This window comes from Trifolium pratense, linkage group LG3 (genome assembly GCF_020283565.1).
Source record: "Trifolium pratense cultivar HEN17-A07 linkage group LG3, ARS_RC_1.1, whole genome shotgun sequence".
NCBI lineage: Eukaryota > Viridiplantae > Streptophyta > Magnoliopsida > Fabales > Fabaceae > Trifolium > Trifolium pratense.
The window spans coordinates 6718263-6790351 of record NC_060061.1 but is presented as its reverse complement, the minus strand read 5'-3'; the positions used below and the strand labels follow the sequence as shown (position 1 = coordinate 6790351).

The following is a 72089-nucleotide window of genomic DNA, read 5'->3' as shown; positions in this document are numbered from 1 at the left end:
AATACTCCCTCTAATCTCATATATCAACAAATTTTCACTTTTTTTAAGTTCATTTAATTATTCATATATATATATATATTTGGTCCATATTTTTTTTTTTTGATAAGCAAAAATTGAATTATAAGAAGTACAAGGGGTACTCAACCCTTACAATTCAAAGGTAATCACCTCATATTCAAACGAATACAATCCAAGGGATTATTACTCCCTAAACGGTCTATAAACCAAAACCAAGCAATATAAATAATTTGGTTCACTAAAGAAGAAACATTGGCGAAAGCTCCTCTAAATAAAATATTATTACGCGTGCGCCAAATACTCCATGTCGTCGCCAACCAAATAATGTGCCGGACACTCTTGCTATTATTACCAAATATTGAGTCTCCAAATAAATTAAAATGACATGAAGTACTAGTATCAATGAACGGAATCATCTTGGTTCCCATCCAATTGAAGACAATATTCCATACTTGTGCTGTGACGTCACATTTGAAGAAAATATGATGGGTATCTTCCACTTCCTTGAAACAAAACACACAACCTCTCTCATGGTTGTTTGTGATGATGCCTTTGTTATATAGGGCCTCCCTAGTTGGTAATTTATCCAACAACAATCTCCACCCAAAAATGCTTACCTTCGATGGAACATTATTCAACCACAGATTCTTCAACGCTTTCGTCGTGTTGAGCTCTAAATCATTTGCACCAAACCTGTTTTGCAAGACCATATACACTGTTTTAACAGTAAAAAGACCGGCAGTATGTGAAATCCATTTTCTCCTATCGCTCACCTCCCTTTGTGGCCGCACCGCTTCCAAAATTAAAAGAATATCTTGCGTCGCTATTTGGTCCATATGAAATTGGAGGGAATATCTCTTAGTTCTTCTCTCCCATCATTTTCTTCGTTATAAAGATAACTTTCTCAATTTTTATTTCATGCTTAATTATAATTTTAGTCCTTCTATTTTTACTCACTCTTAAAATTTGTCTCTCTGTTTTAAAATCACCTAGATTTGGCCCATTCATTAGATTTGTGTACTTAAAATAATGATTTAATATATTTTAAATGATGTGACATTCAATTTGATGATATTGAAATGATAAAAAATAGTGAATTATCATAAAACTCTTTAAAAACTTTGATTTCAATTTTAAGAAATTATTCATTTTTGAAAATTTGTTAATGAAATGTAAATAATTAAAATATATTAAATTACCATTTTTGAAGTATTTTTTTGTGTTTTCTTTGAAATAAGTTTTACGAAAAGATGCAAAAATAATTTTCATTGGTTATTGTTTATTGGAAAAGAGTTTAATTTCTATGGATTGTCAGTCGAAAATTATTTTACATATGTACTCAATTGCATGTGTTGCCACATTATTTAATAAACGTAACACGTCATGTGTTTTAAAATACATTACATGATGTGTTTAGGGGTGTTCATGGGTACAATTGACCCTTCAATTCGGTAACCCAACTCGCATTTTACTCGAATCCGTTTAAGTGCGGATCCAATCCGAACCAACCCGTTCAAAACCGAAGTGGTTTGGTTCAGGTAACAATTGTTTATCAATTTAAACCCATGAACCCAATCTGTTTTAAAAAATTGTTATATTTTATTTTTATAATATAGTTTAATATTCTTATGTTTTCAAATCTTAAATTTTGATTTTATATTTAAAGTATTTTATGTAATTTTAAGTGTTTATGTTTTAAATAGTAAAATTTTGCTTTGTAGTTTGCTTCCTCCACCTTTATTTTTTTCCTTTTGTTCTATTTTTATATGTTGTTTTTTAGGAGTATTTCTTATACTCTTTCTTTTTTAATGTACCGGTCTGATTTTTCGTTTTTCCTCTTTTATATATATATATATATATATATATATATATATATATATAATTTGCCATTATAAAAAATCTAAAATGGAAGTTTACATCATTCTTCGCATTTTGAAACTTTTTGGTGGCTGGCTGCCCAATTATTGAAAAGAAGAAAGAAAGAAAAGGAAACACATTCATATATAAGAAATATGGACATAAAGAGTTGTGGAGATTCATTTGCCTGTCGCTAGCCATAGTTCACAAGGTAGACCCGGAATCATTGTGTAAATAAAATTAATGTTATATATACAAGAGATATATAGAAATGAAAAGAAAAAAAGAGAAAATGAAAATTTGATGGAAATTAATTAGTATATTACGGTAAAAGTAAATAAATATATAAATAGAGTTTACTTTCATGTCAGACAAAAAATATAGTTTTTTTTTTTTATTAAGTAGGTTACTGGCTAGAAATTTACCTTAAAATTGAATAAGTGGAGTGTCTACGATTTGAACTCCGATTCCTCTATATATAATGTGATGTTCCTATCAACTAAGCTCACATGGACAAAAAAAATTAAACCTTTTTTTTCATATATAGTTCCCACAAATTGAATGTAATCATATTCGAGTAGTGTTAGATTTTTTTTGTGTGTCCGCTAAATTAGATATTCTATGCGTGCAATTGCAAAAATTAATTCTTTAAATTTTGTTAGATTTAAATAGACAACAAACTCTTCCTAAAATTTTTAATGTTATTGTATGCCTAAGTCAGGGATCGAACTCAAAATATTTGTTAAGCTAGAAGAGATCTGTATCATTCCACTTTAAACGTTAACTGGTAGTTCCCGTGAACTTAGCACAGTTGGTAGGGATATCGCACTATATGTGCAGGAGCTCGGGTTTGAGTCCGGGACATTCCACTTATATTCACCTTTAAGGTGGATTTTTTAGCCACTAAACTACTTGAAGAAAAAAAAAACGTTAACCGGTAAATAGTGTTAGACTTTGTATGTGAACACCTCGTGTTTATCGTGTGTTGTAGAAGTTTATTAGCCATTTCTTTGAAGTTAACCGTAGTTAACTTTGAACTTTCCTAATAAATCACAAGATATTTTATGTATGAATTTAACATAAATCATACATTTAATTATGATGTGGATTTTTTATGAATAATTAATTACAGTCTCCTTGTACCAAAAATAAAATACAGTCTCAAATAATTTGGAGCCCCCGGCCTCTAAAAAAAAAATCAAAATAGTCCTTCTTTATTAAAATAGTCCTTCAAAATAATATGAAAAACTTGTAAATATTATCAATGACATTAAAGAAAATAGCCATCTTTTGTAAATAACATAAAAGAAACCATATTTTAACAAATAGTAGTAATATGTTTTATAGTTACAACCATAAAATCACTTTTGTAACACAAGTTTTAGGAACAAGATTTCCTGCACTAAATATCCATACAATTTTTACGTTATTTTTAATCAGAACAGTTCGATCTAATATTAATGGTTGAGATTGATTTATACTGATTTTATTAAGACGCAATATGAATCGACCGATTTAAAATGGACAATTGAAATCTACTATTACATATAACTGTGGTTTAATTCCTGCACTGCATTGTGATCCCAAGTTTTACCCGAAATGTTTGTTATAGCTAATAGTCTAAATATGTACTAATGATAATGACAACTATTAGATCATTGAGTGTCAATATGGTGCACTGTACTCCATGGGAGAGTACTAGTATCGGTACGTACTTATACCAGGATCGGATATATATATATTTGTACATTTATTTATGCCTATACATGTATATTAATTTTTCTAAAAATATCGTATCTCGTACCGATACACAAAATGGGAACTGGTACTGTACCCACATCTAGACAACATAGACTGACATGCACAATACATGTCATAAGACACCCTATTAAAATTGAAGTTAATCTTTATCGTTACTCAAAAGAATAATATTTACCTACAAAGGATTGACTTGTAGTGACAAATTTTATCTATCATTATTAAATGTTAATTTTCTTGTAGTTCACGAAAACATGAGGTCCCCTATATAATTTGTAGGATTGTGGTATGCGTCCATACAATCTTTGATTAATTGTATAGTAAATTTTAATTTATTTTTGGTCAATTATCCTAAGGGACACAATTATATCTCTAAATTCTGAATTCAATATATTGTGTTGTGGCTACCAACATACATATATATGTTTATTGGACAATTGTATTGAAAATGTGTACGTCATGCCAAAATAGATATTGAGGTAACAACATTCAACATTTTTAAGGTAAACCACCCCCACCCCCACATAGGAGAGTTAGAGGAGTCATATATAAGAGCACACCCCCCTGACCCTTTGGAATAGGAATGGGGTACTATTGAATGGGTAATACAAGTGTATTAGCACCTTTGTATGAGTTGTAAGCCTTTAAACCACTTGGTGGGTGACACATCAGAAAGAAACTTGGTGGGCCCAACTGAATTTTTTGTATGTAACTAGTAATAGTACAAGTTACCTCGTGAGAGGGGGTGTATATTGAAATGGTTTAAACCAAATAAGGTTAAAGAGTGCAATAGGGTAAAAAAGGTATTTGGATAGTGTTAAAGTAAATGGTGTTTGAGATGAACACAACTGGAAAGTAGTTTAGTTAGTGTTCTCCAAAATTAAAGGTATATTCATTTTCATTAAAAATATTAAAATAAAATTTAAATTTAAATTTTCGCATGCTTGCAACTTGACCATTAATTCTCAACTATACTTTATGTGCACTATAAATACAACTCTCATTCTATGCATATCGACTCGTGGAACTTAGAGAAAGAAAGAAAGAAAGAGAGTTTGAGATAGCTTGAATTGAGGGTTTTCACTTTGAGAAAAATATATAGAGTGTTTGTGTGACAAATATTTTTAACTATATTCCAAAAATTTCCAATAGTTTTATTATATTCAAGAGATGGCCATGTCCCGTGAATCTTTGGCTTTTGTCTTTGGCATAATAGGTAGATACTTGTTTCTTACAAGCCATAAGCCATAAGCCATGCATATATCATTGCTAGCTTTTCAATTTTTTCAATAGTGTTTGCACTTTTCAATTTTAATTTAATTCACTTCTTTCTCTATCACCCCCACACCCTCATTCATCATCATTTTTCTTCTTCTAGCTTATTCATCAACATCATCTTCTAGTTTTTTCATCAACTTTTTTATATGTATTTTTTTTCATCTAGTTTGTTATGCTCTTGTTGGATCATACATCGCAAATTGATACCTCAAATTTAATGTTAGCTTTAATTTGTTGTCCAATTTTTTTTAGGGTAACATTTTAATTAGATATGGAGCATGATAATTGGAACCAAATGTAACATGCAGATTGCATGGCTATATATTGCATATTTCTAATTTCAAATCTAATATACATATAATAAATGTTTTTGTCAATAAATAATTTTAATCAAACCATATATTATTTTTTATTTCAACATTTGAGGTTTTCATTTCCAATTAATCACGCAATATTAATTGAAGAAATCTCATAAATATATAAACAAAAGTTATAATTTGTAAGCAAGTGCTGATGGATATTTCTTTTTTGTCTTTTTATTATTGTTTTTACAGGCAACATCATTTCCTTTGCCGTGTTCCTCTCACCATTGTAAGTTTTGTTTTCTTGTAAATTAATTAATCAAAGCTAACAATATAGTTAAACACAATTGAAATAATAATTTCCTAAACTTTTTTTTTTTTTTTTTGCAGGCCAACATTTTACACAATCTTTAAGAAGAAATCTGCTGAAGGGTATCAGTCACTTCCATATGTTGTTGCACTTTTCAGTGCAATGCTTTGGATTTACTATGCATTTGTCAAGAGAGAAGCTGCTCTTCTTCTAATCACCATTAACACTTTTGGAATTATTGTTGAATCTGCTTACCTCATAGTCTTCCTAATTTATGCCACAAAGAAGTCTAGGGTACATATATTTCTTTTAATCTCATACATATGTTTATAATATTTTGTCCCCTGCGAGCGTACATAGCTCAGTTGATAGGGACATCGTATATATTATGCAGGAGTCGGAGTTTGAACTTCGAATACTCCACATATTCACTAGGCTACTAGAACAAAAAATAATTACTTAGAAAATTTTAAATTCTTTTATATATATTTTTTTTTTTAAAAAAAAAAACTTAACTATAAATTTTTAAATTGTACTAATATTTTTTTCTTCTTTTTTCACAGCTTTCAACCATAAAACTACTTCTCTTGCTGAATGTGTTTGGATTTGGAGCCATGCTTCTATCAACTCTCTACCTCTCAAAGGGAGCAAAACGTCTTGCAATCATAGGATGGATTTGTCTTGTTTTCAACATAAGTGTATTTGCTGCACCACTTTTTGTCCTTGTAAGAATTTTTAATTTATCCACTAATTAATTTTGAATTAGAGATTATAAATTTTATTTTCATAATTACATGAACAAGTGATAATTAACTAATTAAATTATTGTGATTATTTTCATGCAGAGTAAAGTCATAAGAACAAGGAGTGTTGAATACATGCCATTTTTCTTGTCCTTGTCCTTAACCATCAATGCTGTTATGTGGTTCTTCTATGGCCTTCTCCTCAGGGATTACTATGTTGCTGTAAGTTCAATATTCATATTAAAAAAAAAAAAAATCACATCCAACTTTTCCCATTTGTTTGTTTGGAAGATATAACTTTAACTTTATATTTGATATTTGATAATGTTGATATAATTTTGGAAAAAATAAATAATTTATTTTGTGCTCCATTAATGTGGAGTTTCCATGAAAAGAAAAAAAAATCTAAGTGCTATATGGACCCCCCCACCCTCCCAATTAGAAAACTTTTTTTTTTATTACACCAATTAGAAAAGTTTACATATAGGACAAGTTATTAATAAATGGATTCTTTTTTTCTTTTGAATAAACAAAAGTACTTGATTAAGAAAAATATGAGTACTTAATTAATGTTTACATTTTTTTTATGATGCAGCTACCAAATACACTTGGATTTGTGTTCGGCATAATTCAGATGGTAGTGTATTTGATATATAGAAATGCAACACCAGTGATACAGGCACCAATTAAGGGTCAAGAATTGAGTGGTAGCCATATAGTTGATGTTGTGAAGATTGGAAATGACCCTAATCGTGGAGGAGGTGCAGTTAGCAAAGTTTGATTTGACCAATTGAAGGGTTCATCTCCGTGACCAAAAAAATAAAAATTGAAAAGAAAAAAAATTAACCTAAACTTTCAATTTCATATAATATTGTAAAATGCAAGAACGGTGCTTATAAGTGTTTAGTTTTTATTATTAATGTAATTAAGGTGTGGTTTAAATTTGGTGTAATTGTTGGCAAGTGGCCATGATGATGTATGACTCTCATAATTGTACTACTACGTGTTTACGTAGTATATTCTCTTCTCTTAGTGTATCCCTCAGTCAAACTCATTTCAACTTCACTTTCCTTGTATACGTAATCAATGTTCCAGTATTAATGAAAATGAATTGTTTTAGTAACTTCAATGTCTTTTTTTTTTTTTTTTTGCTTTTTTATTACTTACAAAGAGGACTTTCACCCAAAGTAACTTCAATGTCTAGTAGTAGTACTATACAATGATATAATTGATAGCTACACATTTATTTTGAATTTATAATTTAATCATTGTTAAGTGTTAACAAATATAAATGCGACAATTAGTCCCATATACGTAGCTGTAACTCGGTCGGTGAGTTAAATGACACTTAGAATCATAAAAGTAACAACAACAATTTGATTCAAACTTCAATAAACATTTGCACTGATACAGATTCATTTCTGTTAAATAATGACGCAGTTTGATGCAGTAATCAATCACATACGTTATATTTTAAAATCGGACGGTTCAAATTTAAAATATAGTTCTATAACTTATAATGATCTCAGTTGCCAATCAAAAATCGGACGGTTCAAATTAGTTACAGCACCCTAGTATAACTGTGGAAAATCTAATTCCCATTTGCACCTAACAAACATATATGAGTAAACGTTATACAAAGTATCAACTTATTATAGTGTCAAATAACTTTAGTTTATTTTTTGGTTAGAGTCTTAAAGACCTTCATAAAATTGTATTTTTTCGGAGGTCTAAAGTAAAATACTTAGATTGCCTTATACTTGAGCTAATTCTGAGGACATTAAAAGAGGTTAAGAAGAGACTCCGTCAAATCAAACTATATATGAAGATCGACATAACTACTACAAAATGTACTATAATATTTGTGTGTCGATCCACGTAAAAAAAAAACTTATGCCAGTTGCTATAGAGATCAAATCATGTCCATAATTAAATGTTTTTTGAAAAGTAAATCCATGATATGAAGGTGAAGGGATGTGTATGTTCTCTATTTGCTTTTTTTCATGTGTCATATACAAGGGGACAGATAAGCCCTCCCTAAAAGTGCTTCAATTTAAAAACAATTCATGTTCATCTTGATAACGGCATCATTTCTAATTAATGACAAAAAATAACGGACACTATATGATTAAAGGATACTAATCTAATCCGGTCAAATCCAATGATCCATCACTAAAGAAAAAGTGTTTAGATAATGCAAATATGCAATGCCAATAATTAGAAATTAATTAAATATATAGAACATTTGGATTAGAATGCAATACTATGAAGATTGACTCTTTTAATTAAAATTTATTTATGAACATTTGCTCTCAAAATATCAACCATTTGAGACATAGTAGTATAATTGCCAAAGTCAAAACAGAATAAAAAGTGCTTAAACGTCAAAGTGAAATTGCTTAAGGCCAAGGGAGGAACCCACATGTTTATTTGTCTTTTCTCTCCTCACTTGCATTTTTTTAAATAAAAAAAAATTATAAATAAACACTTTTTCTTCTTTTTCACTATTGTCTCATCTACAAGGTACAATATATTGTTTGTTCTAACTGAAATAATAACTGTTCTAGTTCTAGATAGTGATTTGAGTACTTGAGTAATTAATTGTACATGTCTTATACATTAATGATTAGGTGCATATGTGCACAAACGGATACAAACATTTTTTTGGGTAGGAAAGTACAAATATTATTATCGCACCTTTTTTTTAACAATATGATAAAAATTGAATAATTAACCAAGGTAGGCTTGATACTTTGTACTATGAAATAAAATGAAACCCCACCACTTCATGTTTTGTGGTAGCCTATAATGCAAGGTAGACACAACGTACATCTCTCAAAATAAAAGGTACTCTATATACAACTATATAGAAAAAGAGCAAAAAGACACAAAAGTTAGCTAGGATTTGTTTATTTTATTATATTTTATTATTTAATTTAATTTCTTTTTAACAATTCTTCCATAGAGAGAAAAAGCTTGATCAACCTTTATATATGTGTTGTTAATTTGTTATGTGCTTTTTAATCAAATGTCGCGTTCTAATCTAGAGACGAAAATGATGAATGATTTGTTTCAAATGGTTCAAAATATTTTGATTTATTAAATGTATTAATTTTGGTAAGATAATAACCTCAATTAATAAAGGGAAGAGATGGTAGGCGGAGGAAAATGCACTAACTAAATTTTTTTTATATAAAAAAAACGTGATATTAAAAAAGAATGGGCCAACGCACCATTGGGCATTATAAGATGATGAGTATTATGATGCGTCTCAAGATAAGCATTTGAAGGCTTTACGTAAATAAGTGAGCCAAATTGGTTGTTCTAAAAAGTTGCCTATGATTGTATTGAAAGATAACATTGCCATGCATGCACAATACATGGTTGGCTTGTTCCCATGTTATTTCAATCCTACAATGGATGTGCCACCATGCATAGCATAGCATAGATAGATAAGGGGTGATGTAATAAACCACTTGTTAGGGTGTACCTTTAAAGATCTCTGTAGTAGATTAATTAATTAATTAATTGAATGATTTAAAAATATTTATTTGGGTTGTATTATATGATTGACTTATGATTAGGTTGGAATTTTTTTTATTAGTTTGTATTTACATTTAAAAATAATTAAGTTAAATCAACTGAATTTATCGTATAGTTAACTGAACGTTGGTTAAATCAATAACATCCGAATGTAAGATAGATGAGTTTTTTCCCAAGTCAACAAAAGGTTCACAAAGGTTGACACACATGTCACATCAATATGTCTTGCAACATAAGTTGACATGACATGCGAGTCACTATATAACAAGACATGTTGACGTGACATGTGTCATTATCCACATGTGCAATAACTTGGTCAAAACTCAAAATCATCACGCACTACACGCAAAACATAGACGAATACGAAGGCCAAGATATTTTGTCTATAGTACAGCTAGTTTGCAATAAATATCGCACTTGTACATTTTATTTGAAACACTCAGATCAATCAAACAAACTTGATTTTGCAAATTTATATCCTTTATTATCTTTTTATTTTTCATTTTACTTGCGCATATTTTAATTTAGTAGTTAACAAAAAACTCGACTACGTATTAAACATTTTTTGGAGGAGTTAAAGAACCTATAACTAATGTAATCGTTAATTTGAATTGCATAAAAATCACAATTGAGACTTATTAGTCAATTCTACGGCTAACTTTTAAATTCGACAAGTTTACTAAAAGATTCATATTTTTATCTGGTTAATATAAGACATATTTTCATTCGGTCTCCAACCTTCACCAATTAGAGGAAAAATTATCTCACACAATTTTCTCTTCTCCAAAGACAATTTTGAATTCAAATTATTTAGATAGTCAACTTAAAAGGTGTGTCTAAGAAATAACATAAAACCTAGTTTTACAAAACTCTCGCAACCGTTGTGAAAGAAAACCTTAATTTTGTACTAAACCCTTGTTCCTCTCATCTCGTTGACGCCTAATTTTCTCTATATTACCTCTACATTTGCCCCTCTTCCTGTCACTCTCTTTCTTTGCCTATCATCGTTGTTGTCATTACTTAGCAGACTACAATTGAACTTAAAAATTAGTCGTAAAATTTGCTAATAATTCTCAATTGTGATTTTCTTGACTTCAAATTTCATAACAAATACAATTCCATACATGTTGATTAGAATTAAAAGTATAGGATCTATATAATGTGAAACATTATTGTTTAATTATACTAGTTTTGGTCGCTTAAATAATTCATATATCTATTAACAATATTGATCATGATGTAAGTGTGGTGTATAATGGTGCAAATGGGAATCGAACAATGGAGAAATTGTTGAGAACAATAATAATGCAGCTCAGACCAGTTAAGCAAATGTTTCTATTAATAAATGTTCAACCACTACCATCAAATATGAACATGAACAAATATGATAATCAACCACTACCATCAATGAAATTTGTTTGGAACTTTCTGAAATAAAGAAGAATATACATTTTTTTGTGGACATTTGTTGGTGGAAATATAATAACAAGAATTTTCATATTTTTGTGTATATTTAATAATTTTTCTAACTAACTATAGTAAATAAATAAAAATTTGGAGTAATAAGTAAAATTTTAACTTAAAAAAATTAATAAAGTTTTTAAGCCGGTTGTATACAAAAGACGGACTTCAAACCTAGTGTTCGGAGTCATGCCGATCTGATCGGCATAAAAGTACTCATATAATAAGTCAAGTCGTTCTCTATGCTTGTAAAATTAGCCTAAGAAGACAATAACAAAAAGGGTTTAAATTAGAATGTTCACGCTAATAATTTTTTCTGTCAAATAATTTAGTGATTAAAAATTTTATTTTTAAAAATGAATAAAGAGGTATTTGAAATTCAAATCTCGATTCTTATATAGAAAATATGACATCCCTATTAATTCAATAAACAAACACATTATACAATAATTTTTTTATTTAAAAAACACGCTATTATAATTCGTTTGATTGCTCACAACCTTTCGATTAAACTGAGACATCAAACACTGAAATGTGGATTCACTTTACTAATAAACAATTTGTATCTATGAATAATATTCAAATCGTTCACTCTCTCCTAAAATCCCATTACAGTAGTTGTCAACTCTCAAACTCTGTTTTCTTATAATGCTTTATATCATTGTCAATGAAATGATTTTGTGTAAAGTGCACAAATAAAATAATTTTGCACTATACAGAGTATATTTTTCATTTTTATCAATAAGTTATATTGTATCCCATTTAAACTAATAGTAAAATTTATTGATTCAATAATTAAAAATTAATTTGTATATGATGTAAAATTTATCTCCTTCATATGTACTATATAAAACTTACGGAAATGAATTTAGTGCAGTCGACTAAAATACTTAAAATTTAAATAAAATCTAAAAATTTTAAAATATAAAACTTCTGACCTTGAATATAAACTAACCAATTTTAATTGAACGTAGTACTCAATTCAATTCCATGAAACTTACCGTTAAGAAATCTCACATTGAATGTGAGATGGTTTGAATATGAGTTTATATAAGTAGAGACAATCTTCATCTTACAAGTAGATATTTTGTAGGATTGAGTTAGATCTAACTCACAATTCTAAAATGGTATCAGAGCCTCTTCAAGATTCATTGAGCCATATGCTATTGCGTTTCAGCTAACAGACCTCCCAACCCCCCACTATTTATATCCACAGACCAATAGTGTTGTGCGTGAGAGTGTATATTTAGAAGTCTCACATCGAATGTGAGATGGTCTGAATATGAATTTATAAAATAGAGACAATATTTTCACTTTACAAACCAATTTTATAGGATTCACTTCCAATTTTAAAAATTACCTAATGAAATTATCAACAATCACTAGATGGACATGAGTTGAGTTGCCAATGTCGATCTCCTATATATGATTCCCCAATTTCTTGCTTTATTACACATACGTACATTTTAGTGGCTAACATGAATTGTATTAGCCAATGATTGTCCCATAATGGTGTCATGATATATGTATGATTTCGTTATATTATATGGTTGATTTGATTTATGGGTGACTATTGCTGTACCTTGTGTCATGCATCAACTTTGTGGTGGACCTTCCTTAGCTCATTCTTTAATTCAATCATCTTACTCTTACTACCTTTTTATTGTCTTTTCTACTGTTAATAACGATTAATCAGTTTCAGTTGTACATTACCAGAAATTTATCTTAATACGTGTTCTATTCACCTCTATCATTTTGTGCCACATGTACTTATTAGAGATTTTTTTGCTTCCCTGTCTTAATTTATTACCAGAATGATAGTACAATTTAGTCCGCAAATTATAAGTTTGATAAAGACATGTACGTATCCATCAAATTATGTACCTCCAAAAATATTAAGCTGGTGATGATAATTTAGTTTGAGAGAAAATAAAATTGGCTTTCTATTTTTCTGGACGGTGTGGTCTTTGCCTACTATTTTTTTGTGTCTATACTTTTCATCTAAATTGAACACGGACAAGTTTTTTACATAGGCCCAATCCCAAATTAAAAGTGAGTACATGTACACACATATGAACATTTCTCTTTTATTTGTTTTCAAAGACTTTTAATATAGAGTTGTGTTCAAGCATGGGAGGAGCTAAAGCCCAGCAAGTCTAGCTAGTTGTTCGGACTCTGGTCAAAATTGTGTAAGTCACATTGACGGGTTTGTTAGGGCAAAATTGAAGTTTTTAGGAGTTAGTTTAAGTTCAAAACTAATATTTTTAGGAGTTAGTTTAAGATAAAATTGAAATTTTTTGTTGGACTATTTATATTTTAGGTCCATGTAGAATTTTATCCGAATTCTAAATTGAGTTTATAGTGTAACTCATATAGGTGAATTGTGCAAGTCACATTGAGCACCAAACCCTTGTATTCCATCCAAGGATACGGACACCATGCAATAAATGGTCCAAATCAGCTGGCATGCATGAAAGCCACAAGCCCACAACCCCAATCCATCAATCAATAAAGTGTGTACTACTAGTATACTAAACAAAGAAAAAGCCACATCTAACACTACATATAGAGTTTTAATTACCAAAGATTAATTGATACAGGTGATAAGATATTGTTAGAGAGTGATGATTTATGATCAATTTTGATCCGTAATCATTCCTCTCGATTGTTTTTTTTATTTCTTTTTAAATTTAATAAGTGATTTACACATAATTTTAGGTGTCAATTTGAGTTTTTCCTTTGTGATTTCTTCGTTTGTTCCGCCTTAGTGCGGAGTTGTTTGTTATCTCATCTTCGTACGATGTTTGTCCCGTCTTTGTACGGTGTTTGTTTTGTTTAAATTTGCAGATTTGTTTCAATCCAAATTCAGAGCAGATTCAATGATTTTAGAGTCGTCAACGTTGCAGATCCGGAGATATGACTATTCCGGACACTTGGATTTTATTATATCAATTGTAGCTGTCATATTTGTAGACATTGAGCTGTTTTATGCTATTAACTCGGATGTTGTGAGCTTGTTCGCATATTCATCCTTTTTGGTTTTTAGCAAATTTGAATATGTAATGATTTCGATTGATGTACTCTGCCGATTTGAATGAATGAATATCGTTTATTTCTTCAAAAAAAGAAAAACAGGTTGTTCTTTTCAATTATTATTTTGACAATGGTGGTATAGTGGCTGATCTTTGATAAATGCGTACGAATTAAAAAAGGTTGATTTGAGAGGAGATAACTCACCTTATACGTCTCCCACATATTTTTTGATAAAGATAAGTCAATGTTAAATGGCGGTGAAAATTTTATACCTATAATATAGTATTAATCCAAAAAAGAAAAGAAAAAAAGTTTCTAATTAACCCTGAACATTAGTATTAAGAATCAATGTTAGTGACTTTATTAATTAACCCCACATCTTTAGCGCTAAGTTACACAATTCAATCACTTTATAGGATTCTTTTTGAGTCTTTGTTGATGTCCAAATCTGTTGAGATTTGCAAGTTTCTTGTATATCTGATAGACCTCTATCGCGTCGGTGTTGACTGTTTGGAGGTATCAGACCTCTATCGCGTCGGTGTTGACTATTTGGAGGTGGTCTGCGAGCTAAGACTTATTTGCCTAGGTTTTCATTCTATCGTTATCGTTGTCTCATCAACTTTTGGCTCACAGAGCTGCTTTTTGGATTTTTATGTGCCGATCACTTTTGATTCGAGATCAGGAGTTAGTGTTTAGTGACATCTTTTTGGGTCGGGTTGATGTTTTCTATGGTGGTCTGGAAGCTGATGAGTGTCTTTCTAAGAATGAGATTAGAATAGACCTCTATTAGGTGGTGTATGTTTTGGCATTTTCATTAGTGTTCCGCTTAGATATACAGAGTCTTTATTTTGTAACCCTCTTTTAACAGTTTTTGTTCGTCTTGTACGAAAACCTGATTTTTATTAATAATATATTTGCCTTTAAAAAAAAAAAACAATTCAATCGCTTTTTATTTTCACTTCTTTTTAATCGCATACTACTAACTTAAATCTTAAAGTGCCAACGTTACTTGCAGATATTTTCCATGTGAAGCATCGTACCTGAAGCTTATCACTATAGCTTATCACCATTAGTACCGTTTTTTATTTCACCACTCTTATTAACCTATATTAATCATGAGCTTCGTAGTTCAAACCGTGGAATTAACATAATACACGTTTGTTTATCAATAAAAATAAAAACTATAGCATACTTTCATCATTTTCCTCGCAGTTATTAAGTCAAAGAGATGATAAAATAGTTTAAGAAAAAACTCACTTGGTGAGTTGAAACGAGGCAAACCAGCCCTTTGACATTATTTTATTTTAAAAACTATTTTTCTACATTGGGTTTGAGCCCAATTCGGTGTCGTCGTATCGAGCTCGATCTATTTAGACGTCGAGCTCAGCCCAATAGTGTGTTGGTCTGAGACCATGCATTCCTGCTCAACGACCACAAAAACTGACACTTATATAACGGTCGACATTAAAATGATTGATATTTTGCCGCCAATCATAGCTATTTAGCCATTAGTGTCGTGATGTCAAATTCACCCCACATTAATGACTTTGACTTCACGCTGGAAACTATATATACCCTTCTCTCAGAGTCAGGTAATCGATCTTATGCTTTCAAAACCCTTTATTTCATGCAATTACTTTTACAATCGTACTAAAGAGACGTTCCACCGGTCACGATTATTCATATCATGTAAAAAAAAAATTAAAAATTGTTGGACCAACTCATCAACCTATCACTTTTTATGTCAAAATCATTATTTTATGTTTTGATGTTATTTTGGGATAACTAACCCATCATCATGCCCTTAAATTTAAAGCAATGTAGGTTGGAAGTTCCAACCCACTTCCTTGCCATGCCGACCAAGTTTTCCTCAGCTAATAAACAATCAAATCCAAAAGTCGGAAAATTAAACAATTTTACTACATTAAAAAACTCTAGTGATTTTTTTAATCAACATATATTACGGAGTATATAAGAAGAGTATATATTACTTTAAAGATTGAGTTCTAATGTAGTCTATCTACTTTCTCATATTAGGGGTCATGTAAGCATGCATCTATATTTTTTCTTTCTGGTGGCTAGAATTTTTACTTTAAAGTTAATTACTATTTATATTTTTTGTTTTAGAAAATAATCAAATCTAGATAAGGAAAAATTGTATTTTTCTTCGTCCCTCTTATGCACTCACTTTTGATTTTTTGTCTTTTACTAAAATTTGATTTTAACTTACATGTATAGCTTATATTGAGTAAGTGCTCAATCAATAATTGTTTGCCGAATATATAAGCTGGATACGCTGCAAGCAAATGGATCCTTACGTACACCATTTCGTCATGATTAAGGTTGTATAACATCGTCACGTAATTAACATGATGCAATATTTGTAACTTGAACAGAAACCCAATGTTAGCTTCCTCCTTCTAAAATGGTCCATACTCTATAGTGGAGACATCTGCTACACCATGCCTTAATCAACTTGGCTTGCATAATTTTTTCTTTATTAATTCTTTCGTCGTCAGAGAAAATGGATTTTAGTAATTTAGAGTTCAGCTGCGTGATAAATTTGACCAATAATGATTCTCATTAGGAATTAAATTTGCTTTCTTCCGAACGATTCGTCCTAGAAAAAACTTATTAATCAAACTTACATAATTTTGCTTGTTGATCTACATTAACATATCCACTCACACCAATTATGTCGGCAAATTCAAAGCATTCACGTTTTAATCAACAATAAAAATAAATGTTTTTTTTTTTGACAAAAAATAAATGTTGTTTGACTAGAAAAAGTTAACATGCATACACTAAGAAAACATGCATGTAGTCTCTTTAAATGGGAATTTAACATATGGTCACTCTCTTCTATACAATTCCCCTACCCAAATAAAAAAGCAACCACAAATCTAAAGGATATTGAGAGAAAAGAAGAATAAGGTCCATTTTGTTCTGTATCCCATGAATATTTGAATAGATAAATGAGTGGAACAAAATGAGAGGGTTCAGCTAGCAATGGTCAATTCAATTCAAAGCATTACATTTGTAAGGCCGGATTTTATTGCCGCTAGCTTCTTACTATTTTTGAGCGAATTTATAGAAAGCTTTTAAAAGATAGTAAATTCTAATATGATCACTTTATCAAGTGGTTTATATTGAACTAATCATGAATAACATTATAACAAATACGAATTTTACAAAATCTATCGTTGGATTGAAAGTTTATATCATATAGATCATCTATAGAAAAATTTAGAAAAATTAAAAATCATTTGATATGTTATTGAGACACATCAAGATTAACGGTTTATTAAATAATGTAAATCTTGATGGGTCTCAATAACATATCAAATGAGTTTCAAAAAATTTTAAAAAAATTATGGATGATCTATACAATACAAACTTTCAATCCAATAGTGAATTTCGTAAAATTCATATTCAGTAGATCACTTGTCCACGGTGGACCACTTGTGAAGGTGGTCCACCGTAGCATTAGCCGAGTAAATATGTGTACCCCGCAAAATATTTTGATTTACTATTTCTTTTCCACCACCAGTATCGCTTAATTTGGTTCTGGAGTCAGTTCTAATATCAAGTAGTTCTAGTCCCCTTTTAATTGTAGTTATGGACGATCGAACCGTGGTCTTCCTTGTCAAATTCGGAGCCAATCACTAGGACCAACTAACATTGGTTAAAATATATTTATGTTGATGTATAATCATTTGATGTGACTTAATCAAGATATTATGTAGACCACTTCTATTGTATCATTATGTATATTATTATATCTTTATATATTATTATTTTTTTGACAAATATCTTTATATATTCTAGATAAACTATATAATGGTGTTACATGAAAAAAAAAATTGCTGTATAAATTAATATGATCGTCTGTATCATTCATGCATTCCTAATTGTGAACAACCCAATTTTTTTTAAAAAAAAATAAAAAATTGTGAACAAAACAAGTAACAAATGAGAAAATTAATGATAACATTTTCAGCGCTAAAATTATCAATCTATCAGTGGACAAATTCAAACATTCCTCAAAATATGCCAAATCTAGCAACAAAAAATAAAATCTCCAAATCAATTATTTTAGAATATCAACCATTCAAATCCAAAGATAAGATCAAGCTATTGCTTTGTATCTATTAAAAAAAAAAAAAACTTAATTGAACCAGTTAGGATCTTGACTAGGCCAATGGAACTGCTCCATGCTGCTGCTTTGTGGTGGTAAAAAGTTCAAATTTAATTCAGCATCAACTGTGGACAAGTCATTGAAATTTGATTCAGCTTCAAATTGTGGATTTTGGGGTTTATGACAAGCAATTTGAGTTTGGATTTTGGCCAGCTCAATTTCTGTATCATGGATTTGTTCATACAATTTAGAGATAATCCCAACACATCCATAAACAGGATCTTGAATCCTACATTTTGCTTCTAAATACAAAGTATTTGCAGCTTGTTGTCGTACATTGTTAGGCAATTGCTGCAACATTAAAATTCCACAAAGTCATTATTTTATAACGTGCAAAAATAAAATGTCTGTTGGATATGCCTTGAAATCTCGGTAACAAGAAGTCAGAAAATCATGTTTTTAGGGAGATTCTGCCAGCTCACGCCCAGGCGTGGGAGCTGGCGCCCAAGCGTGCAGAATTGGGATCAAATCTGCCTTCTCACGCCCAGGCGTAGGAGCTCACGCCCAGGCGCAGCGCGTTTTGACAGCATGTGTTGTTTTGCTGTTTTTTTGGGAAAAAATCTTTTCTTGGAGGGTACTCTGACTTGGATTTGTTTTATTTTTAAAACAGATTTGTTACTAGTTTTTTGGCATATATTTTTCTATAAATAGGGATCACTTTATTCATAGAAAAATAAGAGAGTGAAAGGAACAATAAGGATTTGCCACCATCAAAGGCTAGGGTTTTAGAGAGAGAACAAAAGGGTTTTCTTTTGGTATAATTCTAGGGCAAAGGTTTATTGTTTGCTTTGTTCACCTTGGGTAGACTAGGTCAAATTGAGTTTCTTCATCACGGGAAGGAATTCGGGATTTGGGTAGAGTTAGGGTTTGCTAATTCTTGTAATCCAAATTTGGGAATTGCTTGTAAGTGACTTATTTGATTCTAGTGGAACGGAGGGCTGCTCTCTCCCCCAGACTAGGTTATTTTAACCGAACTGGGTAAACAAAGATTTGTGTCTCTTCTCTCTTTTATTTGTTTACTTGCCTTTTGGATTATTATTATCATCATCTCTATCAACTCTTTGATATTGGTTGCTTGACTCAATTGCTCCACACATCAAGTTTCGTATTGGTGTGATTTTTATTAACGAATTCACAACAATTGGCGCCCACCGTGGGGCAAGGATCATTCGATAATCAAGTACCATGGGTTCGAAGTTTGATATTGAGAAGTTCACCGGTAGTAACGACTTCGGGTTGTGGAAGGTGAAGATGAGGGCTGTTTTAGTCCATAACAAGTGTGTTGAGGCCTTGAAGGGGGAAGCACGGATGCCGGCGAGTCTCTCCGCCGCGGAGAAGGCTGAATTGAATGATAAGGCGGTTAGTGCTATCATCTTGTGTCTCGGAGACAATGTGTTGAGAGAAGTTGCAAAGGAGACCAACGCTGCGGCTATGTGGGCTAAGCTTGATTCATTGTATATGACTAAGTCGGCGGCACATAAGCAGTTTCTGAAACAAAAGCTATTCTTTTACCGAATGGTGGAGACGAAATCCATGACGGAACAATTGGCGGAATTTAATAAGATTATTGATGACATAGCCAACCTTGAGGTGAACCTAGAAGATGAAGATAAAGCACTACATCTACTATGTACGTTACCTAAATCCTATGAAAGTTTCAAGGATACCATGCTCTACGGCAGGGAAAACCCTGTTACCTTGGAGGAAGTTCAATCGGCCTTGAGGTCGAAAGAGCTAACTAAGTCAAATAACTTGAAGGTGGAGAGCGGTGTGGATGCCTTAAACGTTTCAAGTGGGAGAGGTGGAGGTGGAGGTAGGAAGGCTAAGGGAAAGGGCGGTGACAAGTGGAATTGTTTCCATTGTCAGAAGAAAGGTCACTTCAAGAGGGATTGTCCGGAGTTGAAGGACAATAATTCTGCTCATGTTGTTGAAGGCTCATCGGAGTATGAGGGTTATGAGTATGGAGAGGCACTAGTGGTGTCTGGTGATGATGCTCGTGACGGTGGAGAGTTAGGGGATTTCGGGGTGGCTGTTTCAGAGGAGTTGGAGAGGTCTTGCTTGTTACAAGGTGGAGATCATGGTAAATATACTTTGGTGGAAACTCAGTTTGAGGTGGAGTCTTCCAATAGTGGTAGACAGTCAACATTAACCCTTGGCTATCTAATCGGAGATAGGGAGGAGGGTGGTAGTGTTGAACCAAAGGGGGATGACCATGGAGACCTTGTGGGTTATGTTTCAATTGTATCTGAAGAAGTGCAAGACCTTGAGAGAATCTTCAGGGAGGCAATTGAAAGCAACGGTGATCAAACTAGGGAACTTGTAGGACTGCTGGAGGTAGTTGGATGCAAGGGGAGTTTGATGTTGCAGCTTGTGGAACCGCCTAAAATTCCAGGGTGGGTTCGGAGCCAAGCAATACTTCGAGAGGACGGAAGGCATTCCGGGGGTCGAAGGATGGTGAAGCTTGTTGGGCTATCTAAAATACCGGTGATAGTGGGGAACAAGCGTTTCTTCAGGAGGACGGACTTAGCTACTCCGGGGGCTGAAGAGGGTGCGGTGAATCTTGTGGGTGCTACCAAACATCCTATGGTAGTGGGAGGCAAGATCTTCATGAGGGCGGAAGGCATTCCGAGGAATGAAGGTGAGGTACAACTTGTGGGAAGCAAGTGGAGGATGGTGCCTAGGTCAAGGTTCAAGTGGGACTTGGACTTGGCCGGTGATCTTGAATAGAGGTTCAAGATGGAGAGAGCAGCATGGTGGTTGATGGGATCACCATCGATTTAAAGGCAAGGTGGAGAATTGTTGGATATGCCTTGAAATCTCGGTAACAAGAAGTCAGAAAATCATGTTTTTAGGGAGATTCTGCCAGCTCACGCCCAGGCGTGGGAGCTGGCGCCCAAGCGTGCAGAATTGGGATCAAATCTGCCTTCTCACGCCCAGGCGTAGGAGCTCACGCCCAGGCGCAGCGCGTTTTGACAGCATGTGTTGTTTTGCTGTTTTTTTGGGAAAAATCTTTTCTTGGAGGGTACTCTGACTTGGATTTGTTTTATTTTTAAAACAGATTTGTTACTAGTTTTTTGGCATATATTTTTCTATAAATAGGGATCACTTTATTCATAGAAAAATAAGAGAGTGAAAGGAACAATAAGGATTTGCCACCATCAAAGGCTAGGGTTTTAGAGAGAGAACAAAAGGGTTTTCTTTTGGTATAATTCTAGGGCAAAGGTTTATTGTTTGCTTTGTTCACCTTGGGTAGACTACGTCAAATTGAGTTTCTTCATCACGGGAAGGAATTCGGGATTTGGGTAGAGTTAGGGTTTGCTAATTCTTGTAATCCAAATTTGGGAATTGCTTGTAAGTGACTTATTTGATTCTAGTGGAACGGAGGGCTGCTCTCTCCCCCAGACTAGGTTATTTTAACCGAACTGGGTAAACAAAGATTTGTGTCTCTTCTCTCTTTTATTTGTTTACTTGCCTTTTGGATTATTATTATCATCATCTCTATCAACTCTTTGATATTGGTTGCTTGACTCAATTGCTCCACACATCAAGTTTCGTATTGGTGTGATTTTTATTAACGAATTCACAACAATGTCTATGGTTCTCAGGAAAGGTCCGATAATCCAAAGTTCGGCTGCAAGACAAATAAAATCTGACCAAGAATAACAAGAAAATTTTTACATAACACATAATAACATTTTTTTTCAACTTTAATGTGACCATAAAAAAAAACATTATTTTTTCCATGCTATAATTATATACTAATAATAATACATACTAGATACTAAATTATTATTAAAAAATACCTGAAGCATTTTTCCCACATTGCTACCACCATAGATTCGATGAACAGAAGCAAATCTTTGAGGGTCATTGGGAGGGAAATATGGAGAGAAAATGCAATCAGAAGGACACCTTCTTCTTTGATTCTTGCAAGCTGCACACCTACCATTAATCATGATGTCAAAATCAAATCCTTTGTATAAAGAGAAATCTAAGAAAAATTATAGTAAAGAAGAAGGAAATCTTGCATAAAATTTGATAAATTATATTTGTCAAGGGAAGAGTATTTGTATTATAATGGCTACAAAGTTAAATTAGGAAATACTAACGGCTATATTGTAATGCCGAAGAAGGAAAGTTTTGGTGCTAAGAGTATGAAATTCTAGCGGGACATGAATCAAGGCAATAAGCAATAAATTTTTTATTAGAAATTAGTAATATAGTAAGGCAAGTAAATAAATACTTATTTTCGGTCAACAAATCCTAATTCAACTGATAAAAATGTTAAAATTTCTTGTTCGGACGTCAGGACCGGGTTTCGAACCCCGGTCACTCCACTTTGTGTGTGTGAGTTTTCAATTTATTTGTCATTTCGTCTATCAACAAAAAAAATTACTTTTTTCAACCAACCATTAGTTGGTCGGTCCAATGGTGATTGACGTTGGACTTGATAGAGAGAATCACAGTTCAATCTCCCGAAACTGCGATCGGGAGAAGCTGAAACCACTTGATGTCAGAATTGATCCCTGAATCAGATTAGACGGTCCAATGGACCGGATACTGTGGTGGAAAAAAATTGTTTTGACACCATATTTTGTATAAAAAAAATCCAATATATTTTAAATTTAAATGGACCATTTATGTATATGATCATATCTATAGACTCCATTTACATTTGTCTCATAAGCATAACTCAATCGTAGGAACATTGCACTTTATATGCAGGGTTGAGGTTCAAATTTGAGATTTCCCACTTATTCACCTCAAGACATGAATTTATAATCATCAGACTACTTGACAAAATAAAAAAGAAAAACTCCATTTACATTTTTCATTACATTATTATTATTATTATTATTATTATGCATCCACGCATGCTAACATGTTTGATATTATGCTGATTTGGAGCTTGATTCTGTAAATCCATCTCAAAACAGAGAGCTCTCAAGTTTGATGTTTTCCCTCCCCACCCCTCGTGATTCTTTTATATCCCCTGAATTTCCAATTTTACCCTTGCAAAAAATTTCGGTTTATAGAAACCGAAGTTTTTTTTGCCTTAAAAACCGAAATTTTCTCAAAATTTGTACTAGAAAAAATTCAGTTTCTGCGAACCGAAACTTTTTGCAAGGGCAAAATCGAAATATTGGGGGTATAAAAGAATCACGGGGGATGGGGAGAGAAAACATCCTCAAGTTTCAACCGCAAATAAAACAATATAGCACTGGCAACAAGAGCATAGAAAAATAAATGAGACTGGAAAAGAAATATTTCAAAAATATCCTCGTGAAAGAAAAAAAAATTGAAAATTCTTTCAAAAAGACAAAAAGTCAGTTTTTTTTTTTTTGTTCAATTTTTACAAAATGCAATTTTAACCTTTATCTCTTTTATTTTCTTGCACCTCAAGTTATTGAACTTAACCGGCCTAAGGCAACAGTCGCAAATGAAATACTTACGCATATTTAGAATTCTACATTTTTTAGGCTCCATCTCATGGAAATCAAACAAATAAACTACGATGATTTATCTCCCGACCCTGTCTTTCTTTTATACCCACCAAAAATCTCATTTTATCCCTTGTGATTTGAAAAAAATTTGCCGACAAACTTCAATTTTTACGAACCGAAATTTTTAAACATGGAAAAAAATCAGTTTATATAAACCGAAATTTATGTGAAAAGAAATTTACCCACCAAAAAGAAGAAAAAATTTGTGTAGAGCTACTTGTGGTAAATTTAGCATATCTCTCTGAATATAAGTCATATGTTAATGATTTTTAATCTAGTGTAAAGAAGACAAAATTTACTACAAGATTGACACCGGAATTGTTAAATTTTATTAAGTATAGTATGAGAAACTTTACCTACAAGTTTGAGAAAAGTTTCTGCAAAATGTTGTAGAGTGGTAAATTTAGCATAACTCTCTGAATATAAGTCATATGCTAATGATTTTTAATCTAGTGTAAAGAAGACAAAATTTACTACATGATTGACACCGGAATTGTTAAATTTCATTAAAGATAGTATAAGAAAATCTACCTACAAGTTTGAAAAAAGTTTCTGCTTTGTTTTTGTACCAGCACCCATTATTTGGTCAAACTGAACCAATTGGATAGTTAACCCTCAAAACAAAAATTATATTTGTATTCTTGACACCCTAAGCTTTCCGAAGAGTGGTCGTTTACTCAAATCGGACATCGTTTAGTATTTCAAATAAATTGTGGAAAATGAGGGTCTCATGCAGAATTTATGCAGGAAATCTGGAAAAAAAATTGGAACACAATATTTCGGTTTATATTAACCGAATTTTTTTAGCATGACAAAAATTCGGTTCGTATAAACCGCAGTACCCCAAAGGCAAAAACGGAAATTCAGGAAGTAAAAAAAAATGCGAGGGGTCGGGAGAGAAATCATCATAAACTACTAACTCCAAATCTTCAATTGATGCAGAGGCCATAGTCTCCACTATTTATTAGATCCAATAATAGCTCACTTATCTTCTCAATGGCCTTAAAGTCATTGTTATATTGTGGCAATCAATATCCACAAGACATATATCGATCATTAGTTGGTTTAGTGGTAATTGACGCTGAACTTGGTAGGAAGGGCCGTGGTTCGATCCCCGCAACTGCGATCGGAAGATGGCTGGAACCACTTGATGTCAGAACTGACCCCCGAACCAGATAAAACTGATGGTGAAAGTCAATATATATATATATATATATAGGGAGTACTTCAAGTGAGAGGAGAGTCTTATTATGAGAGATGAGAGGATGAAATATTGACCATTGGATACAAAGCAACGGTTAAAATTAAATAAAATACAATGTGCGTGCTGCACCCTGCAGAAACAGAAAAAACAAACCGCTTCGTCTTCTCTCTGCTTCATTATTCCACAAAATTCCTCATATCCTTGTACCCATTCATTCACCTCTCAAAGGATCTAGTTTTTTTAATCATATAGATAAATGGTGCGTCCATATCGATTCAAACTTTGGATTTTAAAGGATTGTGGTGATAAGAGCAGATTTTTAAATGTGTTAGGTTTTTGTTAAAATAATAAAATCGATAGAAAAAACTTAACGAATTGTTTGTGAAATTTCAATGGATAATGAGACAATGGAATTGTCAGTGTATCCATTTCTAATAAAACAAAAGCTTGTGCATTTATGGTGTGCTCATGCAATCCTGCCCCTTGTTTTAGAGAGATAGAAAGAAGAGGTGAAGGACCTTGTTCAGGAATGACAATGGGAGATGGAATGACAAATTGGATATCACGGATTTCGAATTTGTCAATAGATTTTTCTACATTCAAAGAATTAACCCAAATATGAATCGCAAACGTTCACAGAGGAGGCGACGGAGATTTGAAGCGCATAGTTTGATAAGAGTGATCAGGTGCGGTCACATTTTTAATGAATAATTTAATGCCAACCGTTGATTTTAATCTAGTGGTTATTAATCAATCCTCTCATCTCTCACAATAGCAACTCCTCTCACTTGAAGTGCTCCCTATATATATATATATATATATATATATATATATATATATATATATATATATATATATATATATATATATATATATATATATATATATATATATATATAAATATATATATATATATATATATATATATATATATAAAGATAACTACCAAAGTTAACTACCAATTACCTAGTTTTCGGTTCGACATTTTCCTAAAAAATTTACACTTAAAAATTCATTTTCACATTTAAATTTAAATATACATAAAAAATTACTACCTATTTTAATCGAACCTTTTTCGGGGGTTTGTTATAGAATCAAGTAGTTTCAGCTTCCTCCCGATCACAATTGCTTTAGATCGAACTGTGACCCTCCCTACCATGTTCAGCGTCAATCACTACTGAACCAACAAACGATTGGTTTTTCTGTTATAAATTAGCCCTTAACAAAAATATAAAAAAAATACATAAATTAAAATTTTTAAAATAAATAAAGTAAATATTGAAAATAAACTAAAATTTGAATAAATTTAGACAACATACCTTATCAAAAAAAAGAAAAAGAAAGGATAACATAGATATTCTAAAATAGAAATAAGGGAATTAAATATATTTGTCAATCAGTGTCATTTATTTGCGTCAAAAAATCAGTGTCATTTATTAATTCTTATCCAGCTATGATTATTTGGATAACTCTGAGCCCATTTCAGGTAAACAGTGACTCATTTTTCTTGGGCCAGAATAAACCCAAATCCACTTTCTTATTTTATTTATTTATTTATTTATTACATCATCAATTCATAACTAACGGCACCGTTTGTCCTAACATGAACAGATAAACGGCGGTGTCTGTCGACCGTATTTTTTTGTTGACTAGGTGTTCACTGAGTCATAATTAAAAACTATTTTAATTTAATCAACATTATTTTTTTCATTTCTGTAATTAATTTAATCTTTTATTTTGTTGTTGAGTTCAACATTCACCAACAGAAGAAGAAAAAGAACAAAAAAAAAAAAACGAAGTCAAAAGAAGCTTTGAAATGGTTTTACTGTGATCAAAATCAAACCTTATAAGGTAAAATAATTTGAAATGGTTTTACTGTGACCAACATATTTATTAATTATTATTATTACTATTGATTCTCATACCATATATATAGATCTTTGATTGGAAATCAAATCAAATAATAATAAAATAATTTTTGATTGGAAATTTTTAGGAAAAGGTAAAGGAGAAGAAGAATTAGGGTTTGAGTTAGAGAAGAAAAAGTTGAATTGAAATGCCTGAAGAGGATTTGGTTGATATCAAGTTTAGGTTATACGATGGTTCTGATATTGGACCATTCAGGTATTCTTCTGCTGCTACTGTTGATATGCTTAAGCAAAGGATTGTCTCTGATTGGCCTAAAGGTTTTTTTTCTTTACCCTTTTTCTCTTTAATTCTATTTGTATTTTTGTTTAGCTTTCATTTTTGGATTAGTTTATAACTTTAGGAAATGATTTTTTAAAATTTTTGAAATTTGTACATGGTTTTAATGAGTTGGATTTTATATATTTGTTCATGATGTGTTTGTGATTGAGTTCAAATTTTCTCGAAAACGGTTGTAAGATAATTGCTAAGTGTCACTTTAATTAATAAAAAAAATTCGGTTGGATGTAAAAATTTGTAAACAGGGTGGCGAAAGTAGGAGTTTCGTTTTGAGTTTGGCTGTACCGTAGAGTTGTGGCGTTATGCGTTTTTGTTAAAAGTTTGCGCTAAGGATTTGGGACTCTTTGGTCTTTGATGGTTGTGTCTATATGTGGTGTTGTTCGACTTGTTCAATTTAGAATCTATATCTATTACGGAAATTGTGATATTGATGATATTAAGAAAATTGTAGTTGTCTTGTATTAACTAAACTACGAACTATGTCGTCCATGACAAGCCCATTTTAGGTTTACTTTTACAAAAAGTAAGCATTTTCGTGATTATTATCATTATCAACAATAATACAAAAATGCTTACTTTTTCTGTTATGTGTTAGTTTAATGGTTATGATTATGAATGTGGGTTTATTTGGGCGTGAAAACTGACTGATGGGGAGAGAACACGAGTTTTCCATCATATTTTTCATTCACGCAAGCAAGCAAACAAGCTTCTAGCACTTGGTTTTGATCTGAATAGAGTAAAATATAATTTTCATTCACACACACAAACAAGCATCTAGCTCTTGGTTTAGTTTAAAGCTTGTCTTAATAGAATAAAATATTCTGGGATTTTCATTTGCCACTGTCAATATGCTGTCCTCATCAATATTCATTAAGGACATCAATGTAGGTTCATTTGCCAATACTGATGTTAAAAAAAAAAATCATAAGATTTCTTGCATTGCTGGAGCCAATCAAAGCTCTATTTAAGTTATGTTGAAATTGAAATAAGATATTCCATGCAAATAAAACAAGCTGGAACCAAATTAAAAATAGCAGAGCCGAACTAAGCCAAGAATATAGTATTATAGTATTCTGAGCAGGAATAAGAACTGAACAGAGAGCACTGAATCCCATGGTGAATAGACTGAAAAAGACTTGAACAAAGCAAAACTGGAGAGTCTCAGATGGTTGGAATGCACTACCACACATTGATACGTGAGAGTCATGCCAGTGCCAGTGTAGGTAAATAGAGCATAGGCATGCAGCAGGGAGGTTTTGGACAAGTTCTGACTGATTGGCACCACTTGATTCAAATGGAGGCATTGGTTTGTTTGAGTGGGATCAATGAAGGTGAAGAACTGGATCTAGCATCGGCGGGAAAGAGGAAAAGCCTGCCAGAAAAGTGAACACACCTATAAGTGTTAGCTGGAATGGTGCATGGAAGCCATAAGTAGGAGGGAAAACTAAAAGTGTGGTTGTTGTAGTTGGTGCTCAGCCAACAAGGACATAGTTACTAGACAGTGGTCACAAAAGAGTTGTTGGGTCATGAGGGAGTTGTTTGCTCAGCCAATGAGGACATGGTTACTAGACAGTGATCACAATAGAGAGGAAGGACAAACAAAAGGAGTTTCTGAAATTTTGGAATTCAGCAAGTGATGGAATTAAGCAACAGGAGATAATACTGCTCTGATGCTATGTCGAAATTACGTAGAAAAAGGTGGAATCGAGAGGCATAGTATATTCCACAGGTGATGAAAATATGGCTTCGATACAAAAACTAAGATGTTGATATGGTGTGTATGGTACAAAATACTGTCTAAAATTACTTACTGTATTATTGATCCAGTTCAAGTATGTATGCCACTAGTAAAAGCCCAAACTATTATGATTCCTAGCATAAAAAGGTTCATATAACAAAAGAACACTAATACTTTTAACAAGTTACTTCTGTTTTTGACCCTTTCCAAGAATATATGGAATATATTAATTTCTGGTCCACCTTGTTGTCTTACTGTAAAATGGTCGGAGACAACCATCAACTAGATCTCCGGGGCTTTCAAAATCTTGTTTAATATGCCTGTGATCTTGATATAATTGAAAGGTCATTGAGCATAAGAAATATATTAAACATAATCATTATAACATTAGGACTGTGTAAGAAGAATTGTGTTAGAAAGTTGTAGTCAAACTCTCTGCTAGGAAAATTTAGGCTCTTCGCTTATTCAATTCAAACTACAATTTTATTGCGTTTTTAGCTGAACAGTAGAATAAACATGGTTTTCATTTTAATTTAGTTGATATTGACCGATATTTTATGACCTTGTGATTATTGTTAATTCTAACAGGTTTTCAGCATTTACTTATTCTGTCAACTTGTTATGATGATTACGCATGTAGCTTCATTGGCTTCTTTTTTACAACTTATTGAGGATTATGTATAAATGGGTTCTCTCATGTGTTCTTTCATTGTATTGTTGTATTTTTTCCCCAAAATGTAGGCAAAACAGTCCTGCCAAAGTCAGCAAATGAAGTGAAATTGATTAGTTCTGGTAAAATCTTGGAAAACAACAAGACTGTTGGTCAATGTAAAGCACCATTTGGTGATATTGCGGGAGGAGTTATAATCATGCATGTTGTTGTACAGCCATCTCTAGCAAAATCTAAAACTGGTAAGTTTCGTAGTTTCTATTGGGAATGCATCTTTCTATTGGGAATGCATTTTGTCAGCTTTTGTTTTAAATTTATTGCTATGTTTACGTATTTGGTATGAAAATTAAATAGTGTTCATATCAGAACCAACTTCCACATGTTAGAACTTAGAAGCTGGATCTGCCTAATTGCATATTGCTTTGCTAATATTCGGTAGTAGAGTGATTTAAGAAACCCTTTGGAGTAATTCAGTCACTCGTTTTTTAATTAGACAAGTACAAATGGGTGAAAAACAAAACATTTGAGGGTGCTTGTAGATTAGATGAGTTAGCAGCCAGCTTTTCTTTGTATAAAACTCGTTTTTCAATTTTTTTCATTGCATTATAGGATTTTGTTACTTTGACCAGTTCGATGAATATTTTACAGTAGTTATTGAAAGCCAAAAGTAATATAGGATTTGTAACTATAGACTTTTGATATCTTATCTCATACACATCTCATCTGACTGGTATTTTGTCGAAAGTACTGGTTTTAGGAATGGCTGAATTAGGAGACAAATTAATTGGGTCTGACAGTAACCAAACATCTATATTTTTACTAAAAACACGTTTTTCCGATATAAATGTTTTGAAAATCGAACTGGACTGACCTGTTCAACAGGTTAGATTGGGAACAGGACCTTGCGCCGGTCCTGACAACTTAGAAAAACCGTGAGATATCTGGGTTAGATTCATCATCAAATATGAAGCATGTAATGAATTATGTTTTATTTTGCAAGAGTCCTACAATACCTTTGTTTTGAAGAATGAATAAATTAAAGTTTGATATTTGCATTTTTCATTCCTGAACAGAAAAGAAGATTGATGATTCACCGAAGAAGGTTGTATGTTCTTGTTCTATACTATGAAGACAGGTTGTGAGTTGGAGATGCTTTCATCAATCATCATCACTTGTGAACCACTGCAGAAACCATTCTGCTTGAACAAAATCCTTCTATTTTCAGCATTCCTGTGTAAAATACGTATACAAGCAATTATATATTTATAGAAAAGTTTGTGTTATTGGTGCTTGTGAAGAAGATGATGTCATTCTTTTATTACAACGTCTAAAAAGATTGAAAACAATGTAACCAATTGATTGCTACCATTATGCATGACGTTTTCACTTTGCATTTAATTATTGTGTGGAAAGATTTTTTAAAAAGAATGGAGAAGGGAAATTATTAGGAACAATAACACCATTTTACAACGGTCTGTCTCATGAGGATTGAATTTTGTCCCTTGAGGTTAAGTACACATAGTTGTCATTTAATTATGTGGAGGACGGAGGGATAGTAAGGTGATGGTTTTTTTTATTTGATTTTTATAAAGCGAATACAGAGTGACAAAATAAATGGATTTTTTTTTAATCTATTTTTCTTATTGTAAGAAAAAGTTCATAGATGAATTAATGAATTGTTTTTTAGACAATAGATGAATTAATGAATTAAAATGTTCATTTCCACGCTTTGTGTTGTATTCATCTATGATTTATGTGTGGGCATACATGTAAATAATATTTAAAAAAATGAATGAAATCTATTTAAACAACCAAAATGAGTGACTGTGGATGTTCTTTTGGGATACTTTACCGCAAATATTTACACATATATTAGTGACTAATATAAGAAAGTGACATGTTTTTTTTAAGCAAAAAGGATGGTAGCAATGAACTAACCAACCTCAAATATATTCAAATAGAAAACGAAAGACAATATGGAGGAGACATAAAACCTTAACTTCATCAAGTACAATATCTAAAGCTTTGGAAACCTAGTTTGTTTTTAACTAAATTATCAGAAATAAACATAGGAGCTTGATGCCAAAAAGTGAAAGAAGATAAAACACAACCATGATTTGTAAGAGAGTTTGTAATTTGATTTTCTTCTCTGTATATATGAGTCACTATGGCATTCAATTGACCAAAGCAAAACAAGCTATTGTTCCATCGGTTTCTTAAATTCCAAGAAATGACAGTGTTAGAGTTTTTGAATGCTAGGATCACAAGAGTTGAATCAGTTTCAATGCAGATGTTATGCCATTTCATTCTGTGAGAAACTTCTATTGCTGACATTGCTGCAGAGTTGAGCTTGATATGAGGAAGCAATGCCCAATGGCTCAGCAAAGCAATACAACAAATATGCATCATGATTCCTAAAAATACCTCCACACCCAGCTAAGCCAGGATTGCCTTTTGAAGCATCATCAATATTGCATTTAACTCAATTGAACAAAGGAGGTTCCCAAATAATTTCTTTGATGACAGGAGTTTTAGGATGATAAATGTTTACATTAAAATGTTTCAAAATGATGAATATTTACATTAAAATGTTTCAAAATTAAGTTTGCAAACCATCACCAAATATTGACTGCAAACTCACATTCAAAAAAAATGTGAAAGAAAGACTCCTCCGATTTGCACCAAAGATTGCACATAGAAGGCAAATAACAACCTCTAAATTTAAGATTTTCATAAGTCGGGACTTTATTACGCATCACCCTCTAATTAAACTAAAAAACTATTGCAAACAATAGGTATTTTTGTTAGTATTAACCATCTAAAGAATGATCTTTTAATCTAGAGTTCGGCCGTGAGATAAGTAAAATTTAATCAATAATTACGTCCATAAAAAATTAAGAGTTCATTAACTATTAGAACCTAATTACATGATTTATTTGAGCAAATATATAATAGGTTTTCAAAACGTGGTTTAACTATTCTTTTGATGGTTTAAATATGATATGATATGATTATAATATCAAGTACTAGTAATTAACTTGTTCAAAAAAAGTACTAGTAATTAATATGTTTAAATAATGATTACAGTAGTATGTTAACATGAAATCCGCAGTAGCTGCGAAAATATTTTGCTGAATAAACTAATATTTAAATTTTTATCTTTTGATAATCCAACATATTATGGCGGGTACTAATATGCACTATAAATTAATAGACGTTAATGCATTTAAATTAATAAGTTACACTGCTTTAATATGAATTCCGCAGTAGCTCACATGGCAAATTCAATTTCATGAATTCTGGGTTCAATTCCTGGCTGCGGAATAATTAATTTTTTATTTTACAAATTTATGTTATTTTTGGTAAAAAAGTTTAAACAAATTTTCGATGAATCCTCTGACAATTTTTCAATAAACCTCTCAAAATAAAAATAGATTTATTTTGTTAAATAAGAAACTAACAACAATATACCTGTAAACAAGCTACCTTGTCTTAAATATGTAATCATCTGTCAAATGACCAAATATCCAAATATTTTCTCATTGTATTTGATATTTATCAAATGTGTTATCGTGCATTATCAAACTTTGATGTTTCATCTATGTCACCTCTTACATATGTAGGGAACAATTTGATAGTTGTATTCATGTCTTTTTAGATGAATTCTTTGGGGTGCCACCTAGTTGAGATGTCTTAGTTGTCACCTTCATACTCTTTTGGCATTTAAAAGGAATTCATTATTTTTCTATATCGTCGCCACCGGATGAATGAAGGTATCAAGAAAATACTAAGATAGAATGAATTGTAAAACAGGTTTTATTAGTACACCTCGCATTCAGCCCGGGGATGGCATTTGCTACTCCAAGAGTCAAATTTTTATAGACTATATGATCCATTTGAGGATACCATATGATCTGATAAAGGAATAAACCCTTTCGCAAACTTCCTTCTCAATTTGGCAGAAGGTTTTTCAAGTGAATAAGTCATATTTTACCATATAGTTAAGTTTAAACGCTTTTGGAGAAGGAACTATTCCAAGAAATTTCGTGTATGTACGTAGAATTGCCTAAAATACCATGTTAATAATATTGTTTAATTAGCCAACAATCCAATCTTATCTACTGGGCCAGAAAATTTAGTCAGTAATTAAAAATCCAGGCAGAAATTATATACAATATTAATCTAAATGGTCTCATCCTAATCTCTCTAGTGAGGAACTCTGCGTGGGAAATTAAACCAGCCCACCAAAAATAATTAGTCTCCCAATGCCATCATAGATGCACCACTAAGTAGCCAAATTAATGCAGTTAATGAAGCTTTCATCGTTCTACTTTGTAGCTTGACTTGAAGACTTCTTTTCGAGTGATCGAACCTTGTCAAGCAGCTCTTGGATGGTATCTGACGCTTCCTAAAAGGAAAGACAAATCTTGTGAAGCTCATGATTATATTTTGGATTCTATTCAACAATACTAGTAAAAAAGTTTTACAACGACAATCGAATGAAAATTTATTATTTTGCCACAACACCTCACTTTTATAAGGGTAATTTGAAAATAATAATAATAGGACATGGAAATATGGTGATTTCTCATTGAATGTCGGTGTAAAATTAATTTCTATGCACCCGTAGATTGCTCCATTTTAATATGCACCCAATTAGATCACACCATAATATGTTATTTTCTTAAGTTGATTCCTAAAATATACCTACAAATATATATATTGGATGTGATTTGATTGGATGCATGTGTGAAAGAAATTAATCGCTTTTAATATATTATTATTATAGGGGGGAAAGAGGGGAATTAGATAAGAATGTCAAACCTGAAGCTTATTTCTCAAATTTCTTTCTTCAACATTACGTCTATCCCTCTCTCCAGAGAACACATCAATAATAGCTTCTTGTTCCCTATTCAAGTCTTCAATCGTTTTTTCGGCATCACGGAGCTGATAAAGAAAAAAAAAATTATGATATATGTTAAAATTAACCAAGGAAAAAGCAAATTTACAGGTTAGATGAATTCAATGTCCTCAAATTATGTTTCAATTTAGACATTATTATTTCTATTCACTCCATCCATAATTTGGACATAAAACTTGCAATGGACAACCCTGAGATGTAAATGAGAAACAGATTTATGTAAAAAAGCTTTGGGATCACATGGTGTCTAGTTACAGGTAAATGTGGAGTGTATAAAAGCAAGTTCAACAATATGAACACTAGCATTGGCTTCAGGGTAAAAATTGAGATCAGACCATATTAAAATTCAAACAACTTAATAGGAAGTTGTAGTAGCCCCCTAATATAAAGATGGCAAGACGACAAGTGAAGGAAAAGACACTTATAGAGGTGCAAGTAAGAAGAGTTGATAAGCAATTAAAAAGAGCAGCACCATCCTCATTAATTTATAAACAGGAAAAATAATCAACAATAATTCAGATGTTAACACAACTAAAAATGTTTATTGTGTTTAGTGGCTGGTAAAAGAACATAACTTAGGTGTCCCAGCTCACTAATCATCCACTGAACATGATTAACGATTATTTTTAGGTGCTTGAAAATTAAACATATGTATTAACTATCCAAATATACATAATTTTTAGGTGTTATAATATAAGTAATATTCTTTAACCACGATTTGTGTTCAAATATAAATCTGAAAAGTATGGTTAACGACGTTCAAAATCGTGGTTAAATGTGTTCAGTTGTTAAGTTGCAATACCTTGTTATATTTAATATTTAATTCAAGGATATTTAAGTACAATTTTTAAATAAATCTTTTCTCCCTTCCAAAATAAAAGGTCATGGCTCATACCCGAGCTTCAAGAGATTTGCATTTATCTTTCTCCTCTTGTAAAGCTTGTGATAATATTTCTTCCTCTCTCTTCTCTAATCTAGAATCCAGAAACAATAAAATGGAGAAGGATAAGAGTGAATGAATTATAATTATATTCAATAAACGAATGAATAACCATCGATTTAATCTCTAAACTATTACTCTCTCCAATTTAGTCTCTAAACTATAAAAGTATAAGAAATAATCTTAAACTATATGAAATACATCAATTTTGTCTCTAATATCTTAATAGCATGTACTAAATTGACATATTTTATATACTTCACGGATTACATACTATATTTAAATAGTTTATGGACTAAATTGGAAGCATGATAGTTTAGGGACTAAATTGATGGTTTATTTATAAATAACCCAAGATGTGGAGTTAAATTTCTAAAATTACAATTTACCTCTCCTTCAACTCACGATTCTCTTTTCTCAACTGTTCTAGAGATGATAAATCATACTGTGGTTGCTCGTGATCATTAACATCTTTTCCCTGAAATCAACAACTGGTTAGGAGACATTTCCAAATGACACAAAACAGGAAGAAAAATCTCAAAATACACTGCCGTTTTAGGCTTCTAGTCATCTTGGCCAGAGTCATAACTCATAATGCAGTTTTATTAATCAGTTCCACCGAAAGTCGTTTTGCGATATCCATGTTATCAATCACATTAATTAAAATCATCAATGCCTTAGAATTTCACATTATGACTGATGGTTCCCTCGTAAGATATTATCAGGAAAAAATGCTTACATAACATCCAATGAAATTACAATAACATGCTCTATAGATTAAACTTATGTGTTTTGAATATCCTACCGGCTTTAGTTATAACACGGACATTAAATAGTTTAAAATGCAAATCGCATACCACGGTCAGCAGATTTGTGTTTTAGCATTCTTGTGTATCGTAAAGGGTTGCAGACTTGCAGTATTAAGACATAATTATAGATTCTCATAGCATTCTTGTGATTTAAGGCCATTGCTTTAACCTGAAACCCATATTCTCATCACCACCTCAAAAGTAAGACCTAAGCTCTGCCAGGTTCGGTGTTTAGAAATACGTCGGTTTTACTTCCTATGTTGTTTTAATGTCCTTGGTCACTCTTTGTGCATTCATGTGTTTGGGTAAATGCAGCACATTTACTCAGAAGTTAATAGATTACCAAACCCGCCCTTAATCAAGTTGCAAAACATGCATGTATACTAGCAGAAAAAGAGAGATGACAGAAAGAGAGGAATACGGCAATATGCACAACCTTTTGGGTAAATGCAGCACATTTACTCAGAAGTTAATAGATTACCAAACCCGCCCTTAATCAAGTTGCAAAACATGCATGTATACTAGCAGAAAAAGAGAGATGACAGAAAGAGAGGGATACGGCAATATGCACAACCTTTTGGTTAGATCTTTGTGTAGGCCGCATGGTGTTTCCCCTTGGTGTTTGATCCTTGTGTAGACCCTTTGCTTGGTTCTTTGATGAGGCATTATCATTTTGATCACTGTCGCCAGCAGCATATGATGATTCTTCCGATGAACTTTGATTCCTACTCTCAGGGGAAACTGACGAGCGACCATTTCTGTGTTCACTATCTCTTTTGGATTCTGTTCGTATATGTTTCCGTTTCGAGTGTGAATACAGTTCTGTTTCAACTGGTGTTGTCTTTCCATTTGTGGCCGAAATTTTCCTTTTAGGTCGAGATGATTCTTGAACAGTGTCGGGTGATGTCTCTACAAAACAAGTTACATTGATTGAAAATCACACGGTTGTCCATAATAAGATATCACTCACCCTGACCTAAGCAAGCACAATATGTATCAAACTACACCAAAGCAGTCCTCGTACCTTTATCAGCAGAACTACCGTTTTGTTTTCGATTTGAAGTATAGCCAATTTTATGGCAATTAGCTCCCCTAAATAAAGTACAAATAAACAAATTAGTGAAACAACAATTCATAGTTTATGCACGTAATATTATAAATAACCCAATGGCAAATCAAGAATACCAATAAGTTTTCTGCATTTGTATCAGCCGTTGCTCCAGTCTTGATAAAACTAATGTACGTTCAAAGCCTTGCTTGTCATGAGCAGGTTCAACAAAGTTGGCTTCCAATACGCCTGCAAATAAATACAAATGGTCATTATATTAAAAATGCATAACCAATTTCATAAGAGGCCCTCAAAAGAACTGAGAAAATGTGCAACCTATGACCCCACGCCCACCACTTCCTGCTGGATTCCAGATCCTCCAGAATGGCTGACAATCATGAAAAGCACGAGTAAGAATAAATTCTAATTACAAGGCACCTTCACAAAACAAAAAACACCAACTACCCCCAAGTCAATTGTTTTATCATAGAAAGACTTTTGCATTTAATCCCTCCAAACAAAAAGTTAATTCTTCGAGTTAATTTAAAGCTTTGATTGTTTGAACAAAAAGTTAATTCCAACCAGTTAATTTAATTCAAAAGAGATTTCCTCGTAAGTCATCACAGGATTGGTTTAAAACAGAAACAGAAAAACCATTTTCAGAACAGATCCCAACAAACACACAAGATTAATAAACCCTAACAACCAACATAGGAGACAAACTACAAAATCATGATGCTAAGAAAACAATACAAATTATTATATTTATTATGTGATATTGTGTACGTATATAGAACTTGTTCTAATGTTAAATGGCGGTAGATTAAATCAATAAAGACATGTAGAGAAGATAATAATGTTCACCATCCTTTGGTAATCATAATAAACTTTACCTTGATGAGTCGATTCTTATGATAAACATTGAACCCTGAAACATTAATATGATGTTTTGCATCCTTGACAAAGCCAATAGTAACAGTAGCAACCATCTGTCACAAAAAAATGGTGAAATCACACAGCTGTACACGTTAGGAAAATCGAACTTCAAATTTAATTTAAAAGACAGTACATTTGAATCCTTTAAAATCCCATCAGCAACTCCAGATTGAGGCCTGTATGTGACCTCCTGAGCCATCATCATATCATTGACTATATTGTGATGCAAAACATCTTTCCCACGAAGAACAATTCGGAAGCCTCGAGGAAACCTTAGATATAAAATTGAAGCATAACTCTGCAATGACAATAAAGACACCAAAGTCAAAATACATGCCTATACTAAATATGAAATTGGCCCAAAAACAAAACTTGTTCATTATTTCAACTAGGTTGCTTTATAGAGTAGATGTTGTCTAATTAATTCTCTATTTTCAAATTTGAAAACTTATAGTTAATGTGTTGCTTATCTTAAACAATTAGCATTGATAGTTACTTGTATAGGCTTACCCTCAGCGAATGTCGATAAGTTAAGTAGTGTGTAGAGTTGGGATAACTTTTAGCCATCTGAATGTTTTTCTCATCTCGATGTACACCTCTTATTTGAACATCCTGAAATAAAAACAAACAAAAATGTATATGGAATTTATTTAATAAAAATATATTTTGTCGGGACAAGAAGCATGTGTCTCAGTTATCGGACATACATGTGGATCGTCATCAAAATTGAGTTCCAGCTGACCTTGGTCATCCTCCCAGAGATTGTATATAATTACCCGTGTACCTTGATCTTTCAGCAGGTTGAACTAAAAATTGGATAAGTCATATGAGTAAGAACAACACTTAATTGACATACAAACATATAACTTGATGACATAGTGACATTGGGCAATAAGCACGGAGAAAATGAAATGTCAAAAAATAAAAGGATAATATTGATACTCTCTCTTTAAATAGCATGTGATTTTTATTTTATTTTACGAAGAATAAATAGCATGTGATTACCTGACGACGCAAGTCGGCCTCATCAGAAAATGGTGACCACTGAACAATCGTCTCAACATTATTATCCCAATCATCCTGAGAAGTTCGTAAAATTCTTTTCCATTCCTGTCCATCTCTTTCGTAGTCCAGCTTTCGTTTTCAGCATAAATCACAGTTAGATGCATAATAGAGAATATAACTTCAAACAAAACCAAAATCAATAAGAAAACACCTAGTCTATGAATGTCTAGCACAGAATTAATGTCTTAAGTGCTTTTATAAAAAAACATTAATCTTGATGTGTCTCAATGACATATCAAATAACTTCAGGTTTATGTAAAAAATTATAGAAGTTATTAATATAATATAAATTTTTAATCCAACAGTGAGTTTTGTAAAACATGTATTCAGTAAAAAAATTATTGACCAATGTAACACTACCACCTAAGTGTTACACTGGTGTAAGACAAAACAAATTACCATGGGCACTACAATGTCTTCCTTCCCTGTATTCTTCAAAAATGTATAAGACAGCAACCCTATGCTCTGTGTAGACCTAATAAATATGTCCAGGTCACCTAGTTAGATATAGAAGCATGCCATGAAAAACGAAGATGGTAAAATATGAATATAATATAGAATCATAGATAGTAGACTAGAGAGTAGACACAGAAGCCAGACAAACCCATCCTCAAGCACAATCAACAGCGGCATTTTACTTGTGGGGCTTATTTGAATGTCTTATTACATGAGCTCTTAACTAGGTGTTTGGTCAGGTTATAAAAAAAACTTATAAGTATATGGTTTTTGTTTGAGTATAGAAGTAAGACTATACGGAATGTAAGATTAGCAATTGGCGAAGAAATCCTACTTTAAAGGTGAAAGTTGGATGCCATACCACAAGTTACACAATTTAAATATATTGGGTATATTGTACTGAATGACGAAGAAATATAGGGAGATGCATACCATTATATTCAAGCGGGATGGATGAAATGGCGGAGAGACTTAGGGTTTTTATGTGATAAAAGTAAAATTTTATCAACCAAAATTGTGAAACCTAAATGTCTATGTCTATCGTAACTATCCACATTCTAACTCAGTAAAAAAGCAAAACAATTAAAACATAAATGAGTTTCCTTGATTACTAGTAGAAGAAAAACAAAACAAATTTTAAACTAATTCAGAATTTAATTTTCCCTATATGAAGAACACGTCTCAAACATGTAAGTAAAATTGAATGAAGCAATAAGAAAAACCAATCAAACCTCTTCCCTTCTTTTCCTTTACATTGGGAGAACACAATTACATCAGCCCCAAGCCTCATGGTACTTGTTTTAAATCCATTTCCATCTATCACAAGAAGCCACGAAGAAAAAATCAGTATACCTTTTTAAATGAAATGCTCAACAATTATATTCTGTAATGCATTAAAGATTTACATTGTCCGATTGTATTTGCCAGCTTGCTTTTCTCGGAATATCCCAGCGACATGCATTGACGGATTTTATCAGGATTCATCCCACCGCCGTTATCTGAAATAAGAATAAACAATCAAGCATTTGAAATTTTGGAACACAGAAACAGAAAACCAGGCAAGCACAACAATTTTGCAAGGACTCTTAGCACAAGACATTCATAATTTAAATTTCAAAAACAACTTTTCCACATTTTCTTTTTATGCCAAATTAAGCTTGCAATATCAGATACGTAGATATTTCTTGAATACTCCTATAATACTTATGGATATGTATCCTAGAAGAATCCAAGTTCTATTATTGTTTAAAAATATATATATTACAGAATATGTTTAAAATACTTTGTGGATAAGTTAGTTTTGTAGGAGTTGAGTTAGGCCTCAAATCCAAATTCTAAGAACAACAATGAACTATCACCCTTTTTCATTTTTCTTTCCATAGACTGAAATAAGTAAACGGTGGATAGATTAAAAAATACCTTCTATTAGCAACATCTTGGAGTTATCTTTCTTACTCACAACCATATCTACATTTACATATGTGGCACCATTACAAACCTGAAATCAAATTCAAGTAAGTCACAGACGAAAATAATAACAATCAGTGCTTATTTAAAAGATGTGAAGCAAGGAATACCTCATCCAATGCATTGTCCAAAAGCTCAGCAAAAGCTGCAGAAAAACAATCAAAGTATGGAATATTACGATAAGTCTCAAAGGGATGGGGAACAGGAAAATAAGTTCACTCAATATTATGAAAATAGTTAACAATGGCTACAAATATGCTCACTTTACCTCCAAGAGCCCACTTATGACTTGTGGCATTAGAGTGTAGAAACTTGGGGTGAACCCTGACATGATCCATACCAACTGCAGATTTTACAAGAAATATCAGTCTATAATTGCATTTTCAAGAACATGGGCAAACTCAATTAACTTCAGGTTTTAAAGCCAGAAAAAATTAATTAAAAACCAACCAGAAACATATAGACAAGAAAAAACATTGAGAACAATCCAGGGCTTCATTAGTCAAAAAACCAAAAACAGGGTTTCTTGAATGGGTAGACTAAATACATTGCTTTTTCAAAGAATCTAAAAAGTTAATTTTTCCTTATATATGAGACCGGAGGGAGTACTTAGGAGCTTTGAATAACATTATTTAAATCAGTGTTGACAATCGCCCTATAGTGTTATAGCTCTGCTACAGCAACTATCTGACTACACTTTGTACTAAATCATGTATCGTAGAACAATAATGGTTTCTTAGGACTATAGTTTTTTTTTTTTTTGGCTTTTCACCACCAGTTTAATCTGGTTGGTTGGGGGCCAGTTCTGGCATCGAGTGGTTCCAGCCCCCTCTCAATCGCAGTTGTGGGGAATCAAACCAACTAACTGATTGGTAGTTGTTTTTTAACTATACTAATTAGAACCCCCAATGAGGTTGCTGCAGCTATTAACTACATCAGAAACATGCATTCTGAAACAATGCATAACATGCATGCTAAGGATCTGTTTGGCTTTGTCTTTTTTCATCTTCTAAAACCAGTTACAAAATACAATGTGATAAAATTCATTCAGTTTCAATTTCAACACATTTTAAAAATAGTAACAATTTCAATCATCACTTCACTGTAAAGATTCATAATAAGTAATAACAACAAAACACAAGCCCTAGAAGGAAAAAAAAATTATTAAAAAAAGAAAGCCTCACCAGTTGAAGATTCAAAGCCACCGCTAGGAGTACCATCATAGTCTCCTGCTTTCCAGAACTGCTTACAACCCTTAAGTGCAAAGCCAACACTCCTATTACTCCGGTTAGCCGAAGAACCACAGTCCGGTGCCGGTAAAGACAGAACAGCATTGTTCGACGGCGCCGGTGGAGGTAACGGACTTAGAAATCCAGCCGGTAGAACCGCTCCTTTATCATTAACCTTTCTTTTCTTGGAAGGACTTTCAATCGTGTTAACAACACTAGCAACAACCGATTCTAAATCACCGTCGGAATCGGAATCGCTGCTACTACTACTGCTACTGAGTTCGATAACCGAGTCAGGAGGAGGAGGACAGGTGTTTCTTCGGAGTTTCTTTGGAATGTCGAAGGTTTCTTCTTGTTTGACGTGAACATCCATTGGCAGAGAAAGGAAGAAGAAGAATATTCTAGAAATTCAACAGCGGTTAGAAATTGAAATTAAATAAGAATGTTTGAAAAATAGAAAACGGTAATTGTTGTTTTAAAAGAAGAAGATGGAACGATTCGTAAGAGTTGAGGAAAGAAAATATGAAAGGTTTTATGTTAATCTGTGTGTTTGATTGGTAGAAGGAAATTGTGATGAAATTGGTTTAGGTTTTATTGTTTGGGCTGCTTATATGGTATTGGCATTGGGGGTTCATTTATTTTTTTACTAATTAAAAACAAATTATTTAGGCTTTGACAAAAAAAAAATTATTTAGGTGTTTGTTAATTATTAATGATAAATATATAAGGGAAGTAAAAAGTAGGAAATATATATATACACAAATTATTAGGGTTTTATTAGGGTTTACTAAGCCACTAGGTTCGGTATGTTTGGTCTAGTGGTGAGGGGTTTGGGTAGTATGTAATAGGTTTTAGATTCGATTCTCGGCTCATTGTAAACAAAAAAAATATTAGGGTTTACTTATTTTAGAATAACTCGAGTTTGACTTCTGCTGGCAATAATTTTTTGTCAACTTTACTTATTTTGCGGTCGAACTTTTGATTGTCAATTCTATTTCCCTGAGAACTAGAATGTTAAAACCAAAAAAAAAAATTATTAGGTTTATTTTTAGTATTGTTGTCGTTTCGATAATTTTTAGGGTTTGTTGCTCGTTTATTTTTTAGTAGATAAATGAAATAACAATTCTTTTTGAAGATTGACACACATCAATAAGGTTTGTGTGTATATCTCAACAAAAAATAAAATAAAATTGGTGGATAGACGAAATAACAATTTTTTTTTAAATGGTTACTCTATTTAATTTCGCGTAAATATCTAAATGATTTTTTTATCAAACATATTATCTTTTTCTTTCTGTTTAGAATATATATCTCTCTAACAAACTATATATTATTTTGACACTCTCCACTAAATATTTTACTACTTCATTTTCAGATATTAATTCTTTTTTTTTTCTGCTATACTTAAGGCCCGTTTAGATTGACTAAGTGTTTGTCTGGAGTAACTTTTTTTTAGCTTATGCAAAACAGTTTATGCAAATAAATAATTTTTTATGCATTAATTATTATAAGTTATTTCAAGTTAGTTTATGAAAATATAGCTTATAAAACTACAATTTTCGTTAGTCAAAACTTATAAATTAACATAAAAAATTGTTTATTTGCATGCGTTGTTTTGCATAAGCTTAAAAATAAACTATTCCAAACGGGTCCTAATTTTATTTTATTTTTGTTTACAATGAGCTGTGGATCGAACCCAGAACCTATACATACTACTCAAACCCCTCACCACTAGATCAAACCTAGTGACTTCTAATTTTTTAGCGCATGCAAAACAACTTATACAAATAAATAAGTTTTTAAGCTATTTTTCATGATTCTTGATTTCAGACTGTTTGCTTGAAAAAACTATCATCACTTGCTGGCCTAATGCAAGGAGTAGGGGTACGTGAACGGATTCGTGTTGACAGTCGGTTCATTCGCATGAATGTTACAGACTTCTTTTGTCTTATGATTAGTTAGAAGTTGGTGTATTTTGGTCTTACGCTCTATTGTGTGGACTCGTTGGGTTAGGTTTATGCCCCTAGTTTTGTATTTTTTTTAGTATAATAAAGAGATATAGGCATAAGATGGGGGCAATGCCTGCTTCCTCCCTGATGTCTAGATGCTCTTCGCCTTATTAGAAAAATAAGTTAATCCAAACGGTCTTTAATTAAAGCATAATTTAATTTTATTATAATTTATTTAAACAATTTCTTCTTTTTTTTAATTTTTTTCAAATTCAATTTTAGATTTCTTTAAAATTTGGACAGAAGTTATCTATACAATATAAAATTTCATTCTAAGAGTAAAATTTGTATTCGTTAAATGTGCGCGTTTGTAAAAGAAAATAAATATAAGCAAACTTCCTTGGTATGTTTGTTACTTGTTAGTTATAACATAAATCTTAAAACATTAATAGCATTTATTAATTGAGATTCTTTAAAATCTTTATTTTTATTACATAAGGGTTGGAGGAGTTTTTCAAAATTTTAATCCTGGGATAATTCAGATGAACGGATCTTGATTAAATCATTATCACAAATTAAACATCACGAGTTTATGTGTTTACCTATTAAAGCGTGAAACCTTTGAAACATAAACAATTTCTGATCACAAGCAAAACAACCTAGCGATACCTCTACTCAGTTCACACGAACAGTTCCTCCAATCTCAGTGCTAGCTGAAGTTTGATTGAAGGTTTTAGAGAGAGAGTAAAGCGCAATGCTAGTTTTAGAAAATTAGGATTCTGGATTCTAAATTCGGTTGAACTTATCCTCTAACATAAATATTAAAACATTAATGGTATTTATTGATTTGAGATCCTTTAAAATCTTTATTTTTATTACCTAATCAGTGTTTTTAAGATGGTTGGAGGGAGATGATTGAAGGCTTTAGAGAGAGAGTAAAGCGCGATGTTAGTTTTAGAAAATTATGATTCTGGATTCTAAATTCAGTTGAATTTATCTTCTAACATAAATATTAAAACATTAATAGCATTTATTGATTTGAGATCCTTTAAAATCTTTATTTTTATTACCTAATCAATGTTTTTAAGATGGTTGGAGAGATTTTTCAAAATTTTAATCCTCTTAGTGGGACAATTTCGATGAACGAATATTGATTAAATCATTAATCATAAATCAAACATCACGAGTTTATGTGTTTACCTCTTAAAGCGCAGAACCTTTGAAACAAAAATAGTTTCTGATCACGAACAAAGCAACCTAGCGATACCTCTACTCAGTCCACACGAACAGTTCCTCCAATCGCAGTGCTAGCTGAAGCTTGGTTGAAGGCTTTAGAGAGAGTAAGGCGCGATGTTAATTTTAGAAAATTAAGATTCTGAATTCTAAATTCGGTTGAATTTATCCTCTACACAAGAGTTCTATTTATAGAATCTCTTGTGTGATTAGCAAGTCATACTAAAACGCGCATAATTATATGTGGAGATTTGACTTGAAAATCACAAAACAAAGATTTTATTTATTTATTTATTTTTGGTAAAGATTTTATTTATTTTTAAATTGGATATATTTAAAAACTAAGTGAGATTCAGTTTTATTCTAAAACAGATTTGTTTCTATTTTTAAGGCATATATCTATATTTATACTTATATATAAAGATGATACAAAAACTTTTGGTGTGAACTTTTCATAATACCAACAATACCCTTAACTTTTTTTTTAGCAGCAAATTCTTTTTGTTAACAAACTCACCATAACATGAGATTTTTTTTTACATAAGTTTGCATATCTATTTTATACATATATATATAAAGAGGATACAAAAACTTTTGGTGTGAATTTTTCATAATACCAACAATACCCTTAACTTTATTTTGGCAGCAAATTTTTTTTATTAACAAACTCACCATAACAAAAGACATATATTGAGTCAATTTTTTATTCTTTTACATAAATTTGCATAATAAAAAATCTGTTCGGCCACTAGTTTTTATATAAATACGGAGTGTTTTATTCATAGAAAAATAAGAGAGCAAGGAAAGATGTATAAACAAGGATTAAAGTTAGAATTACTTATACAATAAATGATTTCACAGTCATATAAGCTTTCCTTCAGAATTACTTTTTATTAGTTGCCGTTTTATTGGTCAACACATCAAATATTTCATTGGTGTGATTTTATTGACAAATTCACAACATTATCTATTATAATTATTCTGTAATTATCTAACTACTGATAAGTCTCACTTATCATTAGAGTTGTCAAAGGGGCTGGCCCGGTCCGGCCTGGAGGGGCCCGGTCAAATAAAGAGGCGGGGGCAGACTGACCCGTTAACTTCATGGCCCGACCTGCTTAGCCCGGCCCGATAAGCAAAAGCCTACATGGCCCGATGGGCCGACCCACTAATTTTCATAGTATTTTTTTTTAAAAAAAAAAACATATTCTACTAAATTTATGTTATATTTTTCAACTAAATCTTCAAGAAGGTAATTCGTATCCCTATATTTTCTCACATAATCTTCCAAACAACAATATCTTCCTCTTTATCCCCATCAAACAAACAAACAAATCTCTAACAAATAATCTCATTATAATCCAATAAGTTTTTTGTCATATTATTATTATTATTATTACTACAAAAAAAAATCCAAGTTTTATATCTTTCATTCATGCAATGTAATTTAAGTAAAAAAAAAACAAAAATATAGAAAGAATATAAAATAAATAGAATAAAAAGATGATAGGCTTAAAATAACAATATTCCAAGTTTTATATCATTCGTTGTAATTGCACAAAAAAAAAATTAAAAATAAATAAAAAGATGACATGCTAAAAAATAGGAATAAAACATATTATAGATAGGAACAAAACACAAATAATAACAATAAAACAACAAAAATAATAAAAAAAATTATATATGAATTTATGCATAAAAATAGGACCAAAATATAACAATAAAAAGATTATAAAATTTTTTTAAATATTTTTTTAAATTCTTTAAGGGCCGGCCCAAAAGCCTATGGGCCGGTCCATGACAGCCCATGAAAAATCCTGACCCGATAAGGCACAATCCCCTTTTTATGAAGTCCGACCCGTGTAAAAGGATAGGGCTAATGAGCCGGTCCGATAACCCGACCCTTTTTAACAGCTCTACTTAGCATCTTGTAAATAAATCATATTTATTTACTTCGTAATTATCCGTTATAATTATTTCGTAATTATCTAATTAATAATAAATCCCACGTATTATTTTATAAACAAATCTTATTTATTTATTTTATAAATAAATTTTATTTATTTACTTCATAAATAAATCTTATATGTCCTGTGTGTGTAACCCCTATAGGTTCCCGTAACATTGGTAATAATATTAAATCATAAGTACCCGTTTGACCCTCATTATTTTTTACTTCTCTACTTCTATTAAGGAGAAGTAGGGCCAAACACAAATTTGATAAAGTTATTAAAATAAAACGTGTCTTTTTTTAATGAAAAAACACAATATAAGTGACTTAAAATAATAGAATTTATTTTCATAAAAAAAAAGAATTTATGATAATTATTTTTTTTAGGTTGTTATTATTATTATATTTTTTTAAGTTTGTAATATTATTAGGATAATTATCTTTTAAATTTAGATGATCATGAATTTATGATAAGTTAGTTATTAATCTATTTTACCAAACATATTTAACTTAAAAATGATAATTAAGTTGAAAAAAAATAATAAATATCAAACAACTTTAAGTTTAAAGTTTTTATTTTCAATTTTATTCTTAAAATAACTTTTTATTTTGAAGCAATTCTTAAAATAACTTTTAAAACTAAAATAAGAAGGTGAAACGAGCACTTAGTCTGAAATGAATTACTAATGCAAATTTTCAAATTTCTTAAAAGCAAAGTCATAATACATTGTACGAAAATGCACATGAGTGAGATATAATACAGTCCTAAAAAACACTTACCGGTTATTTCAATTTTCAATTATGAAAGTGATAGATATAAGATAGATTTCTTAAAAAATAAATAAAATAGATATGAGATAGATATTCAATCAATCAAGTACGTATTGAATTGTTTGTACAGTGCAAAACACCAACGTGGTGGGGGTTGGTAGAAAGTAAGTAAAGTAAGAATGAATAAAACAAAAAATATTACTTCTAGCGTGCGTGGACATGAAAGAAAGAAAAGTACTTAACTTTGTAATTACCCGTCACAAATTGACAGCGCCAGGTAGGATTAGGACAAATTTTTCTTCACTTCTCTTCTCTTCAGTTTTTTTTTCTTTCTTTTTTTAAGAAATCTTTGGACATGAATATAATACTCTGTCATTAGCATACCTAACTAAGTTGACTGAGCAAGCATTGCGGATCAACAGTTCTTTCTAGGAAAAAAGAAAGAAAGGAGGTTTTTTTTCATCCAATAATATTGTTTGTTTAAATATTTTATTTTAATAATAATAATAATAATTAGGATCCAATATGGGATAAAGTCAAATACAATAATTGAGCCCAGAAAGGGAATATCTTCTATCCACACTCCATCTTAGTTTGTAGTAAGAGCAAATGTGGCTAGAAATTTGAGCATAGTATTATTGGCTATATTGCATCTTAATTTGAGTAAGTGTGAACAAAAGCTAAATTTTTAAAGGAAAATGCTAAACAGTGCCCCCGGGGCACTAGTTAAGGATATAAATATGGAAATTTTATCTCGTAAATTGTGCATTCAATGCTTTAATATGTAAAAAGTTATTCTCTCTCATCATTAACTTTTTCCTTTGTTTCTTTTTTTAGTATGCTTAACTAGTGCCCCGGGGGCACTGTTTAGCATGACCCATTTTTAAAATGAGACAAAAATAGTTAGGAGCTTAATTAGATCAAGATCATTAAACTAAAAACTTAGACTAAATCAAACTAAAAATGAATTTAAAAGTTATTCTTTTTATCTCTCGAGTTAAAATAATTACCACGAATATGAATTGGATTAGAAAACAATAGGATAAAATAAGAAGATAAATTTTTTTGAATGACAAATATATTATATTAAAAAAAAAATTACCATCATGTTTCTTATCATCATTCTCATTCATACTTGAATGAACACAAAAGAAGTAATTAAAAAAAAACATTATTTGGCTACTAGGTAATTTCATAAGAAATACAATATTCCAAATCCAATAGCACGTGTGGACTGACAATTAAAATAAAATATAGCAATAAGACCAATATAACCACTATATATTATATAGTATAAATAATACCAATGTCCTACCTTGTGAGACTTTAGTGGTCTATATAAGGAGTTTCTTCTTTGTTAGTCTATCACCCTTTCATACACACAAAACAAATCAACACCTATCAATTAGTAATTATTCATTATTTATAAAGATGGATTTTGTGAAGAAGTGTAAGAGGGTATTGGGAAGCAACAAGAGATTGTATGATTCAGAAGAAAGTAGTGAAAGTGGAAGTGGAAGCTATGGAAAATTATCAGAGAACAAGTGTCACAAAAAACAAAAGGATATTAATAGTAAGAAATTAGCACCAAATGGTTGTATTTGTGTCTATGTTGGATCTGAGAGACAGAGATTTGTAATAAAGATCAAAATATTCAATCATCCTTTGTTCAAAACATTTTTAGAAGATGTTGAGAATGAATATGGTTATACAAATGATGGTCCTTTATGGCTTCCTTGTCATGTTGACTTATTTTGTGAAGCACTTTTGGAGATAGAGAGTGATGATATGGGTCACAAACACAGCCCAGTTTCTCATTCTTCATTTTCTTGTCGATCTAATAACCTGAACTGTGATGTAAATTACCAGGTTTTGGTATAGAGTTGTAAAATTAATTGATGTAGATATATATAATTGATGAAAAATATAACTCCTTCATGATATATGTTTCTTTTTATTTTAAATTTCTCAGTTCTTGAATGAAAGAAGCTTGTTAATTAATTAGAACTTCATATGATGCTAGTTACCAAGGTTTTAAATAGCGGTCGCGGTCACGGTCGCGTCAAGGATTTCGCAATTTTGGCTGTTACGACTGATGCGTTAGGAAATACGGTCGTCGCTGTGTGAATTAATCAATATCGCACAAATCTTATTAAAATTATTTGTAATATGATATATGTATAACAACTTAAATATGAGATAAATGTAAAATTTTGAACTAGGAAAGAGTTAAAAAGATATAACACTTTATAATTTATGTTCATATTTATATTAAAAATGTGATTTTTATGCATTTCTATTGGAAAAAATAGAAGTCTCTATCTATTAGCATTTTGTGGCGGCTGTATTGCGTTTCTTTGCGGCTATATCGGTGTTTCGTTATGGCCGTAACGGCGTGATTTTTTTTCACCATATAAAACGGTGAAAAACGATAATGGTAGGCGCCAATTCCTTTTTGTCGCATCCTTTTTTGCAGTAAAGGACCTTTATTTAAAACCTTGCTACTGACTGCCTCACTTTTATTAAATCTTTTAAGTAGGGTTAAGAATTGTAAAGGATATACGCAGAGAATAAATTGATGAAAAACTTAATCTACTTTGTGTATATTGATGAATGAATCGTTATAAGTATTAACAAAATACTTGTAAAAAAAAATATTAACAAATTAAGTTAAATTATATGTAAAAAATTATAACTTAATGTATATTGTAAGATATAGTTGACTTCTATTACATTTATTTCAACATTTTTAAAGTTGAAAACTTTTTCTCTCTCTAAACATTTCTCTTTGACCGTTATATAAAACTATCAGATCTGCAATTCATCTCTCTTAAATCCAAACCTTTCGTTTCACAATGTAGACAAGGCGGCGGCGGTGGTGTGACGAGGATGCCGTCAACCCTCCGCACCACCTTGTCCTGAATGGCGCCGATAGTTCTCTGTTCGTGTTTTTTGTCTCTCCATTTCGTGTTTTCCTTTTTCTCTAACCCTGGTGTTTCTTCTTTGTGTTGTATTATGTTTTACTTCTTCTTGAAATTCTGGCTGTCTACCACCGTAATACCTACTTTTCCGACGGTGGTATAAAATCGACATATTTAGTATAAATTTTGAATAAATACATTAATTTTTATCGATATTGTCTATTATATTTAATCCCGGTCAGAGCAATATAGTTATTCAGAATTTATATTGCTCGGATTTCAGCCTCTATAATGATTGAATAAGTCGAGTTATAAATTCAGCTAACCTATAAAGTGTGAAGAGATTCTAGAAAAGATTAGCCACTTGTTTATATATAATATGCTGCATTCACCTTTAGTTGAAACGCAGACATCATGTAATTCGATTATTTTGACCAAAAAGCTTGTTTGTATTATTAGCTTAATATTAATAGAAGGAAGTTTACCGATTATTATCAACTATGAAAGTGATAGATTTTCAACGTTCCAGTTTGTGCAATACAAGCAAACATCATCGTATCTCGTCTTACGTCGTAGTAGTATCTCATAATAAAAACAAAATACAATATATTTATAAAAAAATAAAATTTCCACAATTGACTTGACGCAAACACAAGTTGGTAGGCTATTGATCCGTGTGAATTCAAAAGTTGAGATTTGTGAATTGTTTTGCATTTTCTTTTCATTTTTCAATTACCCCGTCACAAATGACTGCGTGTGTGTGTGTGTGAGGAACAATTTCTCATCTTTTTTATTTCGTCTATTAATTATTCTTTGAACTTTCACATTTTATGTAACTTCGGATCGGATATATACTAGGAATATATTATGTCCTTTTTTTTATTTCGTCTATTAATTATTCTTTGAACTTTGAAAAAACATATATATATATTTTTTTTATAAAAGAGATGTTAAGACTATAGATAGTTAGTTAATCAACTAAAATTAGTTGATAGGTTACCAAGTTGGTTAGGAGGTTAGAAAGTTAGTTAGGAACATCGCATATATTATGTAGATGCTGGGGTTCAAACCCCAAACACTTCACACCCAAAACAGAGTTAGTGAGCTGTGTCATAGGCGACCATTTTGCACGGTTCGGGGAAATTTCTAACAACTAGGCTACTAGATAAAAAAACTTTATATTTAGAGATATGAGTAATATCTTTTTTGAGTTTAATAGAGATTCACTGACAGTGTAAAATAGTTTTACACAGTTATCCAATAAAAAAGGCTTAATTAATAAAATGGTCCCTTAAAGATATTTTTGGTTTCATATTAGTCCCTTAAAGAAAAAAATGTCTAAATAGGTCCCTTAAAGAAAAAAATGTCCGAATAGGTCCCTTAAAGACATATCCGTTAATCAGTTTGGTCCTATTTAGACATCTTTTTAGGGACCAAACTGATTAACGGAGATGTCTTTAAGGACCTATTCGGACTTTTTTTTCTTTAAGGGACCTATTTGGACCTTTTTTTCTTTAAGGGACCAATCTGAAACAAAAAATATCTTTAAGGGACCATTTTATTAATTAAACCAATAAAAAATTATCAATTTATCATATCATATTAAGAAAATGAGGTAAAACTAGAGTGATGTGACGAAAACATGATTTATTTTTTACCCTAACAGTTTTACACTACCCGTGCATATTTATTTTTTGAGTTTTGCTAACATGTGCCCTAAGACACATGTTAAGAATCTAAAAGTAAAAATATTTTCTTAAATTTCGTATAATTAATTTGTGATAAAGTTTAAAAAGTGAATTACATACATAAATTATGATAAAACATTTCCTTTTTTGAATCAATAAAATCTGCCGTTAAAGCATTTTAGCTTTTCCCTTATTTTTTAACTACAAACTTTGAGTTTACTGAGCATTGCAAGCAAGCTCATTCCAATTCTTTCTATGAGTGTTTATTCAGTTGCTACTGCTTTTGTATGATTTACTAGTACTTTAAAAGTTTGGTTTCTATAATTATTACTTAAAAAATACTACATAAAAATTAGGTTTAAATACTCTTCTCTCTGACCAAACTATAAATTACCAAAGGTTATTTTTACACTATCCCTGAATAATTTAAGAGTATTTATCCAACAAATAATGAGAACAAACATACAAATGTGAAATAAAAGTTAGTTAAAAAGTAGTTGTAAATATCTACTATATGATTTGTTCTCATTCATTGTTAGATAAATACCTCAAATTATTAAGAGATAGTGTAGATTTCATCATTGCCAAATTACTTCTTGTAAAAAAAATACAGGGTAAAAACTAAAAATAATAACTTATATCTATAGAAATTGAATAAGGATATTTGAACAACTAAAATTTGACAGCATTTGAAACAATTTTTTCCTTCTTATTTTTGCAACAAAATATAATGAAAATATGAGTGAGAGAGAGGTAAAATTGTTAATTTTAATTTAATTAGATTCAATTTAAAACAAAGGAAAGTTAAAGGAAATAATGTGTTTTTTACCCAAAAGCAGAATTAGTCTACTAGGTAATTTCAATAAAACATATTCAAAATCAAAGAGCATGTGAGACATTTGGTCCTTATATTCCATCAAAATTATAATAAAATAGAGCAATATAAGACCAAAGTATAAGACCATAAGTCCTTATATTCCATCATATTAATAATAATAATAATAATAATAATAATAATAATAATAATAATAATAATAGGTGGGACCATTGTGAGACATTTGGTCCTCTATATATAATGATCTTAACCTTTCAAACACAAACAAAAAATCAACACCTTCATTTACAATCTCTCTTCTCTTGCTTTCCCCATACAACAAGATATATATAAAAACTATATATCTTGCTTAATTATAGAGATGGATTTTGTGAAGAAATGTAAGAAAGTATGGGGAAGCAACAAGAGATTATATGATCATCAAGAAAGTAGTACTAGTGGAAGCTATGGAAAATTATCAGAAAAGAGCCGTAAAAAGGATATTACTAGTAAGAAATTAGCACCAAATGGTTGTATTTGTGTCTATGTTGGACCTGAGAGACAGAGATTTGTGATCAAGATTAAAATATTCAATCATCCTTTGTTCAAAACATTTTTAGAAGATGTTGAGAATGAATATGGTTATACAAATGATGGTCCTTTATGGCTTCCTTGTCATGTTGACTTGTTTTGTGAGGCATTGATGGAGATGGAGAGTGATGAGAATGTGGGTTGCAATTTTCAAAAGAGTCATAAACACAACTCTGTTTCACCTTCTTCATTGTCTTGTCGTTCTAATAACATGAGTTGTAGTGATGTTAATTACCAGCTTTTGGTATAAAGTTACGAGGTTTTGTAGATATATAAAGGTCATGCATAGTAATGTTGTGTCGTCTATGTCGATGAACGTAGTTTTTCAAATATTGAGTTTTATTATCCAAAAAGGTTTAGCGACGCAGTTTGTTACTCGTCTACCTTTTGTTCATATGTAATTATTATATATATATATATATATATATATATATATATATATATATATATATATATATATATATATATATAGCAAAAATAAAATAAAAGTAAATGGTACATAAATGATTTTATCCAAATTTGGATCAAATACATACTAACATTTCACTTCGGTAAAGTATATATATCAATTATATTTTTTTTTGTATTAATCCTCTGATTTTTAGGGAAAGAGAGTTCTGATAATTCAGAGTTCAGAGATAAGTAAAGTGAAATTAAACTCAGGTTTTTCTGAATAATTCGTCCTAAAGAAATGTCATTAACCACTTGAACTCAATGGATTGGTTAATTACATTTACTATAGTCCTAGTATATACTTGTTTAGCTTTATAACAATCATGTACAAATACAAATATACATAAGAATGATAAGATTATAGTGTAAGGGACATTTATTTGGGTCATGTGCGTTCGCCTCTGCATTATATGGTGCAAAGTTTTTAATTGGTTTGGTTGGGGGTGATCATGGTAAGCAGCTAAAGGGACTTCTATTGTTTGGCATGTCGTCATGTGGTTTATTTGGAAAGCTAGAATTGATTCGATTTTCAACTCAAAAGCACAAGTAATTGATGATGATTTTGATGGAATTTCAATGCTATCTTGAAAATGGGTGTTAGAAAAGAAAAGGGGGAAACTTGTATTTTATATGAATATATTACTAATCTAATGGATTGCATTGTGTTTTTCAAATTTTTTTTAGTATAAATTTTGTTTTTTAGTGTAAAATCACTGGAAAAAACTTCGAAAAATATTTTTCAAAATTTTCTACGTGTTTTGCGTGAAAAGAGAAATTTAAGAGATGAGAAGAGAAATCAACGGTGTCTTTTTTGACGTTTTGAGCGAGTTTTGTTAATTGGATTAAATACCTCTTATATTTAATCCTGACTTGTATGTATAATATCATTTGTCCCTTTTGTGCATACTCCATATGGAGTATTATACATAATCTTTTGATGCTAAAAAAAAAACTCATAAGATTTTTTGCGTAGTTACCAAGTTTATATACTCTTTGGTTTTCATTTATGGTTATTGTTATTTTATTTTTTTATAGAAAAAGCAAAAAGACTTTATAAATAAAATACACCCACAAATTCAAGTTAGTCCCTTACTATGTAGGATACTTTTAAATAAATTTATGACTGAATATTTTAAAAAGGTCCATGACTCCATTGAATTGTCAAGTTAATCTATATATTTATTTAGCTACTTAATATTAATTAAATTATTATATTTTACAAGGTTTAATCAGTTTGGTCCTTATTTTATCTATTTGTTTTCAATTTTGTCCCTAACATATTTTTTTAAGGATTAATTTGAGTGAAATTTAAGATACTCATGGATCTTTTTAAAATATTCATAAAGTCAATGATCTATTTGAGAATGTCCTATAAAATCGGAGCGTGATTTAATAATTTATTCAAGTATAAGTTTTTTTTTTGGGTGTAAATTGGGTATCTTTTGAACGTAAGTACAGACTAATCCCTCGAGTCTTATGAGACCCAAAAATAGATGGCAAAACTCTCCTAATTGTTATCGGATAGTATAAGGCATACTATCAAATAGTATTTGGCATACTTTAAAGTTTGAACTAACAAGATATATATATGCAGAATACCTCACAACATATACAACCACCTGAAACAATTACAATGACATATGGCCAAATTAAAAGGCAAAGCAAAGCCATCTAGATAAACTACTAATATGGTCATTGTTTAATTATATCTTTGAAATACTATGTAGTATGTACCCTTAATTCTCATCTATATTAAATAATGTGCACATGTGGAAACGGTCAAACCTAGCTGACAGTTAAATACTCCAACTTAATTCAGATAACCTGAAAAGGATGAAGAGATTCTAGAAAAGTTTATCCACTTGTCTCATGGCAAGGTTTTAAAAAATGTTATTTACCTCCACTAATTTATACACTAAGTTCAACCATAAGCCAAACTAATATAGACACTTTATTATTACTATAATATAAATAAATCCTAATTGGGCACCATTGTTCTGCATTCACCATTAGTTGAAACACAGACGTATGTATCAAATCAACAATTATTTGACCAAAAAGCTTGTATTAATTAATTAATTTTTTCTTTTTTATACAAAAAAAATAGGTGAAAGGATGATGATATATTTCAAGATAGAAAAAAGTTTAGAGTTGAAAGAACAGTTATAAATATTTTCAAATTTATCTAGCTCAAGATCTCTAAGATTTAAGACATGTTTTTTTAGTCCTAATAAACAAAATCGAATTTGGATTCTGTGCAGTTGACTGCATGCAGTCAGTAAATCTAAACAATTTGATCTTGATCAGACGGTCTACATATGACCGACTGCACTGTAGTAAGTGAATTTTCGACTGCACTGAACCCCTATCGAACAATATCCTTGAAGTTATTAATTCATTTTTTCAATGATAAAAGGAAGATGTTAATGAGTTTCTCAGAACATTGTTAAGAAAATAAAAATAGTAGAATACTGACTTGAAAATTAGTCTATTCAACTTTTTTAAAGTTTGAAAGTTATTATTTCCAATACATTAGGACACTTGTTAAGGTCTAATAATAATATCAACTTGCCTTAAACTGATTTTGCGGTTTGGTTGTTAAGTATGGAATTTCTGTCGTTTGGTTTTGTTTTTAAGCTTTCGTGTATTTACATTTAGCTTGGTGCTCTGTGATTGCGAGTGTAATATATTCGTATTCTGTTTTATTCTTGTACTCTAGCACAACTTGTGCTATTTTTCATTTTTATTTTTTATTTTATTTCTTCTTCAAAAAATAAGACTTATGGTATTAAATATAAGAATTTTTTTAAAATAAATAGTTATTAATCTTATTTATACTTATAGAGATTTATTAACTATTCAATCAATCTAATAAATATATAGAATATTTACATGAATGAAATACACACGAACAACCAATCGTTAGTTGATTCCGTGGTGATTGACGCTGAATTTGATAGGAAAGAACACAATTTAATTTCCCACAACTGCGATCGGGAGAGACTGAAACTATTTGATGCCAAAACTGATTCCCGAACCTAGGGATAGCCAAAATATCCATACCCGCAAATATCCGCGGATAAAATCCGCCACAGATACGGGGCGGATAACTTAATGGATATTCACGGATGAAATAAATGGATATTATAATTACCCGATACTTAATGAATATGGATACGGATTTAATCATATCCACGCTCGCAGGTATTCATAAATAAGAAAATTACTTAAATATTCTTAGTTATTAAATATAAAATAAGCTTTTATATTTCGCATAACTTTATGATGAATTTTATTTTAGTTAGAAATGTATGTATATTATTTTTTTAAAGAGAAATATATGGATATTATATTAAGTTTTGGTAAAAAGAAGAAAAATGAATATGGTGACATAGTTGTAAATTGAAAGTGAAATGTATGAATATGTGTTTGTAATATTCTTTTTTACTTCTTTTAAGAAATTAGGTATAATTAGAAAAAAAATTTAAAAGTTATCATCCATGAATATTTGTTAATATCCGTGAATACCTCAAAACCAGCGGATTACCCGCTTAGTGGATGCCCGCCCGAATATGGAGCGGATACGGATATCCTATTTATCTAATTGAGTGGACACGGATATCATACTATCTGCGGCCATGAATATCCATTGACATTCCTACCCAAACCAGATCAAAATCATTTAGTCTTCAATATCATATTATTAAGAAAGTGTAATGAAGTGGGATCGTGAAAAACATCATAGTTTGTGCAATTCAAGCACATCATCATAACTCGTCTTATGTTTAATAAATGGGCACGTGTGCAAAATAACGGTCAAACCTAATAATTAACTTAATTCAGATGATTATTAACCTTAAAAAGATTAGATGAAGGATTCTTAAAAAGCAGGATAGCCACTTAATTGTCTGAGGTTAAGGATTTAAAATTGTTAATTCATCCAATAAATCCGTATTTGGCTCCAAGTATATTGTACATTCGCCTTTAGTTGAAACGCAGACATGTATCTAATCATTCAATTATTTGAACTGTTGATTTGTTTAATGATAATTAATAAAATTAAGGATGATTACCTGTTAATATCGAACTATGTTCTGTTGTATTCTTGTCCTCAACTCAAGCACAAGCAATTGTTTTTTCTTTTCTTCAATAAATTATCTCTGCCTTTGAAAATAAGTTTGAAAGTGATGATAGATATTCAACGTTCAAGTTTGTGCAATGCAAGCAAACATCATTGTATCTAATCTTACGCCATAGTAGTAAGTACATTGCTATTACTACCTGGGAAATCTTTCTCCAAATTTAAGATTTTTGCACACAATTTAAGAAAAATAATAAAATTGTCATAAAACAAATGAGATATGTTTTGGAGTGGGCACGAGTCCAACTCGGCGTCAAGTTCGGTCTAATAGTATGTTGGCTTAGACCACGCGTTCCTGTTCAATAATTACATAAGCTGACACTTTTGTAACGGCTGACATCGGAATGATTAATATTTACTGTCAATCATGACCTTTTAGTTCATGACATCAAAATGATTAGCATTTACATAAGCTTCATAGTGTCTACAACTACAACTACCCCTTCACATACAACGTGCGAAGAGGCGTCCATTTAAAATAGCAACTCACGAAGCTATGATTTTAATTCACTTATATATTAACAAATCAAACACATGCCCTTAATGTTTTTTTGAAAATTTGATATACGCTACAAAAACTAATTAATTTGAAGGATCAATCTCACCGTTCATTAGTGAGAGATTCAATTTTAATTTAAAAAAGAAAATCTATATAGACTGATACGAGTGTTAGAAGTCTCATATCGAATATATCAAAATGTTCAATGTGGTACTTAAGCCATGAAACCCTGCTACCAATTAGACTAATCTTTTGGGTTGAGCTCTTCTTATGTGCTTAAGTCCTAACAATTGATGCTTTCATTGAGAGGTGAGACACGAAAAGTACTGCCTATAGGTTGGATTAAGGGCACTCCACAAAATACTAATAGGTGAATGAAACTGCCCTAAAATAAAATGACTAGCATTGGATAAGTGTCGATTGAGTGAAAGCCGTCATAGACGCCGGCTCTTAGAGGACGTGACAATGTTAGGAGTCTCACATTAAATATACCAAAATACTCGTATATAATACTTAAGTCATGATATTCTCCCACAAATTAAACTAATATATTAGTCTTTTGAATTTAGCTCGCATGTGTTTAATTCCTAACAATACAATACAAATCAATGAATCATAACAACTCCTTCTCTCTCTCCCTTGTCATACTAGTACTAGGTATATATATTCATAAACAATATTTAAAATCCAACAACACGTGTGGATGATAAATTTAAATAATAACAATGAAAATATAAAATAGAAAGATATAAGACCAAGAACTAGAAGAGGGATGTATCATGTATCTTAAAACATATATGGTAGGACCGTGTGAGACATTAGTCGTCATATATAAGAAGATTAACAACTTGTTGGGTACTATATATGGCCTATAAGACCCATTCACTGTTTCACACACATGAATCATACTATATATCTTGCTTATCGCAGGTACAATCTTCATCGTATCATCGCTTCAAAAAAAAAAAAAAATACAATCTTCATCATTTCAATTATAGTAATTAATTATTATTTATAGATATGGATTTTGTGAAGAAGTGTAAGAGGGCATGTGGAAGTAGCAAGAAATTGTATCCAGAAGAAAGTAGTGGCAGTGGAAGCAGCTATGGCAAATCATCAGAAAAGTGTCACAAAAAGGATATTAGTAATAAGAAACCACCAAATGGTTATCTTTGTGTATATGTTGGACCTGAGAGACAGAGATTTGTAATAAAGATCAAAATATTCAACCATCCTTTGTTCAAAACACTTTTAGAAGATGTTGAGAATGAATATGGTTATACAAATGATGGTCCTCTATGGTTTCCTTGTGATGTTGAGTTGTTCTGTGAGACACTTGTGGAAATAGAGAGTGTTTAATTTGAGAAAGATTTTATTGGTTTGCATGCAATTTTTCAATGGGTTACAAACACAACTCTTTTTCACATTCTTCATAGTTGTCATTTATGAGTTGTGTTGCTAATTAGTAGCTTTTGGAATAATTGTGACTTCTAAAATGAAACATATTTTCCTTCATGATTTATATGTTTCTTTTTATTTTCTTCTTGATGGAGTACTATACTACCTCTCGCTTAACACATGTAAAATAACCCACTTAGATTGTCCGGTGGCGTTGGTTTAAAACCTTAGAATTGATTTTTTTTTGTATCAATTTTGACGGACTATATTCTATTTTATTTTTGAAGCCCAAAATTTTGAAGTCCAGCTTCGTACGACTGTAATCACCTGTTAATTAAAGGCCGGACCTGATCATTATAGTGACTAATTTATTTAGGTATTTAGATTTTTAAAAGCACTTTTTAGTAGAGTAACATTCTTATTTTCAAAGTTTAAAGATAAAACAAGGACGAAGTACTCCACTACTAGTGATCATATATATTCAAATTAAATGGCACGTGCAAACGGTCAAACTTGAAAATTAAATAAGTTTTCGAGTATATAGTTGTAATTTAAAAGCCAGAAATTAAGATCTACTGTATCTAACTTAATTCGGATAACCTATAAAGGATGAAGAAATTCTAGAAAAGGGATATCCACTTGTCTCATGGTCAAGGTTTTAAAAAGTGCTAATTGTTGAAAAGTGCTAAAACGTGTTTGTCCGATAATTTTGATCAATTGAAAGTTGGTTAAAACTATTTTAGGTAGTTAATTATAGTTAGCAAAACTACCAAGTTAGTTAGAATTTAGAAAAGTTAGTTTCTAGATCAAATAGTTTGTTACTTGTAGTTTAAATAACACATATAAATACACTTATGTATATCACTTGTAAAATACTCTCTTTACTTGGTCCATTAGTGGATGAATAAAAATTTTACTTTCTCTTAATTTCATTATCTTCTTCCTCACAAAATCAAGAACTGTTTCTTTTCACATTTCATCACAATTTTCTGCAAAACTGTGTTTATGCTCATAAACTTGCCTCGAGCTTATGTGCATTGTTACCACAGATAATTTACACTACATCCATAGGCAACCATAAACCAATAAATATTATACACTTTAATTATGATACTAGCTCTAGTAACTACTATATATAAGATAAATTAGAATAGGATATTCCAAAAATAAAATAAAATAGAATATAGCACACCAAGGTTTTTGTTTTTTTTTTTAGATAAAGATGAGGGCCTAAGCCCATATATAGCACACCAAGGTTCTGAGTGCACTAAAGGCAGAAAGTGTCATTCAGTATAATTTAACCAAAAATCTAATTTGATTTTCTGTTTAATTTAATGACAATAGATGGACGTTTAGTGGCATGCTTTGAACTAATTAATGTTGCTGTTTGCTTTATTTTTTTGGTACAACATGGGAAAGAAAGGAAAAGACAACAAAAAAAAATTATCTAGAAAAAATAGTCCCACTAGCATCAGCTAGCAGGAGGAGACTCATTCCATCCGGTGAAACAGCTATCCGAGAATAAGCTTCAGGGTTAAGAAATCTGCACAAGTGTTCCCCTCCCGAAAATTATGCACTAGTCTAACCCTCCAGTTTCTGGAGAGAAGGTCCTTTATGTTATAAATAATCGCTGCATAGTAGTGTCACTTGTTAACATGATCAGATAGAAGTTTAATCACGTTTTTGGAGTCAGAATAGCACCACAGATCCTTTGTGTCCAGATTCCATGCCAAAACTAAACCATGATTTCGCTGCATAGTGTTGTTTGCTTTATTAAGAGTATGGAATAAATTTGTGTTGTTTAGTTGGGTTTAATTTTAAGACTACATTTCATGTATTTAGCTTGGCGTGCTCAATGCTCATTGAGGGTGTTTTTATTCTTGTACTCAAGCACAACATTTGAACTATTGTTTCTTTTCCTTTCTTTAAACTGATGATACATGTTCAACGTTCCGGTTTCTGTTTGTGCAATTCAAGTAACAGGAAGTTTCTTGTGTGCTCACAACTGTTTTGGACACAATTAACATTTAAAGTGTTTGCTTTCCTTGTCAAGCAACTAAAAGTTTCTTGCGAGCTCACAACCCTTTTGGATACAATTAATACTATTTAGAGCGCTCGCTTTGCATGCAAGAGGTACAGGGTTTGATCCCCACATCTCCGAATATATTTCATTTCCATTCAAAAGAAGAAAAAAAAATATATGTTTTGATGTGTGTGTCTAAATGATTATGATCATGTAAATATTTTCCTTCAAGTAAGCATCAACATTGGACACTACGTATACTAGTATTACCTTGTAATAAAATTTAATAAATGTAGTAAAAAATAATATCTTGCACGTTGTGTATTTATTCTGTAAAATATAAAAAAAAAGCTTTTTTTTTTTTGAAAAAAAAAATTTTATTTTTATTTCTTTAACTTGTGCTCTTTGAATAAAAAAAAACCACTTTGATCATATGCATGAATAAAAGTTATCTAAATAAAATAGATTAAATACATATTGAACCAAATTTGTCTTATAGTACTATAATATTTAATATTAGAGGGAGTTTCTTTTAATAGTTTAGTAGGTAGAAATTTCACCTTAAAGATAAATAAGTGTAATGTTCGGGGTTCGAACTCAGCCTATTCTCATGTCTCAAAAAAAAAAAAAACTCTCAAATAGTTATTAGTTATTAAAGTAACACAATGATAGTTACAAAATGCTTTGTATAAAGAGGTGTGTTATTCAAACACAAATTTTGAGACACAAAATTAACACAATTCTCTTTCCACTCACAAGCACGCAAAATAAGGTATGCAAAAAATATTAAAAAAATCAAAAAAGTATATTTGTTGTATTTTTGTCAAATAAATGTGTTTACATAACATTTTCCTTGTATAAAATAAGGAATGCCAATATATTGAATGAACAGTTTTTGCAAATTATTGTCTGCTGCACAATGAACATTCTAATTTCTTTGTATGTGTTTATCAATTATTCTGCTCCAATAATTGGTATTAGATTTGTTTTTTTGGATTTATATCAAATATGTAATGAACCCACCAAATTGAATAGGCTTAAATGTTAATCAATTTCAGCCCAAGAAATGAGTATGTGAAGAAATGAGTTACTATTAATACGGTAATAAGGGTATTTTGTGAGTTATGTGATTGATGAAGTTGTTATTCTTCTCTCCCAAACTCTCTTTTCACATCTCATTTTCCTTTTGTATTGCAAGTTTGCAACTCTTTCATAAGAATGATTCTATCTTAACTTTATTTCATATTCAATTTTAATACCGTTTCAAAACACTTTGCAGGATTTCTATCAAAAACACTCCTCTCTTATTGAAACTAGGGATAAACCCGTGCGTTGCACGGGTTTGATTAAAATATAAAATTAAAATATTTTTATAAATAAAAAATAATAATTGCGATAACTATAATCACATATAGTTAAATAATAGATATTATTTTAAAATATGATTATATTTAATATTAGTATATGAGTAAAAAAAAAAGTTGTTTAGAAATATTAGATTTTTTATTAATTTATATCGTAGTTTGTTTACATTTTAATGTAATAGATCTCTTATAATATTTCATAAGTTTGAAAGGATGTATCATTTTTTATTTTATTAGTGTAATAATATAAGATTTTAGTTTTCTTTATATGAGTTGCAATTTTATAGTCAAATGTCACTTTGTTTTTTATTTTTGATGTATCCCTTATTTTATTATTTTCAATAAGAGTTGGAGGCATACCTAATTATACTTGTAGACAATATTGTTCATGAGAAATGTTAAAAAAAGTTTTGATTATAGAATATGATTCATATATGGTGGCTTTGACTATTTATTCCACGTGTTCTCATTTTTTGAAAATTATGTATCAAATAGCATATTTTGCTTACTACGTTCTATGCAATTTAAGGTTCCAAATAGCTTATCTACTTACTCATCTCTCATTTTCTTGGAGTTTATTCTCACTTATTCACTTGGTGAAATTTTATTCCAACTTTATTAGTCCCAATTTTTTAGTCTATTGTTTGGTTCACTTTTTTTTTTTGCTTGGTCCTTTTGTTTTTGGTTTGTTTTTCTTTTTCTTGGTGAGGTTTGTGTATCTTCAAAATTATTGTTAGTTTTTGTCCCTCTTATTTAATATTTTCTTGAACATTTATTTTCTTATTATATTATATAAACTTGAATATTTATTGTTGTCAATATATAAGTTTGGACGAAGATTTTATATATTTGAATTTTGGTTAAGGTAAAGAAAGTCTTATAGATGAATTTAAGATTTAACATGTGTCATCTTCTTATTTGCTTAAAAAAATGTCATCTTATTCTTATAAATATTCCACTATTTTATTTTCAGCCGTAACGTAAACATTCTTTTAGAATATGTACTTAATTTATCCAAAAAGTTATATTATTATGTAAATTAAATTAATACTTTTTGAATTGTTGGTGAATTTTAGTTGTGTGTAAATATGTTTAAATATATGTGTGATTATATTTTCTAAATATATGTAAATATATTTTAACATCTACGGTTTTAATAATTTCTAAAATTTATTTTGACAAATGAGCATCAACAATTTTTATTTAATAATTTTTGTCTTTTTTTAATTTAATTTAGAAAGTTTTTAGTACAATTCTAAGTGGGAGGAAAAAGTATTTAGCACAATTTCTAAACTAACATGTTTTTAGCACAATTCTTTTCATCGATTCATTTTATGGTTGTAAGAATAAGATGGCATGCGTAGATTAAAATAGGACCGTCCATTAAAATTCATATATACTCATATTGAACCATCCAGATTTAGGCAAGTGTTATACGATAAATGCATGAAGATTATATATTTGGACAACCTCTAAATCAATTTGAATCAATATAACTTCTTGCATGTATTACAATTATAAAAACCGCAAGACTTGAATGTCAACTACAAAAAAAAAAAAAAACTTATTTTAATTTCTACTTTGTTTTTGTTTCTATATTTCTCTTGATCGAGATCAAGTAGATCACATACACATTGTAGACAATATAGTATTTAAAAATGAGACACATATTTATATTTCTAAATTATTTGGATTGTCCTCTTTTAATTGAATTCCTCCAACATCAATATACCCTCAATCTATATAAATTTTAAGGCACTTCAAAATCAATAAATAGAAGTCTCTTTTATCCTCTTCAACTTATTCACATGAAAATAATTAATTATATTTCCATTAATCAACAATTTTTTATACAAATCTTTTACCTTATATAAAATAATAAATGAAAAAGAAAATAAGAAACAAATAAGCTAAAACATTAGACTAATAAAATAATAAATGAAAAAGAAAAGTTGTCTAATTACAAACATTATATCAATAAAAAAAAATGATGGTTTACAAACTGCCATTAGAGTTAAATACACATCCTTACATGAGGTGTCATTTCATAGGCTTTATAAGGAGCAAAGATGCAACGTAAGCAAAAATATAAGTATGTTTTATTCTGTTCTCCTCCTTCACATGAAAAAATAGTCATATTCATATTAATCGATTCAACTCAAAGTTTAATTAATCATCGAACAAAACACCGGTTGATATTTAAAAAAATATCCAACCTAAAAAAGAAATAAAAAAATGATTAGAGATGTTCTAAATTCAGAGTAATAGAAAAATTTCAATTTACAAACATATTAATAGGCAACTATCACATATATGTATATCAATTTATTAATCAATCACATGTAGAAATACCTGATATTCTAAGAGGTTAGACACCATCACATACCAAGGACAAAAACCAATATACTTATGATGTAACTATATATATGCACACAATAGCTTTTAAATCAATTCAAGACACTATAATGTGTAACTTTAAGATATGGAAGGTGAAGATGCATAACTTTTTCTCATGGAGATGTTAGACAAAGAAACCATAGAGTTTTTGCCATGAGATAGATAAATTAAAATTTTGTTAAAACATAGAAGGTAGACTTCCTGGTATGGTGGTGGTGATAATTAGCTTTTGGGTTAACTTTATATAGAGCTTGTGTTTGATAATTAGCTAAATTTACATATTCAATATTAGTGTCTCCAAGAATTCTTTGTTTTCAATTGCATTAATAGGAAATTGTAACATACAATATATATTTTAATAAGATATTGCAATGCAATTAAAACAATAACATGATGCATCATTCCACCTTTCATTACTTGCAATTCATTTTTGTCTCAATTCAACAACAATGAATTGTGTTAGTTTTTTTTTAATATATTATTATTGTTTATTATTTATTATTAGAGTAACTCTATTATATGAAATATGAAAAGGTTTTAATAAAGATTGTAGACTTTTCTTATAGAGTGTCACATCATCACAATAACTTATATGTCTAAGTATAGTTATAAAATTAGAAGTATGATCCCTTTTAATTCATTAGGCTAAGTAGAAGTATGATCCCTTTGGTTTCAAGCAATCCCTTCTAAACAATATAAGTAATGAAGAATGATCCCTTTTTAATTCATTTAGTATTGAAAGAATATATTTCAAGCAAGAGAGACACACATTTTTTTTATTATTAAATTCAGTTCTTTAAGGGATTGATCAAAGAGGTTTGGAATATCAAAGTGAGTCACTTGCTTGAAATATAATGATTTCTTTTTTTATTAGTATTGAAAGAATTCCAATAGTCATGAATATTTTGTGGTTATATAAATCTTATATATTAGTTGGTCCATTTTAATTTAATAATTTTTCATTTTAGTTAGTTGGTCCCTTGTAAGAAGTTATATAGTGATAATTTGATATATTGATAATTAAAATAAAAATGATTTAATTAAAGATAATTATAATTAAAATGATTTAATTAAAGGAGATGATGAAAAGGTTATATAGTGATAATTTGATATATTGATAATTAAAATTAAAATGATTTAATTAAAGATAATTAAAATTAAAATGATTTAATTAAAGGAAATGATGAAAATGTTTTTTAATAGAGATTGTAAACTTTTCTTATAGAGTGCCACATCATCAAAATACTTGATTGTGAGCAACTCAACATTCCTTTTACTTGTAAAAGATTTTAAGGCACTTCAAAATCAATAAAAAGAAGTCTCTTTTATCCTCTTCAACTTATTTACATGACAAAAATTAATTATATTCCCATTAATCAACAATTTTTTATACAAATCTTTTACCTTATATAAAATAATAAATGAAAAAGAAAATAAGAAACAAATAAGCTAAAACATTAGACTAATAAAATAATAAATGAAAAAGAAAAGTTGTCTAATTACAAACATTATATCAATTAAAAAAAAATGATGGTTTACAAACTGCCATTAGAGTTAAATACACATTCTTACATGAGGTGCCATTTCATAGGCTTTATAAGGAGCAAGGATGCAACGTAAGCAAAAATAGAAGTATGTTTTATCCTGTTCTCCTCCTTCACATGAAAAAATAGTCATATTCATATTAATCGATTCAACTCAAAGTTTAATTAATCATCGAACAAAACACCGGTTGATATTTTAAAAAATATCCAACCTAAAAAAGAAATATAAAAAATGATTAGAGATGTTCTAAATTCAGAGTAATAGAAAAATTTCAATTTACAAACATATTAATAGGCAACTATCACATATATGTATATCAATTTCTTAATCAATCACATGTAGAAATACCTGATATTCTAAGAGGTTAGACACCATCACATACCAAGGACAAAAACCAATATACTTATGATGTAACTATATATATGCACACAATAGCTTTTAAATCAATTCAAGACACTATAATGTGTAACTTTAAGATATAGAAGGTGAAGATGCATAACTTTTTCTCATGGAGATGTTAGACAAAGAAACCATAGAGTTTTTGCCATGAGAAAGACAAATTAAAATTTTGTTAAAACATAGAAGGTAGACTTCCTGATATGGTGGTGGTGATAATTAGCTTTTGGGTTAACTTTATATAGAGCTTGTGTTTGATAATTAGCTAAATTTACATATTCAATATTAGTGTCTCCAAGAATTCTTTGTTTTCAATTGCATTAATAGGGAATTGTAACATACAATATATATTTTAATATATTATTATTATTAGAGTAACTCTATTATATGAAATATGAAAAGGTTTTAATAGAGATTATAAACTTTTCTTATAGAGTGTCACATCATCACAATGCATGCTTGTGAGCAACTCAACAACTAAAGTATTTTTTTTTTTCATAAAATTTATTTTGTCAAGCATGAAATTTTTTTGAGGAGTAATTTTTTTATTTGGTTTATTTATTTAAAGTAAATTTTTGCAAATTGCAAATCATATTTACACATGCATGATTTATATTTTATGTTTGGTAGTGTAAAATATGAAAGAGCATATATCTATTCATTGTTCTTTTTGTAATTTGTCTTTTTTTTTTTCTTTTCTTTCTTTCATTATTATTGGGAGCCATTATTATTGTAACATATAGATAATTACTTTGGAGGATGAATGGACACACAAAATAAATTGTGGGACAAATTTTAAATAGATATGAGAAATTCTCTAAAGCATGCCACATCATCACAATGAAGGCCTATGAGCAATTCAACCTTCCTTTTACTGGTAAAAGATGTATTTATTATTATTTTTTTTATAAGCAAAAAATGTATTTATTAATTTGACAATTATTTAAATTATATTGTCAAGACCAAAAAGATTTTATGAATTTCTTAACGTACCAATACTCTCAAAGCACTGCTTGTTTTGAGAAATAAATACTGATAGTATGCTTACTCAGTCAATTCATGGTTGGTAGTGGGAATAGAAAGACATATATTCTTCCCCCACTTTTTTATAAAAAAAAGGTCAAAGAATAATAGAAAAAAATGTCCTTAAAAAATTATTATGAGAGGTTGTCCGTGGCGCTGTCATTCCTGACGGGTAATTGTGAAGTATACAATTCAACCCATAAGATGATTAGAACTTTCCTTTTCAACTAGGAGGGAGAAAACACCACATGGGTTTTTAATTAGTCAACACTTAATAATACTACTCGGTCCTTATTATAAGAAAAAGTTTACTTTTTAGATTCATAGAATGTTAAATGTATCTAATCAATAATATGGACTAAATACATTCAACATTCTATAAATCTAAAAAGTAAACTTCTTCTTATAATTAGGACCGGAGGAAGTAATAAACTACCTCGAATCTTGTTTCCATGAGCTTAACTCAATTGATAGAAAGATTAGCAGGAGACAGGGTGGCCGAGCTAAGCTTTGTCAAGCTTGAGCTTGGCCTGTCAAAAATCGAAGGTCTGAGTTTGGCTTGTGGTTTATCATAAGCTTAATTTTTAGGCTTGAGCCTGATCTTTTGAAAGTCCGATGTGACATGTTAGCGTGTTTAAAAGCTATTTCACATGAACATAATTAAATAAATAATTATATTTATTTTTAAATATGTTATGAACTAATAAATCAAGATTTTTTTTGATAGTTAACATGATATTTTAGAGAATTTGACTATATATGTCGTCATATTTCAATTCTAGTTTATAATAATTTATATATGTTAAAAACAAATGTAGATTAATAAACTTAAACTAATGAAAAAGTTAATAGATTTATAATTTAATCAAGTACAATTTTTTTTATTAATAATAATCGTAATAAAAATATTATTTATATTAACTTAAATAGGCCGGCCTAGTAGGCCTTAAAAACTTTTTTAATGGTCTGTGACTTGACATTTTTAGCTAAATATAAAACTTATAAAAAAGTCTTAACCTGCTCTATTTAAGAAATATGTTGGTACAACCTGAGCCTATGTAGACTAGATCATAGTCCCCGTAGGCCAACCTGAACTATTATCTACCCTATTGAAGACAACTAATTGAGAGATGTTAGTTATAATTATAACTATAACTAGCTACAACAAACACTTAATCAATATATTTAAATTAACTCTCGTCGTTATGGCCGTAATATTTGTATTCCATTTCCTAGTTGGTGTTTTGACCCGGTGTCTTGTTTTCAAAGTTCTTGACTTTTTGATGCCAATTGTAAGAGTTTGAGTACCCCGTACAACTCCCTTATAATAATATTCTTTGCTTATCAAAAAAATATATTTAAATTAACACTAACACAAACAAGTTTAGACATCCTCATTAATTGTTAGAGAATACTAGGTTATGGGTTGAGTTATTGGGCTTATATATTATGCATTGGTCTTTTAAATTTTACCATATACTATTATATTTGTAAACATTATTTTCGTATGTAATACTATTCTATTAAAATCATAGCCCCTTCTGTCTTCCGTATTTTGTATATCAATTGTGTTTTGAACAAATTTTGTATATCAATCGTTAACACTCTCCATCTCTCCCCATTGTCATATTATATAGCACTTGGTAAATTTATAAATACTTTTCCATTCTGAATTACAAGTAAAAACAATACATTAGTTATAGTACTTGGTAAATTTATAAATACTACTCCATTTTTAATTATAAGTAAACATAATTGATGTATTTTTCAAAATTTAGACCAAAATACATAATTTTTCTTTAACCAACTTCTATTAATATTTAAGAACCGATGGAGACATTCAAAATCCAATGTGAACTGATTAATTTATAAAATGAATTTTGAAAATAAATTATAGGGCGATATATAAGACCAAAGTCTAGACCAACAAGTGGATATAATATATAATATATATGGTAGGGGACCGTGTGAGACTTTTGTGGTCTATTACTATAGGGGACTTTTATGGTGCCGCCTTCAAATTGAAGGTTCCAGAACCGTCCACCATATTGGCCAATAGGAGCAAAGCCCTAATTTGCCCTATCCACGTCATATTATATGGTAAAGAGGGTGCACCATAGTCATTCTTTTGGATTAATCTAACGGTGAAACACAAAACACCAAAATTGAAGAGAGAAGCACACTAGATTATTTTTCTTTTCTTTTCCTTCTTTATTAAAATTTATTTTATTTTGTAATT

The 72089-nt window shown here is 30.5% G+C and overlaps 7 protein-coding genes across 9 annotated transcripts; 5 read left to right on the top strand and 2 right to left on the bottom strand.

Moving 5' to 3' along the window:
- Positions 1-4646: 4646 nt before the first annotated feature.
- On the top strand, positions 4647-7389 carry LOC123916011 (bidirectional sugar transporter SWEET13-like). The gene is made up of 6 exons (XM_045967329.1): positions 4647-4849; positions 5466-5502; positions 5604-5817; positions 6087-6248; positions 6369-6488; positions 6862-7389. Exons 1-6 carry the CDS (start codon positions 4804-4806, stop codon positions 7045-7047), a joined length of 765 nt encoding a protein of 254 aa, XP_045823285.1. The 5' UTR covers positions 4647-4803; the 3' UTR covers positions 7048-7389.
- Positions 7390-18471: 11082 nt separating this feature from the next.
- Positions 18472-22457, bottom strand: LOC123916009 (LOB domain-containing protein 24-like). Its single transcript, XM_045967328.1, has 2 exons — positions 22305-22457; positions 18472-18792 (listed from the first exon to the last, which is right to left on the bottom strand). The coding sequence occupies exons 1-2, from the start codon at positions 22455-22457 to the stop codon at positions 18472-18474; spliced, it is 474 nt and encodes a 157-aa protein (XP_045823284.1).
- Positions 22458-26904: 4447 nt separating this feature from the next.
- On the top strand, positions 26905-31220 carry LOC123916008 (membrane-anchored ubiquitin-fold protein 3). Of its 2 annotated transcripts, none has more exons than XM_045967327.1 (4): positions 26905-27060; positions 27212-27395; positions 29894-30064; positions 30896-31220. In XM_045967327.1, the coding sequence occupies exons 2-4, from the start codon at positions 27266-27268 to the stop codon at positions 30949-30951; spliced, it is 357 nt and encodes a 118-aa protein (XP_045823283.1). In that variant the 5' UTR covers positions 26905-27060; positions 27212-27265; the 3' UTR covers positions 30952-31220. The 2 variants fall into 2 exon arrangements, with proteins under 2 accessions (XP_045823283.1, XP_045823282.1); XM_045967326.1 differs by having other exon boundaries at positions 26907-27060; positions 27206-27395.
- Positions 31221-33918: 2698 nt separating this feature from the next.
- On the bottom strand, positions 33919-43279 carry LOC123916007 (protein MICRORCHIDIA 7-like). 2 transcript variants are annotated; one of them, XM_045967324.1, is made up of 20 exons: positions 42649-43279; positions 41733-41807; positions 41575-41609; positions 41417-41495; positions 40903-40995; positions 40729-40813; positions 39941-40016; positions 39482-39610; positions 39184-39282; positions 38987-39088; positions 38610-38774; positions 38434-38529; positions 37877-37928; positions 37678-37789; positions 37517-37584; positions 37067-37401; positions 36073-36161; positions 35639-35717; positions 34647-34769; positions 33919-34230 (listed from the first exon to the last, which is right to left on the bottom strand). In XM_045967324.1, the coding sequence occupies exons 1-20, from the start codon at positions 43064-43066 to the stop codon at positions 34150-34152; spliced, it is 2391 nt and encodes a 796-aa protein (XP_045823280.1). In that variant the 5' UTR covers positions 43067-43279; the 3' UTR covers positions 33919-34149. The 2 variants fall into 2 exon arrangements, with proteins under 2 accessions (XP_045823280.1, XP_045823281.1); XM_045967325.1 differs by lacking the exons at positions 35639-35717; positions 36073-36161 and having other exon boundaries at positions 42649-43258.
- A 6749-nt stretch (positions 43280-50028) lies between these two features.
- LOC123914524 (auxin-responsive protein SAUR71-like) lies at positions 50029-50478 on the top strand. The gene has a single exon (XM_045965725.1). It carries the CDS (start codon positions 50029-50031, stop codon positions 50476-50478), a length of 450 nt encoding a protein of 149 aa, XP_045821681.1.
- Positions 50479-54333: 3855 nt separating this feature from the next.
- Positions 54334-54923, top strand: LOC123916006 (auxin-responsive protein SAUR71-like). Its single transcript, XM_045967323.1, has one exon. The coding sequence runs from the start codon at positions 54403-54405 to the stop codon at positions 54859-54861; it is 459 nt and encodes a 152-aa protein (XP_045823279.1). The 5' UTR covers positions 54334-54402; the 3' UTR covers positions 54862-54923.
- A 5801-nt stretch (positions 54924-60724) lies between these two features.
- LOC123914522 (auxin-induced protein X15-like) lies at positions 60725-61063 on the top strand. Its single transcript, XM_045965724.1, has one exon. The coding sequence runs from the start codon at positions 60725-60727 to the stop codon at positions 61061-61063; it is 339 nt and encodes a 112-aa protein (XP_045821680.1).
- The last annotated feature ends 11026 nt before the right edge of the window (positions 61064-72089 follow it).

What these genes read in the sequence shown, in the direction of transcription:
- LOC123916011 (XM_045967329.1), top strand. Translation starts at nt 4,804, where the DNA reads ATGGCCATGTCCCGTGAATCTTTGGCTTTTGTCTTTGGCATAATAG. An exon ending in GCCGTGTTCCTCTCACCATT is followed by an intron (nt 5,503 to 5,603) that starts GTAAGTTTTGTT and finishes TTTTTTTTGCAG; the next exon opens with GCCAACATTTTACACAATCT. An exon ending in CTGCACCACTTTTTGTCCTT is followed by an intron (nt 6,249 to 6,368) that starts GTAAGAATTTTT and finishes ATTTTCATGCAG; the next exon opens with AGTAAAGTCATAAGAACAAG.
- LOC123914524 (XM_045965725.1), top strand. Translation starts at nt 50,029, where the DNA reads ATGGATTTTGTGAAGAAGTGTAAGAGGGTATTGGGAAGCAACAAGAGA.
- LOC123916008 (XM_045967327.1), top strand. Translation starts at nt 27,266, where the DNA reads ATGCCTGAAGAGGATTTGGTTGATATCAAGTTTAGGTTATACGATGGT. An exon ending in TGTCTCTGATTGGCCTAAAG is followed by an intron (nt 27,396 to 29,893) that starts GTTTTTTTTCTT and finishes CCCAAAATGTAG; the next exon opens with GCAAAACAGTCCTGCCAAAG. An exon ending in TCTAGCAAAATCTAAAACTG is followed by an intron (nt 30,065 to 30,895) that starts GTAAGTTTCGTA and finishes ATTCCTGAACAG; the next exon opens with AAAAGAAGATTGATGATTCA.
- LOC123916009 (XM_045967328.1), bottom strand. Translation starts at nt 22,457, where the DNA reads ATGATTAATGGTAGGTGTGCAGCTTGCAAGAATCAAAGAAGAAGGTGT. An exon ending in ATGTGGGAAAAATGCTTCAG is followed by an intron (nt 18,793 to 22,304) that starts GTATTTTTTAAT and finishes TTAATGTTGCAG; the next exon opens with CAATTGCCTAACAATGTACG.
- LOC123916007 (XM_045967324.1), bottom strand. Translation starts at nt 43,066, where the DNA reads ATGGATGTTCACGTCAAACAAGAAGAAACCTTCGACATTCCAAAGAAA. An exon ending in ATAAGAATCGACTCATCAAG is followed by an intron (nt 37,929 to 38,433) that starts GTAAAGTTTATT and finishes CATGATTGTCAG; the next exon opens with CCATTCTGGAGGATCTGGAA. An exon ending in CACAAAGATCTAACCAAAAG is followed by an intron (nt 36,162 to 37,066) that starts GTTGTGCATATT and finishes TGTTGATTTCAG; the next exon opens with GGAAAAGATGTTAATGATCA.
- LOC123916006 (XM_045967323.1), top strand. Translation starts at nt 54,403, where the DNA reads ATGGATTTTGTGAAGAAATGTAAGAAAGTATGGGGAAGCAACAAGAGA.
- LOC123914522 (XM_045965724.1), top strand. Translation starts at nt 60,725, where the DNA reads ATGGATTTTGTGAAGAAGTGTAAGAGGGCATGTGGAAGTAGCAAGAAA.